Here is a 72,089-nt window from a genome sequence, read left to right as displayed (position 1 = left end):
TTATTTTGTATCATGTTAAAACTTATCATAGTAAACTTTTTTAACTGCCGATCAAGCAGAAGAAAGCTGGAGGAGCATCTACATCAGTAGCATCAGCAACAATCTCTGGCCAGAAAGTCCCTTCAAAGGTACAGACTACTATAAAAGATATGGCTCCACAGTTTTCAAGAATCGACAAGTATTGCATGGACTGTAGTGTTTTATACCAGCTGGTGAGCAGTGTGTTACAGCTATTCACAATTCTGCCAAAGATCATACATGGTATTTTCCCCCTTTTATATTTTTTTCACATTTCAATCAATCAATCAGGAATTTGTGAAGCGCTCTACTCACCCGCGAGGGTCTTATGGCATTGAGGGGGAAACCATGCAGCACCCTCGTCTTACCTAAAGAGACAGGTCTTGAGGCTCTTCCTGAAGGTATGCAGAGTGGGGCAACGTCTGACACTGAGCTGGAGTTCACTCCAGGTTTTTGCCGCGATGTAGGAGTAGGCTCTTCCACCAGCTCTGTCTCCGCAGATGTGAGGGGGTTCAGCAAGGGCGAGGTCGGTGGAGCGGAGGCTTCTCTTGGGTGCGTAGAAGGATACTCTTTCATTGAGGTACTGGGGTCCAGAGTTGTGGAGGGATTTGTAGGCATGAGTGACTAGCTTGAAGGTCACTCTCTTCTCGGCTGGGAGCCAGTGGAGGTCTCGTAGGTGCTGGGTAATGTGGTCTTGTCGTGAGATACAGAGGACAAGTCTGGCACCGGTGTTTTAGATGGTCTGGAGTTTTTGGAGCATTGTTTTATTGATTCCGGCGTAGAGGGCCTTTCCTTAGTCCAGTGTGCTGGTTATGAGTGCGTAGGTGATGGTCTTTTTGGGTTCGGGGGGATCCAGTTGAAGGTCTTGAGGAGGGTGTTGAAGCACGTGGAGGAGACCTGTCGGGTCATGGTGAGGGATGAGTCGAGTATGATGCTGAGTCTGCAGGCGTGGTCGTAGGTGTGGGGGGTTGCCGAGGGCAGTGGGCCACCAGGTGATTTCCCATGTGTGGGGATGGATCAGAGGACGAGGACTTCTGTCTTTTCTGAGTTCAGCTTTAGGCAGCTACTGCTCACCCAGCAAGTGATGTCTTTCATGCCTTCCTGGAAGCTGAGTCTGGTGGTGTCGGGTTCCTCTGTGAGTTAGAGGGTGAGCTGGGTGTCATCAGCATAGGATACTATGCTGAGTTTGTGCTGTTTGACGATGGTGGCAAGGGGGGCCATGTACATGTTGAAGAGTGTGAGGCTGAGTGATGATCCTTGGGGTACTCTGCAGCTGATCTCTGTGGGTTCGGAGAGGCAGGGCGGGAGTCTGATTCTTTGGGTTCGGCTGATGAGGAAAGAACAGATCCAGTCGAGGGCGGAGTCTGGCGGTGAGACTGTGGTAGGAGACCGTGTCGAAGGCTGCAGAGAGGTCTAGTAGGATGAGGGCTGCCATGTGGCCCTGGTCGAGGAGAGTGCAGATAATAATCTGTGGCGGATAGGAATCGGTCTCGGTGCTGTGGTTGCTGCGGAATCCGGATTGAGAGGAGTCGAAAATGGAGTTAGCTTCGATGGAGTGCGTGAGCTAGATGTTTACTATCGCCTCAGTTACTTTAGCTGTGAAGGAGAGGAGAGAGATGGGTCTTTAGTTTTTGAGGTCTGTCGGGTCAGCAGAGGGCTTCTTGAGGAGGGGCTTGACTTCGGCGTGTTTCCGGTCATAAGGGAACATGCTGGTTTCGAAGGTGGAGTTGATGGTGCATAGTAATTCAGGTACTATGGTGGCGGTGGCTCTGTGGAAGATGTGCGGCGGCCAGGGGTCCGTGGGGGCTCCTGAGTGAATGCTCTGCATGGTTGTGGCAGTGTCTTCTGTAGTGATCGGGGTCCAGGTGGAGAGGGTAGGCAGGCTGGTGTGTTGGGGCTAGGTGAGGTTTCGGAGTATGGTATCTGTTCGTTGAAGTTGTCATACAGGGACTTGATCTTGAGACAGAAAGAGGAGCCAAATTTGTTGCAGAGGGCCTGGGATGGGGCTAATACTTTACTGGGGTGTTTGGTTAATTTCTGTATGATGTTGAAGAGCTCCTTCGAGTTGCTGTAGTTTGCGAGGATCATGTCCTGGATGAAGCTCCTATTGGTGGATCTGATGCGCTGGCGGTATTCTGTTATGGTGTTCTTGTAGCTGGTCCGTGCTTCCAGGGTTTTGCTGTTTCTCCAGACTTTCTCAAGACGTCTGTAGGTGCATCTGGATTTTCAGAGGGCGGTGGTGAACCAGGTGGCTTTTGTGGGTCATTGTTTGTCGGAGTTCCGGAGGGGGGCGTGCTTGTCTGAGCAGTTGGTGATCCATCTGTGTAGTTCGTGGACTGCAGAGTTGACGTTGGTTATGGCAGGAGGGTGGAGTTGAGGTGTTCTTCATTGACCTTGCTCCAATTTTTGCACGGGGTGTGGAGTGGTTTTATGTGCGGTGGGTTTAGAGAAGGAGAAGTGTACGCAGTGATGGTCTGTCCCGAAGGGTTGCGTAGTGTGGCTGAAGTAGATGTTGTTTCCTCCTGCGAAGAAGGGGTCAAGAGTGTTTTCTGCCTTGCAGGTGGGGGTGGTGACGAGCTGCTTCAGTCTGATGTTGGCGGGGTTGTCAAGGAGGGCGGTGGAGTTGGGGTCCCTGAGGTTGTTGAGGTAGAAGTTCAGGTCTCTGAGCAGTATGTAGTCCATGGAGGTGATGGTGTGGGGTACGATGAGGTCAGTGATGGTTGTGGCAAACATGGCTTGTGGTCCGGAAGGTCTGTAGGCAAGGGTGCCTTGTAGGGTCATTCTGTGGTTGGTCTGGAAATGGAGATGTTCCGTGGGGGCCAAGGAGTCGTTCATGCTGAATACGGTGAACCGGAGGGAGTTCTTGTGTACGATGGCGAGTCCTCCTCCAGGGTGGTTGAAGCGGTCCTTCCTCTAGATCTTGTATCCGTTTGGGTTGTCGGGCGACAGGGTGTCGAGGAGGTCCCAGATTTCCATTGCGTGTTGGTATTGGGAGCATACGTTGAGGAGGATGCAGCTCATGGGGTTTGGGTGTGCTGGCGTCCGGAGAGTGGGTGGTGGCTGTGGGAGTACAGATGTGGGTGAAGGTGCAGCAGCAGTGTCTGCTGGAGAACTGGCTGTCTGTGGTGTTCGGCATTGACAGCTGGCAGTTGTTGTTTCTTCCAGGGTTCAGTGCTTGGAGGGCAGCTGAGTCAAAGCGGTGGGTGGTTGGAGGACCAGGGTCCCTGGCCGTGGTCGGGTCACGGACAGGCGCAGATGGGCTTGCATTTGGCACACCTTCAGCGCACCAGCGGCGTGGCCGCACAGCACCTGCCATTAAGTAGGGGACAGGGGAGGGAGCACAGCTGGGAGGTGGGAGCTGGAACTGGGAAGGGCCTGCTGAGGCAGCAGCAGCGGGAAAATGGCAAAGAAAGGCACAATATGAGGAAAAAGGACACAATAGGCACAAATAGACAAAGAGTCAAAAACATGAAGAAAATGCAAAAGCACAGAGCACAAAACAGACAAAAAGGCAGAAGAGCACAAATGGGGCAGAAAAGCAGGGAACAGACAGACAAAAGTCAGACAGTCAAGGTTGGCATAGCGGACCAAAAGAAGAGCAAGGATCTCCCACTGGACCACCAGGGATTAGGCGCAGGCAGAAGCTTGGGGTGGAAGAGGGCCTCGAACACCTACCTGTGACCTGAGGGGTGCTTGGGGCAGTGGTGCAATGATGGAGCTGTGTGAGAGGAGAGCAGAGTTCGCTGACAAGTATTTCATAAGAGGAGTTCATGCTGAGCAGCAAGAAGGCAGCGCAAAGCTGACGGACCCTCGACTTCAATAGCGGCACAACAACACCGAAGCAGAGAATCCATTCAAATTTCCAATCTCATCATCAAGATTTATCTCCACAGTTTTCCCTGATGGCATCATACTGCATGGATTGTGGAGTTGTAGGTAGTGCTGGAGAGCAGTCCATAATGGCCCTTTTAAATGTTGGAAAGAATAACAAATGTTGATTTATTATTTTTTTGGGCCCTTAATAGTTTTTCTACACTAGCAGGCATTTTATTATCTTACAAAATGGGTATCTAATATCTATGTGTTGTTCATTTTATTATCTTTCAATTTATTGTAACACTACTTACATATAACTTGATGTACAGACAAGTAAACCATCCCTCTTCAAATGAATTCACAGGTAACTTTGCCAGTTATCATAATTTACTTTTCACTTTTTAAATATAAGTCATCAGTCTGTGTTTAAATCTTCTAGTAAGTGCATCAACAACATATACAAACATACATTTTTTACAGAACACTGTGTAATCTCGTTTTTTAAACTATCAACTGTAATATATTGTTTTGAATTGTAATTGCATTTATATAGCGCTTACTACCCCTGACTGGGCATTGAAGCGCTTTGTTGGCAAGTAGTACGCTTCTCTGGAACCCATAAAGGGTTAGTGGTGAATTAGTATAGTGAAAATATGAAAGTAATTTGAGTGTGGGATATGTTTGTAAATTATTTGGATTGAGAAGGATTGTGGCGGGATAGAGAAGGGATGAAAGGGTTGCATTTCTATAGCTCTTGCTAACTCTGATGGGATGTTGAAGTGCTTTTTCGGCGAGTACCACACTACTCTTGAACCCATACAGTGTTAGTGGTGAATTAGTATAGTAGAATGTGAAAGTAATTTGAGTGGTGAATATGTTATTCAGTTATTTGGATTAAAGGATAGCGAAGGGGTAGAAGAGGTAAAAGGTTTTGCATTTATTTAGCACTTGCAGCCCCTGACGAGGTGTTGAAGTGCTTTTTCGGCGAGTAGCACACTACTCCGGAACCCAAAAAGGATTAGTGGTGAAGCTCTGTATGGTGGCTGGCATTTCTATGTGCAGATGATGCTTACTAAACTGTGTTCCTTTTTTAATGCTCCTCTGCTTTCCCTCTTCATTACAATATTATCCTTCAGTCGTGCGTTCTCTGGTTAGGCTGGTGGTGGATTTGTAGCCTGAAAATCAAGTCCAGGAAGGTTCCATCGGTGTCAGTGATATGAGACTCCTTACTCCCTCAAGCCCATCTTGCAGGAGCCCTAGTTTACAGCAGTCCGCTCCACTCCTGGAGGGGTGGCAATCATTCTTGGCATGGCACAGATATGCTTCAGTTGCCCACCCCATTCATTGTCTTTTTGGGAGTGTTGAGGCGGGTGCAGAGCTTGGGGGCAGCCCAAGTGCCAGATCATCCACTTATTTTGAAGTGATGTGTTGTCCCACTGAAGGGAGTGGCATAAGAATTCACAGAATATACATGTAATAAGCAAAGACATTTGACTGAGGTCAGGGCTGTGGCAGCAGTGTAGTAAGCTCACAAACGCAGGTGGTTGGCTCATCAGGGCCTCCGTAGCACGTGTGTAGCCGCCGCAGGTTGAGACAGGACATGGTTGGACTACAAAAGTTCTCTGTGGTGTGGGTAAGCAGGCGCGGATGGACAGGGAATAGTGTGAAGTCCAGAGTTTGAAAACCCCCAGATGTCTCGGCTCAGGTTTCAGGTAACGTTGTGGCGCAGGGATACATACGTTTTGTATTCCCAACTCGGCGAATTCATCCCTAAAACAACATTCAGCTTGAAGATCAGGTTGAGGTACATTTCTTACCGCCGTTTGTTTGGTCTGGAGTACTGCAGTTTAGGACTGAGGCCTTCACTGTGGGGTCAGGTGCCTGCACCTCACAGCTGAGGTGAGTCAGCATCTGTGTTTAGGCTGCATTGGCATGGGGGTGTTACCTGTTCTTTTGAACAATGAGCTGCGTCATTCATTCCCACACATTCCTGAAGAGGACAGTTTACACCCGTTCAAACAGACAATCATTCTGTGCTCATGACACGGCCTTTCAAAGGAACCTAGGGAGGCGTGCAGATAAAGCAGACAGAGGGCATGGTTTCCTTAAACAAATTCACACATGAGTACAGAATAATGATAAGGTGAAGTAAATACCGATGAAGAGGAAGGAGAATGCGCATTCCAACATGGCCGCGATTACTGAGCAACCACAGCGCCCCTATGTGCGCGCTCACACCTGTGTGAAGTCCGTTCGCTGAAGCATATCGATAGCACTGTGAGACATCGCAGAGATATCTAGAAACGTCTTCCTTTCCAATCATCAGAAGCGAGTGATGAGTGAAAAGCAGATTACCCTACGTGTGTGGAACAGATTCATTTTCGGTGAAAGTCTGATCTGTATCACTCACTTCAGGTCTCCCCTGCTTGTATTGTACTCTGGTTAAACACTCACTTCCAGAAGGTTTTTGTGTCAGGAAGTGCTCCCCAATAGCAATTGGTATTACCCCTTAATACAAATTGCTGTTAAAAACAAAATGGCTGAAAAATTGACGTTTCCACACAATTTGCCAAACATATATCCCTTAAAAAACATGGACTTTATTAGGGGTTCTATGGATAAAATCATGAAATAGCTAAGCACCTTAGGGTGTGGTAGCCTAGCTCTGCCCGTTATTTCTCAGCAGCAGCTAAATCATGTACGACCATAAGCTCAGGTATACTTTGTGTGTAGCGCCCCCCATGGCTTCTGTCAGGCCAGGGCTGCAGTGATAGACGCTGAATGTCGATTGAGGGCAATGTCATTTGGCCCGCAGTGACATCACATGATATTTTCCATTGTGCCCTCCTAAGCGCCCCTAACTTGGGGCTGTGGGGGAACCACAGAGAGTGAATATCGCTGTCTGCGCGCTCATGCTTTCTATTGCGGCTGTTGATCAGGGGGAGCAAGGGCCCTTCATGGGTACTAAAGGGCAGACCAGGGCTAGGAAACACTACCCCTGACTACTTCTAATTGATTTCCATGCTTCTTCTAATTAATGTCCATACTTCTTCTATTTGATTTCCATGCTTCTTCTAATTGATGTCCATGCTTCTTCTAATTGATTTCCATGCTTTGAATCCCTCAGAGCCCTCAACCCCGGCAGCAGCTCAATATATTCTAGTCTGCTGGGGTTTGGACAAGAGTCCCACGTGACTACTCTAGCACACCGAGGACCTATGTTAAATTATGCCCCTTAATGTCTACAATCCAGCTTCCTCTCTTATTACTCGTTGACTTTATGCTTGTCTTTGTCCATCTAGAGAGCTCCATTGCCCCCTGGCAAGGTTTGTGCTATAGAAATATCACATGCATACATACATACCCCAATATATACAGATGCATAAACTCACAAGCACCCGCTCATCGTTAAGAATGCGCTGCATTCCTTGACTTTCCCTCCTTCTACTCTTTTCACTTTCTACAAGTATGACTACTTTTGCTCTGAGAAGAAAAAACAATGTTGAAATAGAGACATTTAGTCCTTACACATTTTCAGGATTTAATCAAGTTTTCTTACTGTGTAGGAATATCAATAATGAGTGATTAAGGCCATTGGTTTCTATAGTGCGCGAACAATAATAGGCATGCTTCAAGATAGTGTTAAGATGTCAAATTATTTATAGGCGTGAGCAACTGAGAGTGTATGCAAATTTAATAATGGCAATACAAGAATAAGTAAATACGCATGTCTTAGTAAAGAGTGCCCAAGAGATGTTTTTTATGTACAATGATTCACAAAGAAATGTAGCAGCAGGTTAAGTAGTGAAATTAAGCAATTCTGATAGAAATGTAGTTTCAACAAAACTATTTGTGCTCGTGATGTGTTGATGTTTCAACCTTTTCTCATTATTTGGGCAGGGTCTTCCCAAGGGCAAGCAAAACCTCAATGAAGTTGGTGTCACCATATAAATCCTAACCTAGGTGTCGATTATGATTGCGGAGAATTCGCATCCTCCGGGCTGGTGGAAGCCACCGCCGGCCCGGAGGATGCGGATTCAACGGCGCGGTCACAGAAAACCCCCACCGTCAGATTATAATGGTGGTGGGAACAGTGGCGGACGGCAGGTCCGTCCGCCGCTGATCCGCGGGGTGTTGAGCGCTATTTGGTGGCGGTGTCTGCAAGACACCGTCAGCCAAATTAGGATGTGTGTTTAAACATGCTTTTCCGCGGCGGCTTTTCCGCCGTGGAAAAGCATGTGGAACTTTGCTTCTGGGGGCCCCTTGCGGGCCCCAGGGTGAAGGGGAGGTGGGGGTGCACATTGGGGGTACCTATGGTACCCCCCTGCATTTACATGCACAAAGCGGCAGGCACCGCGCGGTGCCTGCTGCTTTGTGCATGTAAATGCAAAGCATGCATTTTTAACCTTGCGGCGGGTGCTGCTTCAAGCAGCACCCGCCGCAAGGTTAAAGATACAGGATGTGACCGCCAGGGTGGCGGTCACATCCTAATTGCAACGGAGGGACTGCCGCTGCCCCTGCGGACGGTCCCTCCACCTCGGGGGTGGTGGACGGACGAAGGTCCGTCCGCCATCCTAATAGGCCTCCTAGTTGGCTTCAATGTTTTTATTAGAGATTTAGATCTAACAACAAGATCTACAATAACTTACATTAATTAATGCAAGTTTAAATAGCAAAAACATTCAACATTTTACAACACATTATTTAATTGACTGCATGATTTATCATCTCCATTGCAGATTTAGCTGTTGAAAAAACATATTTTTTAAAAAGTGGTTATAAAAATCTCTGTTGATAAATTATAAAAGCAGGGCAAGCAAATATAGCATATCCAATGGTCTGTACATCATTATAACATAAGATGCATATTCTCTCCTCCCAAACTACATTCTGCCATGCATCTGTCACCTAACCTGGTTACAAAAATGCTGTCATAGGTGATCGAAACTATGAATAAGAAGTACAGTTGTACAGGTGCCTCCTTAGAATATATAACAAAATTAGAAAAATAAATGTACAAGGATGCAGAGATGAACTACTCGCACTTAATATAAAGACGCTTTCCTTTTAGTGACCCTGGCTGTTGCATGCAAATAGAGTGTACTACATCACAGCCATCTACTTACCAAACGTGTAGAGTGATTAGCAGAACAAGTCACCAAGTGACTTCCTGACAGCTCAGGTAGTGCAGCTGGTTGACCTCAAAATTTTGAAAATAGAAATGGGGAATGTGTTGTGAATGACAGACTCCCCTTAACCCATTCACCTCTTAAGTCCCCTCCTCATTCATGCTGACATAGCTTTATTTTTCCTTTGCTTTTTTCTTTTATATTTGTTTAATTTCTCATGGTGTAAATATATCTGCATGTCTTTAAATCTTCACATGTGGGTTATCTCTGCTTGTGCTCTGGGCCTGGCTCAAACTTCATAAATACCCTGCTAAATGAATCCATATAATAAACAAACGGTGGAAGAAGGGTGAAAGGCGATCAGAGAGTTTTGCGGTGGAGAGTACCAAATAGGAAGATGGCGGAAGGGTAAGAGATGAAGAAGTGCTTGAAGGGGAACTGATGAGCCAAGTGGACTGTGAGTGAGAGTGTGGAGTGGTAAGATGGAACGGTAAGGCAAGTAAACAACCTGAGAAATGTAAAAATTGAATATGATATATATAGGTATGTGGTTTTGTTAGTATTGCTCAATTTAAGAGGTGTAGCATGTATTGTGTTTGTAATATTACCTGCCTCGTGGTCGTATGGATGATGTCTTTTTAACGGGGAATTGTGTACACGTCTAGCCAGCACAGTTATGGCTGATCTAGAAGGAGAGATCACTTACCTTGTTTCCACCTGGTGCATTAAAAGACCCAGTTGCATAAGGCAAACATGGAATACTCTCTGGCAGAATGTAGGAAAGGTCCTGCCAATGCACATTGGATACAAAAGGGGATGATGGACGGAGTGTTTGAACAAATCAAACACTCACCCCCAGTCAACTGATCTGGGTTTAATCATCACCATTCTTTAGTTCACTCAGCCACCCCAGTTCAGACATGGCTATATGCAAATCAGTCTGACCCTGTGCCTCCTGGGAACAGTCCATCCCGAACTGCCAAGCCATGTCTTCCCTGGACCGGAAACAAGCATCCTGGGACCGGTTTCGGATTCATAATCCTCATCAGCCAGGCTACCTTGAATCCAGTGGCCAAGTGAACAAGGGACTCACGTCTGAGCATACCCTGCCACACTTAGGGCAAACAAAGCGATACAAAAGGGGGATACAAAAGGGGATGATGGACGGAGTGTTTCAACAAATCAAACACTCACCCCCAGTCAACTGATCTGGGTTTAATCCATCACCATTCTTTAGTTCACTCAGCCACCCCAGTTCAGACATGGCTATATGCAAATCAGTCTGACCCTGTGCCTCCTGGGAACAGTCCAGCCAGAACTGCCAAGCCATGTCTTCCCTGGACCGGAAACAAGCATCCTGGGACCGGTTTCAGGCTACCTTGAATCCAGTGGCCAAGTGAACAAGGGACTCACGTCTGAGCATACCCTGCCACACTTAATGCAACAAAGCGATACAAAAGGGGATGACAAAAGATGAAATGTAAAGCTCAATGGCCAAGGCTGTCACGTGTTGTGGGGAGAGATCAGGCCCCATCAACAGGCAGGTACCCTCATTAACCCAACCCATTTAATGCACTGAACACACCTGAAGGTAATGTCTCAGTACAGGACCTAAGCCGCGCTACAGATCGGTTGTGTCTGATAACGTTAACAGGGGAGATGTGTACTTGAAGATGGAGTGTGAGACATCTACCCAACAATTTAATCTGATGTGGAAGGGTGATGGTGAGGCAATAGTTGTTGTGGTCCCAGGTGTTGATTGAATGCTTTTTTGAAAGTGTGAATACTGGGCCAGGTTAATCAACAGTGGGTAAGAATCTTTGTTGAAAAGAGTGATTTATAAAAGAAAGGTAGAAATTTGAGTACTAAGACTTTTTAAAGCTAAGAAAGGAAGAGGTGTTCACCTTAGTTTGCTGCTTTGTTGGGCGCATGTATGTTGGGGAGTCAGAAGAAAAGAGGCACCTGATGGAGGTGCCAGACTGCAGTTAGGGTCGCTGGAAATATGGGGCTGCATATCCATTCTGCCATAGTCAGGAGGAGCCGACTGTGCTTTGTGTGTATGGAGCTGCCTGTTCCTGTAGACTGGCACTGCCTGCAGTATAGGTGTCTGATGTTCTTTACACTGATGCTGTGTTGAGCACTATGTGTACAGCTTGCTGCTGAAGGTGTGCCAACTTACCTGTGCCAATGGTGTATAGTGCGGCACATGTCGGACTGTGCTAAATGTGCCTTATGCTGCCTGGTTCAGTGGTGTATTGAGTATCAGCATGGAACATCATTAATATAGCTTGCTGTGCTGTAGGCTTGTGGACACACCCATGCTAGTGGTGTACTAAGCGCCATGCTCTACACCAGTGATACTTAAAGTACGACCCGTGGATCGCTTGCGGCCCTTTTGACCTTAACAAGCGCCACCACTGGTGAAGAGCATCATGAGTTTCTGTTTAGTTGCTGAGCACTAATATTCAGAAAAAAATGTTAAATAAATGAGCAAGCATTCATTAAGCTGAAAATAAATGCTTGTCGGTTTATTTAACAATTTTTTAGACATCCTCAAATAATCCATGACCTTCCCAGATCCCCTACTGCCACCCTGCTGGCATCAGTGCGGCCCTCGGTCACACCACAGACCGTACTTTGTGGCCCCTGTGCAAATGTTTGTGAGTAAACATACTCTACACTGTGCTGTAAGTGGCTCACAGTGCTTTGCTACAGGTGGCTGGTTCTGCCCAGGCAAATTGTGTATGTCAGTGTTATGCAACTGGTGTATGTCACACCCTGCACGATAGGCATTTGACGCTGCCTGTGCCTTAGGTGGCTGATGCAGCATGTGCTGTAGCTGCCCCTCTTTGCTTTGGGTGTTTTGTGCTGCCGCTGCTATGGGTAGTCATAGGCCATTGTGCTATATGGACAGAGAGGTGAGTGTGTTATATTTGGACAGATGTGATCCTGCTAAAGGTAGCCAATGGCTTCCTGCAATGTATTGTATTGTATTGTATTGTAATTGCATTTATATAGCGCTTACGACCCCTGACGAGGCATCGAAGCGATTTTGGTGCTGAGTTGCACGCTACTCCGGAACCCAAGAAAGATTAGTGTTGAATTAGTATATTGAAATATGAAAATAATTTGAGTGGTGGATAGGTTAGTCAGTTATATGGATTGAGAAGGATAGCGGAGGGATAGAAGAGAGTAAAAGGGCTACATTTATATAGTGCTTACTACTCCTAATGAGGTGTTGAAGCGCTTTTTTCGGCGAGTAGCACGCTACTCGGAACCCATAAAGGATTAGTGGTGAATAGTATACCAAAATAAGAAATTTGACAATTGGACATGCTAGTCTGTTATTTATTTTAAAGATTAGTGGATGTAGATGGAGCAAGGTTACTGTTCTGTAGGTGACACGCCTTGTGCTATTCATTTATTTACAGTGTGCTGTTTTATATATGCAAAAGTCAAATAAAGAGACTGACTTGTGAGCAGACCTTGTCCGATAGAGCGCTAATAAGGTCTTGGCAGTAAAGTCCCACATCTTTGAATTTAGAGGATTAGACATGATCCAAGACTGTGTAGGTTCACTTCTGTCACTGCAGGTCCCCTGGTGAGTGTTAGCGTGAGGGTGGAAGTTCATCCAGGGTGGAACACTCCATTTAAATACGCTGTTGCAGACCCTGGTTCGTATTAGCGGTGAGTGTCTATGGGAAGCAGATGATGTGCAAATTAGTAGAAGAAATCCACAGGCCCCTAGGCAGTGACAGGCAGTGACAGCTCACACAGAATACTCAGCTGATAACCACAGCAACCTGAGGTGTGAGAGGTATGAATGAATGCACAGAACCAGACGAGGCACCAGGGTCTCGCTTCAGTGGAGCACTCGGACCTCAATCGAAAATCAAGAGCCTCACAGAGGCTCTTTACTACACTCGGAAAAGCAGCATTAGAGCCTTAATGAGAAACAATAGCCTTGGACAGAAAACAAGGACAGCAGCCTTTGCATCATGGCTAAAAGAGGAAGTCAATGTCTAAAGTAGGCCACATGAGCCCCAGGCACTATCAGCATCTCGGGAGGAGACCAAGAACTCCGAAAGAAAGCATCAACCATCGACAGAGTAACTCAAATCAAATCAAATGAGACTTTATTTCGGTTATGTTTCAAACCACAAAAGTGCACATATAAAATACATTGTACATTTCAAATTTAAAAAATCACATTTACGGACAAACATTATATACATATTTCATTAAAGAGTAAGTAGACAAAATCAGCAATAACCTACAGTTAATATCATATTTACAACATGATATAAGTTCTTTCAGTACTTGAGCTCAACATACATCAAAGGTGTAGAATCACTGGTCCAGGCAATTTCTAAATTTAACAGTTAATTTTTAAAATTCAATTACTTGGAGAACACTGTCACTATGCAAAAGCTGTAAATACATAAGTGCTGGTCTTATTTGATTAAAATTTAACTTCTTTAAAAGAGCAACAAGATAACGTCTGCGTGGGTATTCATAAAACCTACATAAAAATATAAAATGAAGCATATCCTGTGGAGACTTCCCGTCGCAGCCACAGGGAGCAACAGTTTTATTAAAAATATCCGACTTAGGTCTAATAAGAAGATGATGAAAAATATTGAACCTAAACCTCGTCAGCAAAAAATTTTCATGAGAAGTGAAGGTACATGTTAGGTATAGTTCCATGGTGTCACAGGTTTTCAACATAACATATTTCCTAACATTAGGTTTCATAAGCTCTTCCCCTTCTCTTTGGGCCTTCCTATCCCTATGAAAAGCCCGCTTAATTGCTGCCACATCTCCCTTTACAATCCCGCATGGATTTTCAAACAGATTCAAACATCCAAGCCTCAGAAAGCAGGATTTCAGATATTTTAGCCAGGGCACACACATAGAGTTATCCTGGGACACAAGGTCTTTCACAATCAAGTGGGTGAGCGGAATATCTTGATTTAACCACAGTTTTACCCAACAAGTCAGTGGTCTTAACACAAATATATCAGATAGGTACTGTGTCCCTAGTTCTTCGTGTACCGCTAGGTTTGATGTGCTGGCTGGGACACACAGGAGGCGTTTTAAAAAGTTATTTTCAGTAACCTGTAACTGATCACCTCTTACGTAGCCCCATAACTCACTGCCATATACCGCGGTTGCTATTGATTTTGCATTATAAAGTTTCATCATTGCAACATTTGGCTTCTTCCCCAGTTTTGCGGCAAAGTTAAAGATAGAGGCATTAACTCTTGTCATTTCCCCTTTCTTTCTTGCCAAATGAGGGCCCCAGCTGAGCTTTGTGTCAAATACGACACCTAAATATAAAAATGTTTGGGTGATGGGGATCATAACATCATCTAATTTAAAAATAAAATTATTTTTCGGTTGTCGGACAACATGCATTATATATGATTTAGAGTTGTTGACCAATAGGTCTCTGTTGATCATAAAAGTATTAAAAGCATTCAATAGTGCCTGGAGACCATTTTCCGTTCTCGAGATTAAAACTGCATCATCTGCGTATAAAAGCACAGGAATACCCCGCCGACCGACTCTAGGGCAGTCTGATTGTACCTCCTGTAGTGCAGCATCTAAATCGTTAATATAAAAATTAAAAAGAAATGGAGCTAGGATGCAACCCTGTCGCACTCCCTTTTTGATGTTAAAGTTACCAGTGGTTTCCCCATTTGTTGTATACCTAACATTTGCACTGGTGTTACTGTGCAAGTCCACCAGAAAATCCACAATCCCTGTGTCCACACCTTTTTCCCGCATGGTCTGCCATAGCCTGCCCCTGTTGACACAGTCGAAGGCTGATGAAAGATCCATGAAGGCGAGGTGAACGGTTCCCTTCTGCACGACAGTATATTTACTCAATATAAGAAAGAGATTGAGGCACTGGGTTATGGTGGAACGGCCACTGCAAAAGCCATATTGGGAGATGGACATAATATTATTGTCAAACATCCAACTTGATATACGCTGCAGTAAGATCCTCCCCATGATCTTAACCATTGAATCTATTAGTGAAATCGGGCGATAACAAAGGGGACTGCCCTTGTCTCCTTTCTTAAACACAGGGACAATTGTTGATAAACCCCAGGACAGAGGACAACCCACTGTAGCAGCTGCATTAAATACAGCTACCAGGATGGGTGCCCAAAAACCAGGATCTGATTTATAAAGATCAGGTGGAATTCCATCAGGCCCAGGGGCCTTCCTAGCTGTAAGTCCTTCTATGGCATCCGTGACCTCACTTTTATCAAATTTAATTATACTTCCCCTAGCATAAGGTAAAACATCAACTATAACAGGGTCCGCTGAATAATACAGTCTTTTAAAATGAGATTCCAACTCCTCCCTTGTTATGCAGCACTCTATTCCGTTACCCGGATCTTCCGCCAAGAACGGTCTTTTAACTAGTGCCCAGAATTTAGTGCTACAATTTAAGGTGGAGGGGTCAAGTATTTCATCCCAAGCCTCTTTTCTTAAAAACTTTTTGCGGGAAGCAATAACAGACTTATATTCTTTCCGACACATTTTTACCCCCTCCTGATTTCTCGGGGTAACTGACAGGGCAGTCCTGAGATTACGTGCAGCTTTAGAGCAATCGTGGTTAAACCACCTGGGACTCCCTTTCACCAGGTTCTTTGCGGGGGCTGTCATCAATTCTGACACCTTCTCCGACAGATTCTGATAAGCAATAAGTACCTGCCTAGGGTCTCCCCCCTCATGTGTACAATTATTAATATCTTCAGTACAATTCTCCACAATGTTTTTGTAAAGAAGATCTGGGGTAACCATTGACCATTTAAGTCGCCGCCTCCCATCTGTTGTACACAACCTACCTGTGCTATAGTTCTGCTTTCCCTTGTTGACCCAGGGTCCCTTCAAGCGAATTATAAGAGGGTTATGGTCACTAAATTCACTTTGCTCAATACTGAACGAATCCAGAAAAGTCTGCATCGTTAATGAGACTAACATATGATCGATGAAAGTGCCCCTGCCGTGCCCTTCGAAAGTAGGAATATCAAAACATTTTGACGGGTCCCTAAGTGTCATAGCCAGTGAGAGGTCAAAGTTATTCATTAGGTCATTACAGAATTCCCCATCCACTGTGTGCTCCATGTGTAAACCTCCCAGGCGTTCACAAAATAAGTCTGATAAACATTTCTTCAAAGGATCACCGCAAGGATGCACATTAAAATCACCCATAATCATAAGATTATAACTAAAATCTTTCATAGAGGTAGTGATAAAAGCATTTAATACAGATATTTGATTAAAACCTGCACTATCATTGGTTGCATTATAAAAGTTCACCAGACCAGCCTGGCAGTTCTCTCCATATAAAACCAAGCCCATCACTCCAGTGTACTGAGACTCAATTCTGCGCATTTTACAAGGGAGTAAGATGGAAACAAAGATCACAAGTCCCCCCTTTGGTCTGCTTCTAGCCGAAGGAGTGGCTGGCACATAAAAAGCCTTGTACCCTTTCAAGAAAGAATCACAGTCCACCAGCCAGGTTTCTTGTAAACAGATGACTTTAAATTGTTTGATGTAGTTAACCCAGTTCTCATCAGCCATTTTGGCAGCCAAACCCGCAATGTTCCATGAAACAACAAAACAACCAGATACCATGTCCGGTAAATTCTCCACGGGTATAGGTTCTCCTGAAGCCACAGTTCCGCAGGTACCTCCCGTCAATCACACATCTCTAGACCTGACAGAGCATCATACCTATTATGTGTGTTGACATTATATCCATGATGGTAGCGTCCCGCACTTGTAGTCAAATTGTGTATTTCATTCATGTTTACAGGCCCACATGGATTAGTGATGTCGTATATAAATTGTGTGTCCCTGGCTGGGGTCTGTGGATCAAATACCCGCCTAGTCATCCTTTGTTGGGGGGTAGGTTTGCACAGATGTGCGTAAAAGTACCCCAATGGGCGCACACGAATACTGTTCTCATTATATACTAGTGAAGATGCTCTTAGGAGGGCAGTTGCCACATGCTGTGGGTGTTTAAAATTTACAACAATTCAGTCCCCAATTTCTAGCTTTTTAGACGGGCCCACCCAGTTCACCCTCCTTACTGCCACTATCTGATCTGAATAGTGAGTAGGAAAGCCACAATTTTTATGAAGCCAAGCTACTGTCTTATTTTTCAATGAGGCGTGGGATTCATCATATGGTGATGCGGGATGTGTGCCACAAGGTGGGACATTGGTCAATACTGCCACAAACGGTGCACAGTCAGGGGGAAGGTTCAAGTATCTGTTATTCCTGGGGGGCCTTGGGACAGGTCCACTTCGAGTGGGTAAGGTGGGTTGTGTCAGCAAGGCAGGTACTGCTGTGACGACGGGTGTACTTAATGCCTCATTCCCAGTCGAGACTACGGTGACAGTACTAGGAGTGTTCAGATGGGCTTAAGTGTTCGCCACTTTCTGCACTCTTCCCCCTGTCTCAGTTCTATCACTGAAGGGTACAGCCAGGTGTGTGGACACAAGGCCACCCAGCCTAGCCACCTCCGTGGTCAATGTCTCTATCTGAATGGTCAGTGGTTTAATAATCTCCTCTAATTTCGATACAAATTTAACCTCTAGATTTTTAATAAGAGAGGCAAACTGTTCGATATTCGAGTTAAGATCACTATCATTATTTCCTGTAAACACAAAGGGGTTTAAGACAGGACTATTACTATTTTTCCCATCAACATCCTTTTTTTTGTGTTATGTTTCCCCCCCCGTTTTTGATATGTTATCCTGCAGTTTCGCATCGGCCTAACTACTGGTGGAACATCGCCTGTTTCCTCACTTGACAGGGCGTGTTGTTCTGGATGTACCTCAGCAGTCACCGTAATGGGTGTCTGCGGATCTGCTAAGACAACTCCACTCATATTTGCCTCAACATCTGAGTTCATCCTTTGTGGTAACGACTCTGGCAATTCCATTATCGAAGTCCCCTTCCCTAGTGAGGCACGTCTAATATTATTAATCTGGTTAACTTTCTTCACCATGAATGGAACCGGGGCCTATTACAGATTTATCATTTTTGGATTTAGACATCTTATATCAGATCGTATCAAAGTCACTACTTGCTACTCACTCTCATGAAATACACCAAGATAAAATATAATAAAGTCTCACTTGGTTAGTACACGAATATGTACCAGTTAAAAAGATGTAAGGTCTCTGGCCCAGCCCAGTCTCCTCAGGCCTCTGAGGGCCACAGAGGGCCCGCCCTTTGCCCGGACTTCTCCAGGGCCGCTCCCGCGCGCGACTCGCGGTTGCGAGAGGCGTTCCGGTCTTTAACGCGCCTCCGGGCGCTCCTGTGGCGTCACTCCCACGCCACAGCCGCCGGGGCAACAGGTAAGCCCCCACGGAGCTCAAGGCGCTCCGGTCTTTAACGCGCCTCCGGGCGCTCCTGTGGCGTCACTCCCGCGCCACAGCCGCCGGGGCACCTGGGATATGGAGTCCCAGCCCACGCAGCGTCCTTGGTGTTGCTGACGCGATGGCTGTTTCCCTCACGGCAGTGCTGCTGGAGCAGGTGCTGGGATCAATGAACGCTGGCCGTTCCCCTCACGGCAACAGGTAAGCCCCCCAGAGTAACTCAAACTCAGAATAAAATCAGGAACGCAGACAGAAACCAAGAGAATCAGAGAGAGTACCACGTCTTCTGACAGAAAACAAACAAAAACAAAAGCATCTGTTGGAAAGCACATGCCTTGACTGGAGATCCGCAGTGCCTAATGAGTCTCGGTGATTCCCGGTGGCCACAACCAGCACTTCATTTCATGGGACCAGAACCCTCTACCTCCTGCCAATCTGTCCTGGTGCTGCTTTCAACTGTCTTTTTTGATAGAGCAGTGGGAGACCGCAGATTCAGCCCTTCTGTTGAACAGAGATTCTTAGAAACAGAAGGACCGCCAAAACCTTGATCTTTCACCATTCCGTGCTTTGTTAGCCCTTCTCCCACTGGCACAAACCACAATGGAAATAAAAGAAGGACTTGATCACCTTCCTGACAGTGTAAATGCTACCTCTCTAAGCTGACAATACATTCAGGGCGTAGAAATCTGTGAGAGGCAGTCCCGGGACTCCGAGCCACTAATGGCAAAGCAGGTGCTGAGGGGACATGACCAGATCAAAAACTGAGGACGATAAGGGATGGCTACCTGGCCCACACCGCTCCTCGCTCATCAGAGGGATGCTCGTCCAAGAGTTTTGCCCCAAGTAGCAACCTTCTGAGAAATATTTTTCATGATTTAGATTGCAAGTAGGATACCGTGAGAAGTTCCCAGTTTTGCGGTAGAGAGCCATTCATTTACATGGAGCGCATATAGAATACCACAGACACATGAAATATGCTCACCTCAAATGTCTGAAAACAGACCCCACAGGACTTGCAATTCGCAAAAAATTGTGAAATCAGCAATTTGGTAAAAATCTAGCAACTTTCACAAAAGTCTCTGCACAATTTGTAATTTTAAAAAATAAACTGGTTCAACCTTCATTGACTCTATGCTGCCACTCGGAAAATAAAAGCAGCGTGAGCAACAGGTCACCGGGCAACATAGGTGCTAGCCTCCCCAGTCGAATGCCTGGTAACACCACTTGCCTTTTTGGCAAACCCTGAACTGAACCCACTGCCAGTAGTCTTATGTTTTCCATGCCTCTAGATCCCTACCACCTGTGTCCTGGGGTCAGACACTTGTTATACTGTCTCCCATTGCCTGTGGAATCGTATTTCTATTGTCTAAAAGTTGTGAATCGTAATCTATACTTCTCAAAATGACTGTCGAATCTGCACCTAAAATGGTGACTTGTAGGACTGATTTTTGATTCTCAAATGAAGCTCTAGTTTCTATGCTTCCAGTGCCTTTTGGTACCCCTAGCAGTTCCCTGCCCCTTTACAGCCCTGAAGGTTGGCCCGCCACCCCTCCGTACCCGTGGTAATTGTTTTTCACAACACAAGCTCTTTTCGACTTGTCCTGATGAGACCCTTTAAATAACTGCAGGGTCGAAACGTCGACAGTGTTGTCCCTTGGTCTGTAGTTTCTAACTTTTTAGAATAAAGGATTGTGAAGAGTGACAAGATCAGACTTGAATTGTAGAAGAGACCAGAGACAACTAACATAATAATAAAGTTGTGCACTCTTTTTCACTGTGTCTTCTGCAGCTGTATCACTATGCAACGAGTTTATGTTCTGTGACTGTTACTGTACCTACAAGAAGATAAGAGGCGTTTATAAAAGAAATTATGTATGTTTAAAAAAAAAAGTTCCCTTACACCTCATTAATTACAACCATTGAGTGGATGGAGTACCCCAAGTTACCATGGGTTATGTTACTACGGTTCCCCTTTCTTGTAAAAGAGTCCCAAGGGATCACTTGTTTGCTATTATTCATATACCCAGGTCCTGCTGGGCAGTTGGGTTGTTTTTTGTTTATTATTCATTATTATTTATTATTTAGCATTGGACTTTATGTTATTTACCTTGTACCTATGTAACTAAGACACTTACCTTGTAAAGCGCTCAGATCCAGGCAAGTGTCTGGTTCGCGCTATATAAAACTTTCAAAATAAAAAAAGACATATATAAAAATGAAAGGGCATATGGTGTCACTTCCACTATGCGGGCATTTTGATTAATCGACGCCCATGGAAGGGGCCGTAAAAAACTATGGCATGGCCAAACCCCTCCTCTGTGCAGTTCGAGACCACTCAAGGAACAAACATTACAGCTGTGAAAAAGTGTGGCTCGACAGTTTGGACCCTTTATTCCACAGTCAGAGCCTGAGCAGTGAGAGATCATATATTTCACAGACCTGGGTAAACATAGCCCTGCACCATGCGCTCCGAAATCACGTGATCCTGATCCCTGGTCCTGCACGGAAACCCTGCCTTTGAAGAATTCCCATAAAGAAAGCAAATAGAAATTTCTAATTTGGTAGTCAACAGCTGTAAGGTCAAGAGCGAGCCTAAAACTGCCCCGGCATCAGCATCTTGGCCGTGGAGAGAGTTACAGCGGAGGGCTGGGGAGGGGATGGTGGGGGTGAAACACAGGGGGCTTTCAGGAGTAAAGAAGAAGGGTAGGCCTGGGCTTGAGGGGCCACGGAAGACTGACGGATCACATTTCCTGCAGCGAGAGGCCCGCTGACATCGGATAATGCATGTTTTAAGAAAAGTTCACAATTTAATGTGTGCAATTATTGATGTCTGGTTTCCGAGGGTCTAATGCCTCGTAATTTGAGGGCCCCGTCCTTTGATTTTGTCAGGCGGGGGTTGGGAGATTCCTGCAGGGTGCTCTGTTTGCTTTAGGGGGACAGCTCAGCTGCGGGCCGCTGTATATTTTTCCAAGTCTTGTTAATAAATGAACTCGAGTCGGCTACAAAGCAGGCCTGGCCTCGCTGGGAGGCGTGTGCGTCCTACAGGAAGCACCTGGCGGGATCCAGCCACGCTCAGGTTGGGCTTCCGACTCTGACACTCCTTGTGACCTGAGGGAGGTCGCTTTGTCTCCCAGGTCCTCCAGTTACATGCGAATAGCGGTTCATTTGTAGTTTATTTGCAAAACAACACGGTGAACAAAGAGGGTTTAAAGTTATTATATGTAACATGAACTGAGAGTGTTCTAACAGCATCCCCAGGCCATACCTCGTGATTGGTACAAGCTCAGCTGTCAGATTCAGCAGGCTGCCTCATCCACAGAGACCCCAAAGTAATCCGATCTCAGCTCTCCATGGCCTGGTACAGGAACGCGGAGCGTTGGGCCTGAAACCACCTGTACCCAAGCTCAAATTTTGTTAGCCATATGGTAACGGTTTGGAGATAACTGGGCTGCACTTTTAAGATTGCATTTCTGCCCAAGCATATTTTCGTGATGACTGCTGCAGTTCCAAGATAGGCCCTTCCTTAACTAGCTGTTGAAGGATGAATAGTGGAGTTTGTTTTCCAGGGACTTTGGTCTGTGCCATAAAGTTTGCCAATGCTTTGACAACTGGTGCTAGGCCATAAGTTAAGCTGCCCAGTGGTTAGGGCCAGATCTAATGAGGCTGTGTACAGGAGAAGGCTGAGAATTACGGGGCATATTATCAAGAACGGCGTTAAAAATCATCGCCGGTTTAGCGGCAGAAAACTGCAGCTAAAGCGGCGATAATGGGCTTGATAATATGCCCTTGAGAATTCCAATAGAAGTCCATTTTCTGGTGTGAACATGGGCTTCTATTGGAATTCTCCCGGGCATATTATCAAGCCCATTATCGCCGCTTTAACAGCAGTTTTCTGCCGCTAAACCGGCTATAATTTTAACTCCGTCCTTGATAATATGCCCCTATATTCGTTAGTTTGTGGAGGCCTCCAATGGGGTGTGCAAGGGGCTTATTTATGAGGCTTTTTATCACTTTTGCGTTGCTGGTGCGTCACTTTTTGTGACGCACCAGCAGGGTAAAAAAATGCGCCATGTTTTGTCATATTTACAGAGTGACGCATCTAGGTATGCGATTATACCTGCGCCAGGTATAATGTATGCAGGGTGGGCGTTCTGACACAAATAAGCCTCATAGAAGTCACTGCGTCACTTCTAGGCTGCAAATGCGTCAATATCTTACACCTGCCTCACAGCAGGCGTAAGACTGACGCAGGTGCATTTGAAATGGGACTTGCCCACATGAAATGACCCATTGATGGAGTTGCGTCACTTTCGTGACACACTCCAGCAATGCATCATTTTTACGCCTACAGATACGTCGGAAATACTGACGTATCTGTAACTCCTTGCAACATCATGCATCATACTGTAAATTTGACACATCCAGCATGTCGCAAGGAGGGCGCAATGAAAAGTGACGCATCAGTGTTTTCACGCAGCGATGTGTAACTTTTCATAAATGAGGCCCACAGTCTTTATTCCGTCAGACTTTACCAGGCAGGTAAGAACCACACAGTTAAACACAACGCACCCTCTTTTTGGTACTTTACACCATAACACTTTACTTCCCATCTAAGTATTTCTTTTTTTACAGTCATAATAATCAAATTTTGAAAAGGGATTTAACGGTTAAGAGAAATATAACAAAACTTTACACCCACAGGTAAATATTAGCATTGTATTCAAATATTTGTTAACCTATGCCTTTATTTAAATAGATTTGGATGAGAAGCTTATTTAGACTTGTCCGAGTTCTGGACTTGACAGAACTTTGTCTTGTTTAAAGTGCTCTCTTTAAATATTTTATTCAAATTTTCACATTTACATTCAACATTATTAACCAATTAAAATAAAAAAGATCAATTCTTCCTTACACATTAGGATGTAGAAAAACAGTTTAAAAAGAAAGTGGTCAATAGGGAAATCCAGTGGCATGGGTTTGGATTCAGGGTGGGCTGGTTAATTTTATGGATACTTCCCACCCCCTGACCATTAGAAGTGGGCGTGACTCACTGAGTTATATAAAAAAAACCTGAGATTCAGTGGAGTTCTGCCAACTGTCAAAAATAGGCGTGTTGCACTGATCGCACTGTGGGCCATATGTATCAACAAACCGTTTTGCGATTCCTAAATAGCGATTTTTAAGGAATCGCTATTGAGGAATCGCAAAATGGTATGTATGAAGAAATTCGCTATTTTTTAGCGATTCCTTAATCTTCCTTATTTGCAAAATCGCATTTTGCGAATTCGCAATTAAGGAATAATTTCCAATGCATTCCTATGGGCCAGGAGGCCCATAGGAATGATAGCGAAATAATTCTCAAATTGCGAATTCGCAATTTGCTAATCGCAATTTGAGAATTATTTCAAGGGTGCAGGGGTGTCTCAAAGACACCCTGCTGCACCCCTGAAATGTACATCTGTGTGCATATGGCGCACATACATGCCCTATGGGCATGTGTGTGCATCACATGCCACCTTAAAAAATGCCAAATTGTGCATTCTTTGAAGAATTCGCAAATTACCATCAACTACAAGTTGGTGGTAATTTGCGAATTCTTAACCAAAATTCGCAAACCAAAAAAGCTACATACATAGCATTTAAGGAATCGCAAAATTGCGATTCCTTAAATGCTATGGCAAAATAAGGAATCGCAAATCTTTGCGATTCCTTATTTTGCGAATATTTGATACATGCCAAAACATGCAAAAAGACCGTTTGCGAATTTCGGCCCTTGCGATTCGCAAACGGCTTGATACATATGGCCCTGTGTGTTTAGTGCCTGGAGTGCATTTCGTGCTAAACAATCAGCGTAACTCCACCACGGTTCATACCAGAGGACACAGCTACTCTAGTGTATTTTGCTGCCACTGGAGTAGATTTTCTACCTCTAGCAGTAGCCTTCTGACGGTGAATAGCTGCAACTGCCTATGTTTAGAATATCTCACCAGATTTTCTCCTAGTGACCGGAAATCACAGTAGAGGATGTCGACTCTCACTCACCAAATTACTGTTCTGGAGTCACATGTGAGAAAAATTCAGCTGAATTTGGTGAAATTTAGCCAAAACAAGAGTAATGCTGTTTCACCAAAATGCTGCCAATTCCGCAGGCAGAACGGAATATTTCGCCACCCCTACTAACCATTACACTGTAAATAGTCTTGGAACAGAAGTCTCTTCATGCCTGTGCAACTCTGGACTTGGCATAACCATGTCTTGTTTTATGTGCTCTGTTTTTTAATTGTTTAGCTTATCAGAATGGTTATCAGTGTTATAAAATCACTCTTCTAGTACAGCAAAGCAGTAAAGAACAGTATTACCCATTCAAAACACAGACAATCAATTCTTCCTTCCATATTGGTTTTATGAGACAGTTTCAAAAAGAAAGTTACACATTTTCCCAGATGTTACATATTGTCCTAAAAGTTTGACTAAGCATAACATTTTATACAAACATTTTATACATTTCACAAATCCCATCAAACAATTATTTACAAATGTTATTCATGTATGCACATTTTCCCGATGTGGGCATTTTGAGAGTACATTAAACCAGCTGTCCTTTTGTCTGTGGGGGTGTGGGAATGCTCCCCAATATAAGAGTGAAAAAGGCCTTTGAGAGGAAGTCAGCAAGGCATCAATCATCCTTAACTTAAAGAGGTAACTCTGCAAAAATAAATCAATTGAACATCATAGCTGATACCCAATGTCATAGGCTTGATGTGGTCACAAATTGATAGGTTTACTAGCTCTGGGCTAGCCTGTGACAATTTAAATTATTAATCTAGGCCTTTTATACCCTTATGTACCTATCATCAGTATTAAATCTCTGCTCCACCATAGTGAAATTGGAGCGAGATTATTCAGTCCTACTAGGATCTGCCTCTCTATGCAAATGGTTTGGAGAACTTGGTGTGTGTGACTGTGGGTACCTGGCTAGGATATAATGATCTCTACATCACAAGACAATGCACATTGGACATGTAGTTGTGTTCTTGAGGCAGTGGAGAACAATGTAGTTGGAGTCTTCATGGATAATGTGCTGGAAAGAAAGTGTTCTGCAAACCATAGATTCCATGGAAAATACACTGAAACAAAGGCAGAAAATGCCAGTCAGTGGGGTCTCATCTGAAAGAAAATTACGCAGTGCGGTGCCGCAAGCCATTCAATTGCGCCATGCTGTGTCATTTTCAAAGCACAGGGATTTGTCGTATTAACAACAACATGATGCATCCTCGTGCTTTCACCTGCATTGACGCACAATTGACTGCATTTTCCTGCACTGGCGCACAATTGGCTGCCATGTGCCAGTGCAGGCCCCCTTTCATCATTTTGCAAGGGTGCCTGCGCTGCGGGGATGATTGTTTTTGTGCCGGAAGGGAAACATTCCTGCACAAAAATAATCATCAATGGCATATTCCATTGCAGCATTTATCATTTTTTTGCATTTTGCAGCACGCAAAGAAAGAGGGGAGGCGTAGGATTCTGATCCATTCGCAGTTTTACAAAAATATGTAATATGCATCAAGTTCTGTGGATGTTGCAAGGAACAACCACCTCAACACCCATGGGACTCCCCTTTCACGCATAGTAATACGTGAAAGCGGCCTATATTTATAAGGCCATGAAAAGTCATACGGGGTACTTTACAAGCCCTAGTAAATATTGGCAAGCCCATTGCGCCGCAGATGCAGCAAAAATTTGCACCGGCAGTGCAATGGGCTTGTAAATAAGCCCAGTAGTTTTTTCAGGGAGTAGAATACAATGCCTTTGGGATTCACAATAGTTAAACGAGAAACTTCTAGGACAAGGGGAACAATGTCATTGAAATCTTCCTAATATTTGAGGATAATGTGCTGAAACAATGAAGGGCATTGCCCTTGGGAATCCATAATCTTTCCTTGGAAGGCCTGGAACCCCCATCTCCATGGACAATGGGTCCAGACAATAGAAGACACTTTTTGACAAGGATGTGCTAATACATAAAGGACTGTAGATAGGCTGGTCAACTGGAATATCCACCGACTTCCCCTACCTGCAGTTTTCTTTAGTGTTTTGCCCTCAATGTTCCCATCTTCGGTATACCTAATGGCCTCTAATCCCCGGCACTACCTAATAAGCAATTCCCGTGCTCCCATAACAGAGCCTTAGTCTGCTTCTGGAATATGGGGCACTTTTAAAGTGTTTCTCCAATTGTTACCCTACCCTTTTTACTCAGAGGCTGCTGGGTGATATCAGTGAACGATAGATTTGGGATACAGGCTGAAGGCATCCCAGTGCGAGGTCTATTGATTGTCGACATTTAAAGAGTCTGATGGCCTCATGTAATCAGGACCTTACTTCCCCTCAATAAAGGTTTATGTTGTCAATATGTGTTTTAAGTTTATGATCTTCTGAACATAGGTATTATCCTGAAAATGGTGGACGCTTGCCTATCAATCACACTATGAGGGCCATCACTTATCCTTCACCCTTCCTATCCTATCAGAGTGTAATTCAAATAATCTCCCACCATGTCAACCCTCTGAATATGTGGAAAAAGAATTCTGTGTAATCTGTCTTTCTTTAGCAGAGTGGAACTTTATGTATCAACCATCTAGTTGGTATTTGGACAAAAGATCAATTTAAATATATCGGGAGACAGAAGTATAGGACATTAAATATAGTGACACACAAATATCGTGATGCACAAACATCGTATTGCTCTGTTTTTCTCATATCTGGTTTGGGTCTAGAATGTAAATCAGATCCAGACCAAGGGATGCTCTGCAACTTCTGAGCAGGTAAAAGTCTCAAAAATATTTTATGAACAGATTGGCTGGCACCCAATACTTTTTCCCAGCCGTCCTATTGACTACTAGTTGCCTCCTTCCAACTGCACCGATATACAAGAAGGAGTCTAAATACAGCAAAACAAGGATTGCTGAAAACTGAAATATAATGCACTTGTAGTGGTTCCTGGATATTGCACTGCATGACTCACTGACGCTGGGGCCAAACCTGGAGTTCTACCGTTAGTCTGATGTTCTGCCTCCCTGCCTGATGGCTGCCTCTAGGGAATCACCACCACTAAAATGATCTCTCGATATTACCACCTAGAGTGTCTCATTCTTCCAGTGAACATTTCTCCAGAGAATAAGAATATTTGCCCAAGATTACCAAGTGCAGGTGAGCTAATTCCAGGATGAGTGAATCAAGCTGGCTTGTCTGCTCCCCTGCATCACCAGAGATGTTTTGATTCAAGTGGATCCCCATTATCATTAACCCAAGCCTCCAAGTGTTCCTCTGATGCAGCATGAGAACATTTCAGTACAGTTCTAGGGTCTTGGTACCAGAAAATTGGCACTTGGAGTTCACCTGCCAGTGTGATTTGTGAAGAGTTGTTCATATATATTGTGTGGAGTTCAATCAACCATCTAGTTGGTATTTGGACAAAATATCGATTTAAATATATAGGGAGACAGAAGTATAGGAAATTAAATATAGTGACACACAAATATCGTAATGCACAAATATCGTTGACAAGAATAGCGTTTTTTTAGAGGTAAGAAATGTTGTTGTCATTAATATTGTTGTTTTTATTATCGTTTTCACTAATATAGTGTGTAAAAATATAGTTTTACAATTATTTTAATGTGCTTTAGTTGATATTTGAATTTTATGCTACTATTGTTTATGTAAAGGTTATTAGTTGTTTTTAAAATATAGCCTGTCATTTATTAAGGGGCTGATTTCGATGCTTCGCCCGACACCTTTGCGGATTGGAACCTCCCGACATAAGTCGGTGATTCCGACTGCACAATTTGGGGAGACGAAAACTTTAAGGAGATTGAAATATGACACCAGCTGGATGCAACTGCTAGGCTGCTCCCTGAACCTTAACTTCAAACTCGGTTGCCTAAAGAAATAACACGTGGAAACTAGTGAGAGAGGGTGATCAGAAATGATGTACCTGCACAAGACTTGCACGCAACTCACCCAAAAAACAAGGTTCAGAAGAGATTTAAACACAAACATAATCAGCATGTTAGGCCTCAGTCAAAACAAAGACAAGAATAGAAGCGGTTGCACTGAACTGTAATGTTCGTTTCTCATGCCTAGTGTCCATGAGGAAGAGGAACAAAAAGTAATGCTTAAATATATGGTTGGTTGATGAACAGTGATAACGTCTAAAATAGTGAAATGTACTCTGTAAGGGAACCCATCTTCACAGTGTTCGCCGATCCAATGTCCTAACACCAATTTTTCAATGGCAGCTTGTGCGGCGAGCATAAAAGGCTCCCAGTACAAGCTGCCATTGACAAATTAATGTTTGTAAACATCCCGCCACCATGTGGCAGGCACCATGCAGGCCCTAGAGTGGAGGCCACGGTGGGACGGGGGCCCTGCTAGGAACCCCCAAAGTCACTTTCCACCACCTTTTCCATGTTGGAAAGGCCGATATGAAAAGGCTGTCGAAAAGTGACATCATAATCTCGATGGCTGAGCTGAGGCTGGCTCTGCTCTCATTATGGGATTGTGATGTTTCCAATGCTCCGATGGGCTCCTTGAGACCGTGCTGCAAAAACACGGGTTAACCCAAGAAGTCACTGGGACCTGGGCGGAATATTGATACAAACAAAGCGGTCCCAGATAGACACACAATTAACTCAACCGTAACAACAATGAGGTACATACAAAGATAATTATAACACCATTGTTTTTAATCACAACGTGTATCGTAAAAGATTCATTCATAAAAATAAATATATAATAAATCACATATATAATGCCCCTAAAGAGTGGAGTAGGGAAGTGTAGTGCTGGGATAGTGAAAGTATAGAAACTAGAGCATGGGTCACTAAGACCTGAATACACCAAAAATAATGATAAGTTAACACAATGGAACAAATAACCCATCAATTAATTTAACAATCATGCCTCAAATAAAATCACAAATGATAAATCAGGGAAGAGGCTGAACACAAGAGGGAGTGTCGACGTTTCGACCCAAGTCGATGCAGGCGTAGTATAAACCTCGCTAGAGGGTCTTCATCAGGACAGGGGTTGCGGGAAGTGGGGCAATGGATCTGTATAGAAAATTAATAAATAGATTTTACCGCGGGTCACATGGGATCACAGAAAGCTCATAAAAATAATAAAAGGCCGAGATGGGGACATAGTCATATATTATGAACATGAGGAATACATCATTAGCAACATGAGAGTAGTTACGGACAAATATCTTATGAGGCAGGCAAATTAGAACGAGCCTCAAAAACACAATGGTTGATTGGTCAATAAAAGTCACCAAAAGACAAACTCGACAGCATCGATTTACACTGCACATGGTATACTTAACCGGGACGTGGGCTCAAGTGTTTCACCCATACGTTGTAAATCAAAGGGAGTCCATAAGTCATACAAGTATAGAGCAAGTCTTCCAGACATGTAAAATGCATACCTTAAGTTGGTACTGTGATGCAGTGATTTGGGTTCAATAGTGGTAGACTCTTGGAGATAAAGAAGTGAGGTTACGTCTAAAAAATCAAGAATATTCATTTAGATAGCGTAAACAAAAGGGTTGTACATCAATGTAAACCAATTAGTGACAGAAATAGGTGTAAACCTCACTGGTAACGTCAGTTTAACGACAGAAATAAGGGCACTCATCTGTTGTCAGATAGAAAGAGCACGTATACCTTATATACAGGTGCCGGTGTGTTAAAGGCAACTAGTCACAGTAATCATGATTATCGCACTAAAACACATTGGCTAAGCGGTTAACGCATGGTGAAATTGCAAACATACCTTACGCCAATGCCGTATTTGGGGATGGAGTGGTGCGAATAGCTCGGAATCTACACAACGAAAGGAAAGAAGAAGGAACACCCAATGTTCACTCGTAGCACCTCGTACGGGTGCCTACAGTATCGGCAGATGACTCAAAGATAACATCACTTGCGTGTTAGTTGGCATACCTGTCAGTAGAAAAAATGCCGTTGACAGCGGGGGTTCACACATAGATGTATAAAGTGGCAAGTACTGATCACTGCCGAACTGTGTATTGAGAAGATCGTGGTTGGACACAGGAAAGCAGGATCTATAGGGTAGCGAGGCAATATATTAGTACCTTCGGTTAAAAACAACAGACCGTACAGGGTGCTTTCAAATTAACATACCTGCCAAGAGCAGAAATCGGGGGTTCAGCTGTGGTTGTTAACAGCGGCGTGCGTTAGTCACCGTTGAATTATGTGTTGTGGTGGTCGTGGTCAGCTCAACAAAACAGAGTCTATGAAGTAGTGGGACAGTATATTAGTATTTTAGTCCCCACGTTAGTAAAAAATCACGCACAATGCGTACAGGGTGACATACCTGTCGAAAGCAGAAATACCACGGAACGTAGAAGCTCGATTGTAATTGTGGTATGCACCGAAGACCGCTGGATTATTTTGCGGCTCGTAATTAGTTCAGGTCAAAGAACGGGATCTGCAAAATAGCAGGGCAATATATTAGTACCGTCGCCAAATACACTAATGAAGCGCTAGAGTCCTAAAGTAGGTTAGGATGAACAAAACGTACCGTGTAGCAGGAACAATCGTAGACTAATCGTAGGATCCTAAATGGCACTGCTACTCGCTGGGCTCAGACGGTAGTAACCGCTTAAACTACTACCTATAGAGTTCCGATCACGTGACCCATAATAGTCATGGTCACAGAAAGGGGACTGGTGGAAAGGGGTACGATACAGTCTATGCCAGATACCGTGAGCTGACAGAGTCCGATCTATAGTATAGCGGTAACGAGAAAACCCTCATGGGAGTGGTGTATCTCAAGATGGATAATAACATTAACGCTTCCTAATGCGCAGTATCTTAAAGCAGAGGGGTTGCAAAAAGTCAGGGGGTGTAGTAGAGACTGATCATGTAACAGAGTGGATTTTATATACAGAAAAGTATTGCTGGGTAACCAAAATTGCAGTTGCATAAAAGATTTTTACCAGCATAAGCCGTAATAGTGATGGATATTTACCTTATGGGTTACATATTGAACACATCATTGATATACATTTCTATTAACCTTACGGCGTACCTATCGGACACGATGGTAAAGGCCGTCTGAACAGAAAGATTCGCATTATTAGTGTGCATTAACGGCGTACCTATCGGACACGATGGTAAAGGCCGTCTGAACAGAAAGATTCACATTATTAGTGTGCATTTAAGAAGTTGGTATGGGTGACACAACAATGTACTGACCAGCATTTCTATTTACAGATTGGCCATTTGGGCAAAAGTACTCTCAGTTTCATTAAGACCCGTTTTTACTGAGTCAAACAGGAACATCCATTTGGCTTCACGGGTGTTGAGAACATTTGAAATACTGCCTCCCCTAGGACTCCCTTTGATTTACAACGTATGGGTGCAACACTTGAGCCCACGTCCCGGTTAAGTATACCATGTGCAGTGTAAATCAATGCCGTCGAGTTTGTCTTTTGGTGACTTTTATTGACCAATCAACCATTGTGTTTTTGAGGCTCGTTCTAATTTGCCTGCCTCATAAGATATTTGTCCGTAACTACTCTCATGTTGCTAATGATGTAGTCCTCATGTTCATAATATATGACTATGTCCCCATCTCGGCCTTTTATTATTTTTATGAGCTTTCTGTGATCCCATGTGACCCGCGGTAACATCTATTTATTAATTTTCTATACAGATCCATTGCCCCACTTCCCGCAACCCCTGTCCTGATGAAGACCCTCTAGCAAAGTTTATACTACGCCTGCATCGACTTGGGTCGAAACGTCGACACTCCCTCTTGTGTTCAGCCTCCTCCCTGATTTATCATTTGTGATTTTATTTGAGGCATGATTGTTAAATTAATTGATGAGTTATTTGTTCCATTGTGTTAACTTATCATTATTTTTGGTGTATTCAGGTCTTAGTGACCCATGCTCTAGTTTCTATACTTTCACTATCCCAGCACTACCCTTCCCTACTCCACTCTTTAGGGGCATTATATATGTGATTTATTATATATTTATTTTTATGAATGAATCTTTTACGATACACGTTGTGATTAAAAACAATGGTGTTATAATTATCTTTGTATGTACCTCATTGTTGTTACGGTTGAGTTAATTGTGTGTCTATCTGGGACCGCCTTGTTTGTATCAGGGCTCCTTGAGACCGTCAGAACAGCAGCGGACAGTCCCTCCACCAGATGCCTCCGCCCACCGCATCGTAATGCAGCGGGTAGCCGCAGGGGGAGATGTTGGGCGGACCGCAATCGACGGTTGGTCATTGCGGTCTGCCTGACATCGTAATCAGCCCAAAGAGTCCTTATTAATTTTCTAATGTAATTTATAGTGTTGTAGCAGGTTGATGGGTTTGTAGGGGGATAGGGTGGGAAGGTAATTAAGTAATAATGTATGTATTACATTTTATTTGTGATTGATAGTTATTATGTAATTTATGTAATCCTGATTTATTTTTGTTATATGTTATTTGTGAGTTGGTTTGTAGGCGTATAGGATCGGAAGTTAATTAGGTCATAATTAATTAACTAAGACTTATTAAATAATAATTTAATTTATTTTTAATTATGTAATTTATGGAATACTTATTAATTTTACTTATATTTTAGTTGCAGAGTGCTCAATTTATAGGGGTGTAGGGTGGGAAGTTAATTAAGTAATTATTAATTGACAATTTTTATTAATTGAAAATTATGTAATTGAGTTTTAATAATGTAAACTATAGAATACTGATTTATTTTACTTGTACTGTAGTTGCCGGATGCTAGAGTTGTAGGGGTGTAGGAGGGGAAGTTAATTAATTAATTATTAATTATTATTTGTAAATTAATTATTCAATTGAATTTTTAATATATACATTGTGGAATACAATTTTTTTTGTTTTATTTTAGTTACAGGATGTTAGGTTAATAGGGGTCTAGGGTGGGAATTTAAATATAATTAATTAACAATCGATTATTATTTTTTATTTAATAATTTAATTCATTTTAAATATGTAAGTTATGGAATATCTATGTCTTTAGTTATATTTTAGGTGCAGGCTGCGAGGTTTGTAGGGATACATAGTATGAAGTTAATTAATAAGTAATTGAAAAACAATTATTAACTAATAATTACATTTTATATTGAGTTGTAATAATGGAAATTGATTTAATGTTTTTAGATGTTTCATACATATTTATATATTCTTATGTTAAATAATATTTTCTTTATTGAGAGTTTTATATTGTTTCTACGTTCATGAGGTTGGTCATACAGGTAATGTGTTTGGGGAGAAGTATTTTCCCCACTCTTGCTTAGAATGCAGTAGGAATATTAAAATTATCCTCTTTGGAGGAGCCAAGTTGGCGACCGAGATGGCCGCTTAGGCTCCCGGCTCCGTAAACCTCCTAATCCTGCTGCAAAATCCTGCTAATCATCCTGTGCCGATGCAACGCCCCCGTGTAGATGACTTGAAATGATGCCGTATCGTGTAACCCCGAAGGTTCTAGGATTTTTGAGTGCGCAGAAACGTCGTCCCGAAGATTGCAACCTGCATCGGCGGGGCCGCAAGTGAGAGTGCAGCCGGCCATCAGTTGAATAACATCGGCCATAAAACTCGGGAGGAGTCGGCCCGTCGGAGCGGAGGGGATGATTGGTCCGATCTCGCAGTTAACAATTCGTATTGTTGGCACCGGAGTGGAGTGTCTTAATTCTACTGTGGATGCAAGTGGAGTGTTATTTTGACGGAGCTCGGAAAGCGACGATTTGATAGTCGCGGGTATATCCTGACCACAGCTCCGACCTATCCTTGCACGCAGGCAGATTGAATCGCGGGCTCTGCTCTTAACCTCTGGGGGTCTGTCTCTAAGGGCCCGGGGAACAGACCGTGGGCGGAGAGCGAGATATGGCGCTTAACATAGACCCCTCTGTGATTCGGACCCGCTCCTCCGAGGCGCCCGGTCACAGTCATGCTGATAATCTGGGTGGACATGTCCTTTGTGCGGGGTCTCCAAAACCGGACCGGGAATCCGCTTGCGTGGTGAAACGTAAGGAGCCGTTCCGAGTTGAGCTTACGCTTGGAGTGTTAATTGCGGCACTCTGTGATCTCCGCCTTTCCTTGGCCCGGAGAGCTTACATCCTGGAGAGAAAATTGGATGCCGCTGCTTTCTGAAGGGGGCATTTAAAAACGGCTGTTACTGAAACTAGTGGTATTGACAGAGTAGCGGTGTCCATTGAGCCCGGTCTTATTGAGGTCGTCCCTGTGCAACGAGGGATATACAATCCTCTGGAAGGTGTCTCTGTTGCTGTCCCGGCTGTGTCAGTGTGTGGGACACTGCTACTGATGGGAGGAAAATCGAGCCACGTATTGAGGCTGACGACTTCTGTGAAGACGCCGGGAGGGCTCAACCGGGTGGTATACTCGCCCTCTTCGGAGTTGGTGCAACAGGACTTGAAGCGCCATCGAGAGTTCTTGTCGGCATGGCTGGGATCTGGAGACATTGAGTTCGAATGTGTCAATTTGTTTTTGGTTCGCTTATGTGTGCATTTAAACATATATCTCCGGTTTATTGACTCTTTTAAGATGGCGGCTGTTCGAATGAAGTACAACTGTGTGCCTGATCGTGCGGGTCAAGGCTGAGGACGATTTATTGTTTCGGGACATTGATTTGAGCGGTAAATGTGTGGGTTCCACCTTGAATGTTACTACCGGGAGGCACTGTAGGCGTGTACTGAATCCCCCGATCTTAGCCCATTAGTGTAAACAATGTTATATTTGGATTTAGGGGAGGCCAAGAGATAGCGGGAGGGAGAGCCCGGGAGCCTGTAAGAAGGTCCTCCTCCATATACTATTTCTAGTTTTGTAGATTAGATACTGGACGGGGTCATCGTTATGGATCGTGAGGGTTTGGGCTGAACTTGATTGGACTTTGATGCACTGTTTCTTTTGTTTTTGCTGGGTGGTATCTGTGGGAGCGAGGGCCAGATGTGAAGCTGATTGTTTGATTGTTGTTAGTCTGATGTCCTCTGGATGGGATTTGCTGCCTCTTTGGTGCCGGGGGTTGGGCGGGATGGTCCTTTTTCTGTTTGCGGCTCCCCTACGGACTGTCTCTTGATTTGCTAAAACTTGCTTAATACTACGGTAGGGGGTGTTTGCTTTTGGCGGGGGGATGGGAGTCCGGGAGCTCGTATTGTTTTGCAACATTCTCCTCCTCCAACTTTTTCCCTTCCTTGGGGCGTAGTTTAGGGGACGACAGGCACGCTGCTAATGGGGTTAGGTCGTAGCCATCTGCAGGGGTGTAGGGTGGGGGGTTGTGGTTTTTTAAAAAATGTTCCTTTGTTATTTTCTATGACCATTCTATCTCCCTTTTCCCTTCTTCACAAGAGATGTGGCGTATTCTCCTGATTTCTGCCTAAACGTATCTGGGTGTCATATGTCTGCCTCGTATATCCTGTACTCCTGGTGGGCAGGTGCTGTGGGGGGTACCTTTGGTCATTGCTATCTAATTGTTTTGCCTCTGCTATACGCTGGTATTGATTTCTCTGCTGATTCTGACTGTACAGTGCTTCTTCACTTCATTTGCCCGTCCACAGCTGTGTTGTATTTCGTTTAATGACACCCGATATGTATATTTCTCCTCTTGTGTTATAATAATAAAAAATATTTAAAAAAAAAAAAACAATTATCCTCTTTGCCATTCAACACCCTCCCTATTGTTGTGCTGTTCAGAGCGGAATAGTAAATCTCACCCCTCCAAGATCCAGCACTTTTCCTACTGTTGCACAGACTGGAGTGGGAATAGTAAATTTTACCCCTCCAAACTCAAACACTTTTCCTACTGTTGCATTGACTAGAGTGGGAATGGTAAACGTTACCACTCCGAAATCTAATGCTGTCCCTACTGTTACCTTGTTTGGAGAGAGAATAGTAAAGGAATCCCCTCCTAGTGTTGTGTTGTTTGGAGTAGGAATATTTTGGAGTAGGAATATTAAATTTCACCTCTCCAAAGTCCAACGCTTTACCTTCTAATGCAGAGATTGGAGTCGGATTAGTAAATTTTACCCCTCTGAAGTCCAATGCTTTCCCTACTGTTGGGTTGTTTAGATTGGGAATAGTAATTTTCACCCCACTTAAGTCCAATGCTTTCCCTACTGTTGCACTGACTGAAGTGGGAATAGTAAATCTAACTCTCTGAAGTCCAATACTATCCCTATTATTGAAGTGACTGGAGTAGGAATAGTAAACCCAACTCTTCAGAAGTTCAAAACTTTCCTTACTGTTGCATAAACTAAAGTGGGAATACTATATTTAATAATATTAAACTCTAGGGGCCCAATTACGACTTTTGGTGGCCCAGTGACCTGCCGGCCGCATGCCAGATTATGACTTTTCAGTAGTCTAGCAGGCGGGTGGTGTGGTGGTCCCATGGCAGTGCCTCTTTTAATGGCGGAGGTGCCTTTGAAGAAGGCACCACAATGGGTCCACACTACAAGGTTCCTGCATGGCATGGACTCGAAAGTCCATGCCGTACAGGTACCTATGTGTATGCACACAGGGGGGCACATGTTAAGCCCCCCTGTGTGTGTTAGAAAAGTATCCGGTTATCTGGCTAATCATGAAGCAGAGAAAAGGAAATACTTCAATGAGGTTTATTCAAAGGCAAATCCGTGAAGTGGGGAATTCTCCTATGGGTAATTCCACACTTCTCAAAAAAACATTCCATTTCCTTACTAACAAATTGGGGTCCGTTGTCTGTGAAAATTTCTTGGGGAATGCCTTCTCTGCAAAAAATATCATGAAGCAATTCTATGACACTGTGAAGTAACCTCCTTAACCATCTTGACTTCTGGCCATTTCGAATAGTAGTCAATAAGAACAATACCAAAACTTTCATGTTTGGGTAAAACATGAAATGGAACAATAATGTCCAAACCCAGTTTTCGCCACGGACCAGGAGGAAAATCCACAGGATGAGGCTCAGGACGTAAAACAACAGCTGACTTGTCACAGTCCGAGCGTGTGGCACACGTGCGCACGAAATGCTCAACACATACATCAATACCAGCCCACCAAAACATCTCTGTAATGCATCTCCTTGTAAAAGAAATGCCTAAATGTCATTCATGGGCAATTTGCACAATAGTATTTCTCCGAGAAAAAGGAGGAATAATTTTGTCACCTCTCATAACTAAACTGTTCTCAATTGCCAATTCATCATGAACTTTGAAATAGCTCATCATATCTCCTGATAGTTTTCTTTGTTCAGGCCATCCTTGTACTATGTGCTTTTTGACCTTATTTAATTCAACATCTTTTTCCATTTCTAGAAGCCAAACATCTTCACGAGAATTAGTTTGTTCATCATTCAATAAATTAACATCATGCGTGGTGAATGCTATTTCACAGTCATCCTCATGATTCTTCCTCACTTGCTGCAGGTAATCTGGACATGCAATCTGGATGTATATTAGCCTTCCCCTGCACATATTCTATCTGGTACTAGAAAGATTGCACCTGGAAGCTAACCTAGCAAGGCGTGCAGACAGTGAATGTCCTCCACATGGAGACATCCGGAAAACATGAGGTTTATGGTCAGTTTTAATAGTGAATTTGGTTCCCCACAAAAAAGCCCTGAAATGTTCGGCACCCGAAACACAAGCAAGTAGTTCTCTTTCTATAACAGAATAGTCTTTCTCCGCGTCCCTTAATGCTCTGGAGGCATATGCTACTATCCACTCTTTTCCAGGGGTGTAACACATTTTGTAACAAATTAAGAAATATGCACTTGCCACCCACGACTTTATTTTAAAAAAAAGTGTTGTTCTGAATAACAAAATCCTCGCATGGGCCTGTTGGTTCGTCTACCAGGCATTTCACGACGTCAAGGGAGTAGAGTGCACGGGTTGCTCATTCTGCGATAAACCCACTATGCCAATGTTTTCAAATATCCATAGTGCCTTATCCGAGCCGTCAGCACCCACATAATGGTGCTTCAGTATGCACTGAGAGCCTGCTGTCTCATGTCCAAATAGAGATGCTAGGCTAACATCATGGATGTGGGCATGAAGGCGACCTAGCATGTTCATGTGGACCTAAACATCAGGTCCTGAGTGAGTACTTTCACCAGAACCCCAATTTATATGCACGTGAAAAATGAACAGTAGTATGAAATTGAACCTATGTTTTTCTGGCTTCACATGATGTGGTCATACTGCACACATACGCTGGAGTTGCTCTACTTTTAACACTTATTTCATGTATCCTTTTGCTGCTCATCACAAGTATGATACTTTTTTACTTTGTTTACTTTGTTTGCACACCGCTGCAGTCAGTGAGGGCACATAGACATTGGTGTAGCACACCGCTGCAGTCACTGAGGGCGCATAGGACATTGGGGTAGCACACCGCGGCAGAGACTGAGGGCGCATAGGACATTGGGGTAACACACCGCTGCAGTCAGTGAGGGCACATAGGACATTGGGGTAGCACACCGCTGCAGTCAGTGAGGGCACATAGGACATTGGTGTAGCACACCGCTGCAGTCACTGACGGCGCATAGGACATTGGGGTAGCACACCGCTGCAGAGACTGAGGGCGTGTAGGACATTGGGGTAACACACTGCTGCAGTCAGTGAGGGCACATAGGACATTGGGGTAGCACACAGCTGCAGTCACTGAGGGCGCATAGGACATTGGTGTAGCACACCGCTGCAGTCACTTACGGCGCATAGGATATTGGGGTAGCACATTGCTGCAGAGACGGAGGGCGCATAGGACATTGGGGTAGCACACCGCTTCAGTCAGTGAGGGCACATAGGACATTGGTGAAGCACACCGCTGCAGTCACTGAGGGCGCATAGGACATTGGGGTAGCACACCGGTAGCACACCGCTGCAGTCACTGAGGGCGCATAGGACATTGGGGTAGCAGCTACAGCGGACTGGCTTCGGGCCAATTCCTTGCAATTTAACAGCACAAAGACCGAGGTGCTCCATGGCTCCATGGACCGGATTCCGCGGGTACTTCCGGAGAACTTCTGGCCTTCTACTTTCCCCGAGACAGTGTCGGCTGCGGAGTCAGCTCGTAACTTGGGGGTGATTTTCGGCCCAAATTTACAGCTGGACATGCATGTTAATAAGACCATCTCCTCGTGCATGATGTTGTTACGCATGCTGCGTAAAGTCTTGCCCCTTCTCCCTGTACAGGCCAGGCCGGAAGTAGTGCGCGGGACCATACTGAGTCGTTTAGACTACTGCAACGCGCTGCTTCTGGAGGCCCCAAAAAACCTGCTGGGGAAGTTACAACGGGTGCAGAACATGGCCGCTAAACTGGCTCTCTCTCGCCCTAACCTTAGCTCCTCCACCTTAGCCTTAAGGGACCTACACTGGCTGCCGGTGCACTTGCGTGTATTGTATAAAGCGGCGTGCCTAGTGTTTAAGGCGGTACATCGACAGGGCCCAGTGCCACTGCAGAATATGTTCGCTTGGTACTCTGCCTCGCGGCCCCTTCGCTCTTCTTCGGCACAATTGCTTGTGGTTCCGAGGTTCCAGAGAGTAAGGATGGGTGGCCGCTCGTTTAGTGTTGCAGCGGCCAAACTCTGGAACTCCCTGCCACTCCCTTTGAGAAGTCAAAGGGACTACTTCCCGTTTAGGAAAGCCCTAAAAACGCATCTTTTCCCTAGGAATGTTTGAGCAGTGGAAGTGTTGTTGATCGGATCTCAAGCGCCAGGATGCCCTTCGGGCGACAGGACCGCGCTATACAAGTATACCTACAATACAATACAATACAATACACCGTTGCAGTCACTGAGGGCGCATAGGACATTGGGGTAGCACACCGGTAGCACACCGCTGCAGTCACTGAGGGCGCATAGGACATTAGGGTAGCACACCGGTAGCACACCGCTGCAGTCAGTGAGGGCACATAGGTGAGGGTACAGAGGGAAGATGTGCTCCCTTCCTCACTAAGGACTGACTAGCGGAATAAGGGAGTCACAGAGTGAAGGGAGCTTTATCACCAACGCGTCTCAAAGGAAGCTCAAACGAACAGCAACATTCTGACATTAAGGCAATGTGTTATTCTTCCTTTTTTTCAGGATGATCATCAAACCAGGCAGGCATCCTCCTGCCTTTGAAAATGAGCCTGTTATAAGTCAAAGATCAGTGAACTTGTAACCGTGTTGTTCATACTGAAACCGGGTGGAATCCAGCAATTTTTTGTTTTCAGATGAAAACTAGTAATCTAAGACGTTTTCACATACATACTTTTGTCCACTTATTGGAGCATCTTGGTACTTCTGTTCCCATGGTGTAGCTTTAGATTCGTTAGCACCAAAACTCCATCCGATCAATGCTTAATTTGTGCCGGTGCTAGAGCTGTCTGTCTATTTGTAAGCATCAGCATGCGATGTGAACATTGTAAAACACACACAAATAATAATGTCAGCACCTCCAGGCCATTCTTACAGCTGTAGATGGCCAGGTATAGTCGCCAGTGTCACATTAGCAGGAGTCTGATTGTAAGTCGGTAGCATTGGTACTGGCATCTGGCAGTACTGGCAAGAACTGTGGTTGGTGAAAGCTGCAGTGGCCTCTTGAGAAAATATATGTAGCCTGGAACTTACTTTTCCACAAATCAGGCACTGGGTCATGTAAACCTTCTTGTTCTGCATTCAATCTCCGCTCATTAGCGATGTGGTAAAGGATTTCAAGTCAGGTTGGTGTAAGCATTTGTGTTGCTTTTGGCAAGTAATATTTTACCCCTCCCTCCCGTAGCAATGCGGGCTTTTGTTAATGCTTCTAGGAGGATTTTGATGTACCCTTTTGGTTGCGCGGTAGATGGCGCCAGTGTTGCCACCTAGCAGCCCTGGCCCCAATTTTAAGACTTGCTTAAATCCGCGCAGACACTACATAACTTGTATTACTCACTCGATCCATGTACAGTCTCATGTCATATTATCCCCAATAATTGTGTTTTATTTTTCTTGACTTTTTTTCTTAATTTTTATTGAAACATTTTACTTTCACTGCAAAATAAACGAGTTGGCCATCGGCGCACATTCCCAGAGCATGTGTATCAGTTTTGTATTTTTAAATCTGACACACGGGTTTTATATTTAGGCTAAAATAAGTTGTTACCATGCCAACATTGATGGTGATCATGTTGCAAGAGAAAACACAATACAGCAGGATAAAAGAATAGAGGTACTTGAATACGAAACAGAGGAGTAAGCATGCATGGGCTAAGGGCGGATATTTGGTTGGACAGTGATGGGCGAGCTGACACGATGTCGGGCACAGTAATGTCTCTCAGATTAGTTTCTGCCTCATGCTGCCAGCCGCTGTCAGGGCCAATTATGTGATTCAGGAAGTGTACGGCTGGAGCCGGGCCCAAGGCTCGAGGAATGCTCCCAGGGTCGGCTGATGGTGGGTTGTATTAATGGCGCTTCCTGCTATTGTTTTCTCTCATTCTCCGTGCAGCGTGGTCCAGCGTTCATGGTCCCCAAGCCAGAATCTGCTCAGTCCTTGCTGCGGCGTAACCATTGTTGCTATATTTGGTCCATAACAAAGCCAAACACATCATTCGATCCTATTAACCTATTAGGCGCCAGCAGCGGTGGGCCCTGGAACCAATCAATGTTTCTCATGGCTGGAGATCAGCCAATCACCACTCCAAGGCCACATATTCTGCCAGATTGGCACACCTGCATGTGTATAAGGCAGTTAGTTAATTAGGGCCTTGCAGGTCTGCTTTAAAATTTGAGAAAGTGTCACCAGGAAGATGACCACTGCTTTGTAAGTAATCATGGGCAGAGTTGGCGTAGTGCCACTCTGCGTAGTCCCACGCAGTTATGAAAAAATCCTTGGAACAGGAGCCCACATCCTGCGGCCAGCCGAGGGTCCGTGTGCCTGGGAGGAGGGTCCCTCGTGCCCAGGCAGGCTCCCAGATACCCCCAGCCTGGCAGGGTTGAGAAGAAGGGAGCGGACCCGGGGCCTGGGATTCAGCGGGCCCTGGGGTGTGGGAGCCCATGTCCTGTGGCCAGCCGAGGGTCTGGGGTCCATTGGGCCAGGGCAGGCCTCCCCCTCTTCCTCTGCGTGTCAAGGTGCCTGCGGGCCCGGGTCAGAGTCCGTTGGGGGGCCCCCCTTGCAGCCCCATGCCTGAGATCCAGCTAAGGGCTCTGATGAGCCCCCAGGAACCAGAGCCCTCGAGCCCGGCATGGGCAGGAGGGAGCCCTCCGGTGAAGGCTCAGGGTGGGCAGATTGGCTTCCTTCAGGCCCGGCCATCTGGTCGTGCCTTTGCCCTCAGCCATCTGGTCACGTGCAATGCATTCCAATGGGGCGACCAGATGGCCGCGCCAGCCTGGAATTCCCGATGAGGGCTCGCCCACCTCCCCAATCCCAGCCTGGGCTCCAGGAGGTCGGGCGCCTGTGCCCTGGGTCCCCCTACGGCACTCGATGCACAGGGGTTACCAGAAAGAAGGGTAGCTTTACTCTGGATTACTAGGGACAGGATATGCCGGAACTGCTCCTGGGCTGGCGGTTCTCACCCGGGGACCAGATGGGCTGGGACCGGGCACCAACTTCCCCCCCTGTCCGGGACTCCGCCACACGGCAGAGTGCCCGGGACGGGTTTGATTGGTCCTGGGCAGTCCTCCCCTGGGTGTCCAGGCCTGAGAGCTCTGGCCAGGTGCTCCGAGCCCGGGCTCCATCCCACGCCCCGGGCCCGAGCGTGCCTGCCCAAGCTTGGCTGGGTTCGGGAGCATAGGCCGGGGCCCTTGGTGAACCCGACGCAGGCCCATGGAGGCCTCCACCGCGCGGCCACAGGGATGGGTTAAGCTCCGCCATGGGCCTGGGTCGGAGGTCTGCTTGGGACCCCCATTCTCAGGCCCAGCTGGAGTCTCCAAGCCCCCCCGGGAAGCAGAGCCCCCGAGCCATGCATGGGCATGTGGGAGTCCTCCTGGGAAGGCTTGGGTCAAGCAGATTGGCGTCCTTCAGGCCCGGCCATCTGATCGCACCTTTCCCCTCGGCCTTCTGGTCGTGTGCAATGCTTTCCAATGGGGGGACCAGATGGTCAGGCCGGCCTGGAAGGCAGATAAGGGCTCACCCATCCCTGATCCCAGCCAGGGCTCCAGGAGGTTGGGCACCCCCGTGCCCTGGGTCCCATCTTTCACTTGGTGCGCATGGGTTACCAGAAAGAAGGGTAGCTTTCCTCCGGATGACTAGGGACAGGGTATGCCGGAACTGCTCCTGGGCTGGCGGTTCTCACCCGGGGACCATGTGGGCTAAGACCGGGCACCACCTTCCCCCCCTGTCCGTGGCTCCGTCCTCTGGCCTGCCATGCAGCAAAGTGCCTGGGACGGGCTCCATCGTTCCTGGGCAGTACGCCCATGGGCGTCCGGGCCCGAGAGCTAAGGGCTCCGTCCCACGCCCCGGCCAGGCCTTCCCCAGCTTGGCTGGGTTCAGGAGCATAGGTCGGGGCCCTTGGTGGCCATACGCAGGCCCGTGGAGGCCTTCCCCACAGGCGCGGCCTGACCCGGGACCGCCGGGCAGGCCCATGGATGGGTTAAGCTCCTCCATGGGCCCGGGTTGAAGGTCTGCCGGGAACCCCCATTCTCAGCCCCGGGCCTGGGGCCCAGCTGGGGTCTCCGAGCACCATTGGACACAGAGCCCCCGAGCCCTACATGGGCAGGCGGGAACCTTCCGGAGAAGGCTCAGCAGGCAGATTGGCATCCTTCGGGCTGCGTGCCCGGCCATCTGGTTGCGCTTTTCCCCTTGGCCATCTGGTTATGCGCAATGCTTTCAAATGGGGTGACCAGATGGGCGGCCCGGCCTGGAAGTCCAGATGAGAGTTCGCCCACCTCCCCGATCCCAACCAGGGCTCCAGGAGGTCGGGCGCCCCCGTGCCCTGGGTCCACTCCATCACTCGGTGCGCACGGGTTACCAGAAAGAAGGGTAGCGTTCCTCTGGATTACTAGGGACAGGGTATGCCGGAACCGCTCCCGGGATGGCATTTCTCAGCCGGGGAACAGATGGGCAAGACCCGGACAACACCTCCCCACTGCCCGGGGCTCCATCCTCCAGACTGGCGCGCGGCAAAGTGGCAGTCCTCCCCTGGGAGTCCAGGCCCGAGAGCTCTGGCCCGGTGCTCCCACCCCAGGTACCGTCCAATGGCCTGGGCCTGGGCAGACCTTCCCCAGCTTGGCTGGGTTCCGGAGCATTGGCGGGGGCCTTTTGTGGCCCGATGCAGGCCCGTGGAGGCCTCCCTGCATAGCCTGGCCCGAGGGTGGGCCCAGGGATGGGTAAAGCTCCGCCATGGGCCTTGGTTGGAGGTCCGACGGGGACCCCCATTCTCAGCCCCGGGCCTGAGGCCAAGCTGGGGTCTCTGAGCCCCCAGGACGCAGAGCTCTGGAGCCCTGCATGAGCAGGAGGGAGCCCTCTGTTGAAGGCTCAGGGTGGGCAGATTGCCGTCCTTCTGGCCTGGCCATCGGGTCGCACCTTTCCCCTCGAACATCTGGTCGCGCGCAATGCTTTCCAATGGAGCGAGCAGATGGCCGGGCCGGCCTGGAAGTCCGGATGAGGGCTCGCCCACCTCCCTGAGCCGAGCCAGGGCTCCAGGAGGTTGGGCACTCCTGTGCCCTGTGTCTCCTCCATCACTCAGTTAGCACGGGTTACCAAAAAGAATGGTAGCTTTCCTTTTACTAGGGACCGGGTATGCCGGAACTGCTCCCGGGCTGGCGGTTCTCAGGCGGGGACCAGATGAGCTGGGACCGGGCACCACCTTCCCCCCTGTCTCGGGCTCTGTCATGTGGCTAAGTGCCTGGGACAGGCTCCATCGGTCCCATGCGGTACGCTCTTGGGCATCCGGGCTATGTCCACCACTCCGCCATGGGCCCGGGGCCCGTTGGGAGTTCCCCAGCTCGGTTTGCGTTCAGGAGCTCTGGCAGGAGCCCTTGATGGCCCTGGGGTGGAGGGTGCCCTCTCCACCCCGGGCTCCATCCTCGGGTCTACCGCGTGGAAGGGCGACCGGGACGCAGGCCTTAAGGAGGCCTTCTATATGCATGCCAGCCCAAGACCTCCGGCCGGGCATAGGGGACTGGTCTCCATCCCCCTGCTCCACTTTGGTCCCAGGACGGGGGTCCATGGGGCCCAGGAAGTCCTCCCTCTTCCTTTGCCTGCCTGTCAAGGTGCCTGGGGGACCCCTGGCTGGATGTCCGTTGGGACCTCTAATCTGTAGCCCAGGGCCCGAGGCCCAGGTCGGGGTCTTCGAGCCCCTGGGACACAGATCCCCGAGCCCTTAGAAGGGCAGGCGGGAGCCCTCCCACGAAGGCTCGGACGGGGGGAATGGCGTCCTTGGGGCAAGCCCATCTGGTCGCGCCTTCCCCCTCCGCCATCTGGTCACGCGCAATGCTTTCCAATAGGGTGACCAGATGGCCGGGCTGCCCTGAAAAGTCCCGACAAGGGCTCGTTTGCCTCCCCGATCCCAGCCAGGGCTCCAGGAGGTCGGGCGTGTCCGCGCCTTGGGTCCCCTCAGTCTCGCAGTGTGCACAGGTTACTAGGACTCTTTGGAGGCCCTGTAATTGGAATGAGTACACTTTAAAGCCTTTAACGAGCATCCATTGGCGGGCAAGTCTGGTGCCAGCAGTCGCGGAAATTCCAGCTCCAATAGCATATATTAAAGTTGCTGCAGTTAAAAATCTCGTAGTTGGATCTAGGGATCGAGCTGGCGGTCTGACGCGAGACGAGCTACCACCTGTTCCAGCCCCTGCCTCTCGGCGTCCCCTTGATGCTCTTGACTGAGTGTCCTGGGGGTCAGACGCGTTTATTTTGAAAAAATTAGAATGTTCAAAGCAGGCCGGTTGTCTGAATACTTCAGCTAGAAATAATGGAATAGGATTTCGGTTATATTTTGTTGGTTTTCGGAACTCAGGCCATGATTAAGAGGGACACTGGGGGCATTCATATTGTGCTGCTAGAGGTGAAATTCTTGGACCCGCGCAAGACGAACCAAAGTGAAAGCATTTGACAAGAATGTTATCATTAATCAAGAATGAAAGTCAGAGGTTTGAAGACGATCAGATACGGTCGTAATTACGACCACAAACGATGCCAGCTAGCGATCCGGCGGCGTTATTCCCATGACCCGCCAAGCAACTTCTGAGAAACCAAAGTCTTTGGATTCAGGGGGAGTATGGTTGCAAACCTAAAACTTAAAGGAAGTTCGAAGACGATCAGATACCGTTGTTGTTCCGACCATAAACGATGCCGACTAGCGATCCAGCGGCGTTATACCCATGACCCACCAAGCAGCTCCTGGGAAACCAAAGTCTTTGTGTTCCGGGGGGAGTATGGTTACAAAGCTGAAACTTAAAGGAATTGATGGAAGGGCACCACCATGGGCGGAGCCTGCGGCTGCATTTGACTCAACATGGGAAACCTCACCCAGCCCGGACACGGAAAGGATTGACAGATGGATAGCTCTTTCTCGATTCTGTGGGTGGTGGTGCATGGCTGTTCTTAGTTGGTGGAGCGATTTGTCTGGTTAATTCTGATAACGAACAAGAGTCCTCCATGCTAGCTAGTTACGCGACTCCCAGTGGTCGGCTTCCAACTGAGGAACAAGTGGCGTTCAGCTATACGAGATCGAACAATTACAGGTCTGTGATGCCCTTAGATGTTCGGGTCTGCACATGCGCTACACTGAATGGATCAGCGGTTCTCTACCCTTCGCCGACAGGTGCGGGTAACCCACTGAACCCCGTTCATGATAGGGATTGGGGATTGCAATTATTTCCCATGAACGAGGAATTCCCAGTAAGTGCGGGTCATAAGCTTGGGTTGATTAAGTCCCTGCCCTTTGTACACACCTCCCGTCGCTACTACCGATTGGATGGTTTAGTGAGGTCATCGGATTGGCCCCGCCGGGGTCAGCAACAGTCCTGGTGGAGCGCCGAGAAGGCAATAAAACTTGACTATCTAGAGGAAGTAAAAGTCATAACAAGGTTTCCGTAGGTGAACCTGCGGAAGGATCATTAACGGCGGAGCAGCCAGAACAACTGATGGCGCCAGCCCGAAGCCCTCGGCTGCCTCCTGCAAGCACACCAGAGGCACCGGGCCTGACCCTGCCCTGGTGCGCCCCGGCAGGTGGAGTGGTCCTTGGCCCCATGTGGCCCTTGGGTGAGGACCAGGCCTTTGGCGGGCCTCTTCCACCGGGGAGGACCCAACCGACATGTGAGGGACCGTGGATGGGGATGGGGCGGCCCCCATCCCTTGTCCCTCTCCGAGAGGGGCTCAGTGATAGGCCCTCCTAAGAGGGAACCCACGCTCACCCGGCATGACCCCCGCTGTGTGGGGAAACCAAAAGGCAGTGTCTCCCCGGGCTGTTACCACCCATCCTGGAAATGCCCTACCGCCACCTGGGCCCTCCCAAGCCCGAGTCCCAGCCCGACAGGTCTTCGGGCAACCGAGGAGCGCCCTTCTCGTGTGGCAGGGTGGCCTGGAAGAAAAGGAGTCGAGGGTCTGCGAGGAGACCCCGGCTCCTCTCAGTGGGAGGCGTAAGGGATTGGGAGCCACCTGGCTCTTCCCTTTCGGCACCTCCGACCTGAGCAAAGGTGGGGTGAGCTACTCACCAGCCCGCCGGCATGGCTCAGGGCCACCAGGTGACAGATGACTGGCGTGCATGCGGGACGACCCTCCCCCGTTGCCAGGTACCCAGTTCGACCTGGTCACGTGCGGCCGGGCCGAGGGGTTTGAAGACTTGTGTGTTCCCTCCTGGTCACTCCGGGAGAGACCGGCGGCGGTGGGGCTGCCTGCTCCCGTTGCTCCGGGAGCCCCCTTCTCGCCCACAGGTGGTTGGGGGTGACTCCCGGGCCGAGAGCCTGGTAACGCTTTTTTTCTCCTGACGGTGCATTCTGACTCCCAGAGGGAATCCTTGAACGGGGCGCCCAGGCCATCTCTCCACACGGGCAGTAGACGGACAGGTGTAGCCTTCCTCTCGCCTCTTCTGCGCCTGCAAGTGGGTGAACATTTCCGAAAAGTTGCCTGTGACTCTTGGCAGTGGATCACTTGGCCCGCGCATCGATAAAGAACACAGCGAGAATTAGCGTGAATTGCAGGACACATTGATCATCGACACTTCGAATGCACCTTGCAGCCCACGGTTCCTCCCAGGGCTACGCCTGAGGGTCGCTCGATCGTCAATCACCCGGGGCTTCCCCGGGACACATTTGGGGCTCTCGCAGGGTTAGCTCCGCTTCCCTTTACCCCCCCCCCCCAGGTCAGACCCCCGATTGACGGTGGCAGGGTCCCTCACCGGTTCCTGTCACGGAGGTATGCCGCCGGCACATGTAGCCTTGCCTCCCCGCCTCTGGTGGGGAGGGGGGCAGCGACCAGTCCACCCCAGGCCTGTCCTGGGGCACCCGGCTACGTGCCGCACGTGGCTGTCTGTGGTGTCCCTCCGGCTGTTCGCACGCACGAACCTCGGGTGCCCACCTCTGTGGCTGGCTTACCGTGAGGGCGAACCCCCTCCAGATCCGATCCGGGGAAAAAGGCCGCGCACTGCCGGGATGCCAGTCCCCTCCTCCGGCAAGGGCCTGGCCCTTCCCGGCAGCTCCCCCGATGCTTTGGCATTTTTTCCGACTATGACCTCAAATCAGAAGTGACGACCCGCTGAATTTAAGCATATTACTAAGCGGAGGAAAAGAAACTAACCAGAATTCTCCCAGTAATGGCAAGTGAAGAGGGAAGAGCCCAGCGCCGAATACCAGCCCGGCGTTGGGCGCAGGAAATGTGGCATACAGAAGACCGAGTCCCCTGAGTCACTCAGGGGGCCAAGTCCTTCTGATCGAGGCTCACCCCGCGGTGTTAGGCCGGTAGTGGCCCCCTGCGTGCCGGGATTGGGTCTTCTCGGAGTCGGGTTGCTTGGGAATGTAGCCCAAAGCGGGTGGTACACTCCATCTAAGGCTAAATACGGGTGCGAGACCAATAGCCAAAAAGTACCATAAGGGAAAGTTGAAAAGAACTTTGAAGAGAGAGTTCAAGAGGGCGTGAAACTGTTGAGATGTAAAAGGGTGGGGTCCATGCAGTCCGACCGGAGGATTCAACATGGCTGGAAGGTCGCTGGCCCGGGAGTTCTGGATCCCCTCCGTGGGACTGGCGCCCAGGCCCTAACCGGCCCCTGCAGGGCACATTTCCTGCATGGCGGTGCACCACGACTGGCTCTGGGTCAGCTGGAAGGCTTCGGGTGGCTAGTGACCCTCTGCTCCGGCGGAGGGTGTTACAGCCCCCCTGGCAGCAGCTTCGCTGAGTCCGCGGGGTCAGGGGATATTCGGCCGCCCCCTCCCCCTCCTCCGGGCCCGCTCTCTCAGCCGCCCTTCGAACCCGGAGTGGCGGCGATGAAAGCCCCCGCGGCGTCCAGTGCTGTAACTCAAATGATCACGGAGAAGCCTGCGGGAGCTCCGGGGAAAGTTCTCTTTTCTTTGTAAAGGGCAGGGCACCCTGGAATGGGTTCGCCCCGAGAGAGGGGCCCGAGCCTTGGAAAGCATTGCAGTTCTGGTGGCATTCGGTGAGCTCACGCTGGTCCTTGAAAATCCAGGGGAGATGCTGTAAATCTCATGCCAGGCCGTACCCATTTCAACAGCAGATCTCCAAGGTGAACAGCCTCTGGCATGTTGGAACAATGTAGGTAAGGGAAGTCGGCAAGTCAGATCCGTAACTTTGGAACTTTGGGATAAGGATTGGCTCTAAGGGGTGGGTCGGTCAGGCTGGGGCATGTGCCGCGGCTGGACGAGGTGCCGAGGTGCCCCCTCTGGGGCGGTGGTGACTCTGGACGAGAGCCGGGCCCTTCCTGTGGATCACCCCAGCTGCAGTGGTTGTCTCTCCCTGCGCCCCCTCTCTGGGGGCGTGGGGCCGGCATTCTGCCTCGGCCGGTACCTAGCAGCTGACTTAGAACTGGTGCAGACCAGGGGAATCCGACTGTTTAAGTAAAACAAAGCATAGCGAAGGCCCGAGGCGGAAGTTGACGCAATGTGATTTCTGCCCAGTGCTCTGAATGTCAAAGAGAAGAAATTCAATGAATCACAGGTAAACAGCGGGAGTGACTATGACTCTCTAGACTTCTCAGTCATAGTGGCCTTTACCTCCAAGTGGTCCCGCTGGAAACTGCTCCATAGGACTAGACCCTGCGAAGGGAAGTCTATGGAGTCAGGCTAAACAAGGTACTATCATGGCCGGGAGCGTGATAGAGAGAAGTAGTGCGGGGATAACTGTAACTCTCTTAACCTATTCTCAGTTGCAGTGGCCTTTACCCATGTGGTCCCGCTAGTCATAGGCTCTTTAGTACTGACTCGGCGGAGGAAGTCTATAGAGTAGGCAAACAAGGTTTTAGAGAAGTGGCGAATCGAACGAACCCAATACCAGATGGGGTAGTTCCTGGTGAAACAAAACCCCGTTAAGATGGCGAAAGGGGGTGCTGTCTTTTCAAAAAACCTCCTCCTTACTGACTTACCGGACTTGACAAACTGGCTACGCTCTCCAACTCCCAGTTCCGTGAGGACATCTTGCAATTTAGTGGCTGTACTCCGGGGCCAGTGTTGATTTTGGAAGCGAAATACGCTGATGGGCAGCATAATCAATAACCCAGAATGGGCCACCGTAAGGTGGTACAAAATAGCCAAATGCCTTGTCATCTAATTAGTGACACGCATGAATGGATGAACGAGATTCCCACTGTCCTTACCTACTATCTAGTGGAACCACAGCCAAGGGAACGGGCTTGGCAGAATCTGCGGGGAAAGATGGCCCAGTTTAGCTTGACTCTCGTCTGGCACTGTGAAGAGACATGAGAGGTGTAGGATAAGTGGGAGACCCTCGGGCCACTGGTGAAATACCACTGCTCTTATATTTTTTTCACTTACCCAATGAGGCGGGGGCGAGCTCAGGGAGGACAGAAACCTTCCGCAGAGCAGAAGGGCAAAAGCTCACTTGATCTCGATTTTCAATGTGAATACAGACTGTGAGAGCGAGGCCTCATGATCATTCTGACTTTTTGGGTTTCAAACAGGAGGTGTCATAAAAGTTGGCCTGGGATAGCCAGCCTCTCTCGGAGCGCTGGTGTGTAGAGCTGCTCACTTAGGGACCGGAGCACAGATGGAAGGGGGCCTCCTCCATCACCCTTAGTGCACCGTATGTTCGTGGGGCACTTGGTGCTAACTCATTCATAGACGACCAGATACTGGGTCTCATCTATTGAAAATCATCTTCTGAACCAAGCTTTTGTCTTTCCGTGCATGAGCGCACGTGGACGCACTCCTCCCCACACCCAGGGGTTGGTCCCTCTGCCGCTCGGCTGATGGGAGGGACACGGAGGAGGTGACGCGGGCCTGCGGTAGACCACCTCCACCACGTGCCCTCTGGCATGGGGGCCTCCCCCCATTCCTGCCCCACCGGGGTGCATGGATGGGGCCCACCATCCCTTGCTAGTAAGCTGGGTGACCAAATGGCCTGGACCGGCTGGGCCCCTCCCCCTTTCCACTGCTCCCATGCAAGTCGAGCAGGGAGGCGAGCAGCCCCAGAGAAGGAGCCTCCCGAACAGCAGCCTCAAAGCGCCTGGCCACCCTTGTCATTGTCGGACTGCAGGGGGGACTAAGTCCGGCAGTCTCAGGCCATGTGGGCGCTGGGTCGTTCCGGGCCGTCTGGTCACCTAGCTGCGCGACCAGATGGCCCTGCAGGCTGGGCGACCAGATGGCCCTGCGAGCCGGGCGACCAGATGGCCCTGCGGGCTGGGTGACCAGATGGCCGGCCTGCTGGCCGGCCAGACTTAATCTCACTTTTGTCCTTCCCCAGGGTTCTTTAAGCCCCTACTATGTGGGGGATTAATAGTCAAGAAAAATGGTCAGCCCCGGGCAGGCCAGCGGGGAGAGGACAGAGCCTGGGCTTAACCCTCCTTGGTTCCAGCCAAGGGTCAGGGCGCTAGGGACAGGGGGTACAGTGGGGCCCGGGGAGGTTCTCCCTGTCCTGGCTAGGGTTCGGAAGCTGGGACTGAGCCTGGGGTGCCAGGGCCCCCATCCTGCAAGGCAGCCAAGGGTCTGGGCGCTGGGGACGGGGGTCCACCGGGGCCTTGGAAGGCTCTCCCAGCCTGGCAAGGGTTCGGAAGCTGGGACCAGGCCTGGTGCTTGAGCTCCGTCTGGCGGGCCCTGGGGTGTGGGAGCCCCCCGTCCTGCAAGCCAGCCGAGGGTCTGGGTGCTGGGGACGGGGGTACATCAGGCCAGGGAGGCTCTCCCCGGCCTGGCTAGGGTTCAGAAGCTGGGACGGGCCCAGGGCTTGAGCTCTGTCTGTTGGGCTCCGGGGTGCGGAGCCCTGCATCCTGCAAGGCAGCTGAGGGGCAGGGAGCTGGGGACGGGTGTCCACCAGGGCTCAGGGAGGCTCTCCCAACCTGGCAAGGGTTCGGAAGCTGGGACCAGGCCTAGTGCTTGAGCTCCGTCCGGCGGGCCCCTGGGTGTGGGAGACCCCGTCCTGCAAGTCAATCAAGGGTCCAGGCACTGGGGACGGGGGTACATCGAGGCCCAGGGAGGCTCTACCCGGCCTGGCTAGGGTTCAGAAGCTGGGACGGGCCCGGGCTTGAGCTTTGTCTGGGGTGTGGGAGCTCCCATCCTGCAAGGCACCCGAGGGTCCGGGCACTGGGGACAGAGATCCATGGGGCCCAGGGGGGCTCTACCAAGCCTGGTTAGGGTTTGGAAGATGGGACCAGTCCTGGGGCTTGAGCTCCATCCGGTGGGCCCCAGGGTGTGGGAGCCACCATCCTACAAGCCAGCTGAGGGTCCGGACACTGGGGATGGGGTTCATTGGGCACAGGGAGGCTCTCCCCAGCCTGGCTAGCATTTGGAAGCTGGGACAGGCCCCAGGCATGAGCTCTGTACAGCGGGCATGCGGGTGCTGGAGCCCCCATCCTACAAGCCAGATGAGGGTCCAGCTGCTGGGGACAGGGGTCCACTGGGGCCTAGGGGGGCTCTCCCCAGCCTGGCTATGGTTCAGAAGCTGGCACCAGGTCCGGGGATTAAGCACCGTCTGGCGGGACCCGGGGTGCGGTAGCCTCCTGTCCTGAAAGCCAGCCGAAGGTCCGGGCGCTGGGGATGGTGGTCCACTGGGGCCAGGGACTTGAGCTCTGTCTGGCGGGCCCCAGGGTGCGGAAGCCCCCCATCCTGCATGACAGCTGAAGGTCCGGGCGCTGGGGACAGGGTCCACCAGGGCCCGGGGAGGCTCTCCCCAGCCTGGCTACGGTTTGGAAGCTGGGACCGGGCCCGGGGATTAAGCACCGTCTGACGGTCCCCGGGGTGCGGGAGCCTCCCGTCCTGCAAGCCAGCCGAAGGTCCGGGCGCTGGGGATGGTGGTCCACCGGGGCCCGGGAGGCTCTCCACGGCCTGGCTAGGGTTCGGAAGCTGGAACGGGCCCGGGGCTTGAGCTCTGTCTGGTGGGCCCTGGGGAACAGGAGGCCTGCGTCCTGCAAGGCAGCCAAGGGTCCGGACGCTGGGGACGGGGGTCCACCGGGGCCTGGGGAAGCTATCCCAGCATGGCAAGGGTATAGAAGCTGGGACTGGGCCTGGTGCTTGAGCTCCATCCGGTGGGCCTCGGGGTGTGGGACCCCCCGTCCTGCAAGCCAGTCGAGGGTCCGGGCGCTTGGGACTGGGTTACATCGGGGCCCAGGGAGGCTCTCCCCAGCCTGGCTAGGGTTTAGAAGCTGGGACGGGCCCTGGCTTGATCTTTGTCAGGCGGGCCCCGGGGTGCGAGAGCCCCCATCCTGCAAGGCACCCGAGGGTCCGGGCTCTGGGGACGGGTGTCCACCGGGGCTTGGGAGGCTCTCCCTGGCCTTGCTAGGGCTCGGAAGCTGGGACCGAGCCTGAGGCTTGTGCTCCGTCAAGCGGGCCGTGGGGTGTGGGAGCCCCCCTTTCCTGCAAGCCAACCAAGGGTCAAGGGTCTGGGTATAGAGGTCCATGGGGCCCGGGGAGGCTCTACCCAGCGTGGGTAGGGTTTGGAAGCTGGGACCAGTCCTGGGGCTTGAGCTCTGTATGGCGGGCACCGGGGTGCGGAAGGCCCCGTCCTACAAGCCAGGCGAAGGTCCAGGTGCTGGGGACAGGGGTCCACTAGGGCCTGGGGAGGCTCTCCCCAGCCTGGATAGGGTTCGGAAGCTGGGATCGGGCCAGGGGCTTGAGCTCCGTCAGACGGGCCCGGGTGCGGAAGCCCCCCATCCTGCAAGGCAGCCTAGGGTCCGGGCGCTGGTGACGGGTGTCCACCGGGGTCCTGGGGGCTCTACCCACCCTGGCTACGGCTCGAAAGCTGGGACCCGGCCCAAGGATGAGCACTGTCTGATGGGCCCTGGGGTGCGGGAGCCACCCGTCCTACAAGCCAGACGAGCGTCCGGATGCTGGGGACAGGGGTCTACTGGGTTCTGGGGAGGCTCTCCCCAGCCTGGCTAGGGTTCGGAAGCTGGGACCAGGCCCAGGGCTTGAGCTCCATCTGGCAGGCCCCGGGGTGCAGGAGCCCCCATACTGTAAGCCAGCCGAGGGTCTGTGCGCGGGGGACGAGCGACGAGGGTCCACAGGGCCACGGGAGGCTCACCCCAGCCTGGCTAGTATTCAGAAGCTGGGACCGGGCCCAGGGCTTAAGCACTGTCTGGTGGGCCCCGGGGTGCGGGAGCCCCCTGTCCTGCATGGCAGCCAAGGGTCCGGGTGCCGGGGCGGGGGTCCACCAGGGCCTGGGGAGGCTCTCCCTGGCCTGGCTAGGGTTTAAAAGCTGAGACCGGGCTTGGGGCTTGAGCTCCGTCTGGCGAGCCCTGGAATGACGGAGCACCCCGTCCTGCAAGGCAGCCGAGGGTCCGGGCATTGGGAACTGGGCAACACTGGGGCCCGGGGAGGCTATCTCCGGCCTGGCTAGGGTTTGGAAGCTGGGACCAGGGCTTGAGCTCTGTCGGCGGGCCCCGGAGTGCAGGAGCCCCCTGTCCTGCAAGCTGGCCGAGGGTCCGGGCGCTGGGGATGGGGGTCCACCGGGGCCCACGGAGGCTCTCCCCTGCCTGGCTAGGGTTCAGAATCTGGGACCGGACCCAGGACTTGAGCTCCGTCCGGCGGGCCTAGGGGTGTGGGAGCCCCCCGGTCCTGCAAGCCAGCCAAGGGTCTGGGCGCTGGGGACTGGGGTCCACCGGGACTCAGGGAGGCTCTCCCTAGCCTGACTATGGTTCGGAAGCTGGGACCGGGCCCGGGGCTTGAGTACCATCCGGCGGGCCCTGGGGTGCGGGAACCCCCATCCTGCAAGCCAACCAAGGCACGGGGAACAGGGATCCACCAGGGTCCGGGGAGGCTCTTCCCGAACTGGCTAGGGTGCGGAAGCTGCGACCGGGCCCGGGGCTTGAGCCCCGTCCGGCGGGCCCTGGAGTGCAGGAGCCCCCCGGTCCTGCAAGCCATCCGAGGGTCCGGGCGCTGGGGACGGGGGTCCATCGGGCTAGGGCAGGCTCACCCGACCTGCTGGGTTCAGAAGAAGGGACCGGGCTAGGGGGCAGGTGTGGCTGGCTTATTCTGCTCCGCTGGCGGAGCGGACTTCTCTGCCCACCCCTATTTGTAAGTCCTTTTGAATTTTATTGTAGTATTTATACATAGCACTTCATAACATTTTGTGAGGGGCTGAAGCGCATTTTGAACGTCTATCACGTTATGCATTTGAAGATTGCATATGGTCGGCAGAGTATTGTATGTGTTGCAATCTTATGCTTGAAACATTTTGGTGTCATGTATGAGTGACGAGAGAGGTGCTCTTAACTAGTCTTGAGGTGCAGCACACCTACCAGTGTGAGAGAGGGGAAGAGGAGAAGGTGTGAGAGATAGGGCACACAACACGCCTTAACAGTATAGTTGGGACTAAAACATATAGGCAGCTAATCTGTTCTATAGAGTCTTCAGGCCACAGGTCTAATGTGCCTGGGGCGAAGACTGTCAGTCTATTCAGCCTTAACGTCCGATCTCTGGTCAAACATCAGGCGGAGATACTTGATATTGTGACTACTGACTCCCCAGATGTGTTTTTTATCACCGAGACCTGGCTTCAGGACGTGGATACTGCCATCTTAAACCTTGCTTTCCCGCCTGACTATACCGTGTTTACTCTCAACCGCGGTTCGAGGGGGGGTGGCATTGCGATGGCAGTAAAACGTCGTTTTACCTGTGAATGGAAGGAACTAAAAATTCCGGACTGCGAGTGTGCCCGTTTTAGAATAACCTTTTCTCACTGTTTTAGCCTTTCAGGTCTCCTCATATATCGGCCTCCGGGCTGCGATGCCGCCTTTAGGGCCGCTCTCCCGGATGCCATAAGCATAGAAGCCATGGGCTGTGCGAATTTTAATGTGATAGTCGATCTCAATTTACATTTTGATCGCATATCCCTGCCTGCCATTAAGAGCTGCCTTGCTGACCTGGAAGCTTTGCAGCTCTCACAAAGAGTAACGTCCCCCACTCATTCAGGCGGGCACACATTGGATCCGTTCTTTACCACCTTGGAGGACATAACTATATGCCCACCGGCACCGCTGTTATGGACGGACCACATGTTGGTGAAAGCATCGATTGTGGTGACAGACCCTATTTTTGTGGCACAGAACAAATCCTCTACCTCCCGCCAGTGGAATAAATTGAAACTGGAGGACTTTTACTCCCTATTAGAAAAAACACCCTTACCTACCTCTTTGGATGTCGACTGTGGGTATAACTCATTTTGTGATTGGATCAGAATGGCCTTGGATGTTTTCATACCCCTGGTTCGCTCCAAGGGTCGTACCAAGACCCATAGTCCTTGGTATGATGAGACCTTGGTGTCTCTTAAAAGAGAGTGTAGGCAAGCAGAAAGGCAATGGAGGAAAGCCTATGATCCTGCACGGAAAACTCACTACCACACCCTATCTAAGGCCTATCATAGAGCGGTCTGTCGGACGCGTGCCGCGTATTATGCGCAGGAGTTTCAGAATAGTTCTAATCCCTCTAAATTAATCTTTAAGGTCCTAAAAGACCTGACGACTAAGAGGGCTCCTGCTGCAGAAATTTGCACGGACCAGCATTGTGAGAGCCTGGCTTCCTTTTTTGTTCACAAGGTCCAAGCAATTTATCGTACCTTCCCTACCACCACGCACCACTTGGACTCTGATGGTTCACCAAGGGGAACTGATACGACCCTGGATAATCTGGGCTCCCTTTCTGAGGAGGACTTTGATCTTTTGAGTCAAAAAATTAAATCAGGGTCCCCTGCAGACCCTCTGTTGCCGACTCAGTTTAAAAATATGCAGGCCATCTGTCGTACATCTTTGTTGGCCCTGATAAACAAGTCGTTGACCTCTGGAATGGTGCCCACTAAGTGGAAGCAAGCGGTTGTTACACCAATCCTAAAAAAGCCTACCCTAGACCCTAAGAAACCCGAAAATTACCGCCCCATCTCACTGCTGCCGTGGCCTGCTAAAGTTACCGAAGCCCACGTGAATAGGATCCTGGCCGACCATCTTGCCAAAGCGAACATCTTGGATCCCACGCAAAACGGATTTCGCTCAGGCCACAGTACAGAGACCGCCTTGCTTTATATGGTAGAACATCTGCGCTCTGTACTGGACACCGGACGAACAGCGGCACTCTTGTTGCTCGATCTGAGTGCCGCCTTCGATACGGTGTCCCATGAGATCTTGTTGCGGCGGTTAGAGGATGCTGGGATCGGGGGTATGGCTTTAGGGTGGTTCCGCTCCTTCCTTTCCAACAGATCTTTCCAGGTCACGATACCACCTGGTAAGTCCACCTCGCACCCGCTCACTACGGGTGTTCCACAGGGATCTTCACTGAGCCCCACTCTTTTTAATTTATATGTGAGTCCGCTGGCTGCGGTAGTCGAACGCTGGGGCCTGTCAATGGTGTCCTATGCGGACGACACGCAGCTGGCGGTCACACTAAGTGAGGACTCAGCTGTGGACGCCTTGAATTTCCGAGAGGGGTTGCGCGCGGTGTCCAATTGGATGAACCAAAATTGCCTCCAATTGAATACAAAGAAAACCGAGGTGATGGTGGTTGGGAAGCAACCTGGACGGTGGAGTGATAACTGGTGGCCCCCCGAACTAGGAATGATTCCGGCTCCTGTTATGGAGATAAAAAATCTCGGGGTATGGCTGGATACCACACTGAGTTTTACTTGCCAAACTAAGAGGGTAGCTGCCTCTTGTTTTGGTATACTCAGGGGCATCAGGCCAGTGCTTAAGTTTTTCGATGCCCCTACTAGACAGCTCGTGGTTCAGGCCTCTGTGCTGTCTAGGATAGATTATGCCAGCGCCCTCTTGGCAGGTACGAACAAGGCAGAACTCACACGGCTTCAGCGAGTGCAGAACTCCGCCGCAAGAGCGGTATTAGGACTGCCTAAACGCTGTTCAGCATCCAGAGCATTGCAATCACTCCATTGGTTGCCTGTGGCTCGCCGGATCGAGTTCAAGGTGCTCTGCCTAGCTTTTAAAATTTTGAAAGGTACGGCACCACCTATCTTGATGAACTTACTGACCCCTTATGTGCCCTCTCGTTCCTTGAGGTCGATGGGGCAGAATTTGTCTGTTGTTCCTCGCTTTCTGCTAAGCAGGATGGGCGGCCGCTCATTCCGAGTAGTGGCAGCGAAACTGTGGAACTCACTTCCCAGTGAAATTCGAGCTATGGAGGACTTACTCCTTTTTAGACGTGCTATTAAAACTGTCCTTTTTAACTAACTCCTCTGGATTCAGGTGCGCTCAGTGATGTTGTGTTGACCTTTCCTTGGCGCCAGGACGCCCCTTTGCTGGGGTAGCTGTGCGCGGTACAAAAACCTATAACATAACATAACATAACATAACATAACATAACATAGCACGACCTAGCCAGAGGCCCTGCACTGTGGTGTGTTGGTCATGTCCCAAAAAGGAGGGTAATCAGAGAAGATCCAGTAATCCATATGCAACATGCTTAAGTGGAGATGCTGTCAAATTAATAATATGATGCTAAAAGGAAGCTGGTGACATGAGCCATAGCCATGCACCTAGCTAAATCAGAAATACAGTGTAATGCAGGACAAATAATCCTCATGAATGAGGAAAGAAATGGTAGAGCAATCAAGGCTAGCAACATCAGCAGGAATAACACAACATTTAAAAGGGCCAAACCCTACCTACGCCTGCTAGGGAAAAAAAGCCAAATTGTTGAGCAGAGTACATTCCCAAGCCCTTCTCTGGCTTCCGGAAACTCCCAAAGGGGACAAACATCAGTGGGCCGAACCCTATCCAGGTAGTGGCTTAGACCGTAACCAATTGGCATGCAAGGATAAGAGACAAAGAACTTTGTAGGTTGCTGCCCGACAGTTGAAAAGCTACCTAGTTAGTGCCTGCACTGGGTACAGGTGATGCAGTGGTACGTGTATAAGTTAGGCTCTCCGGACGCTCAGGTAGACAGACCTCACTTCTGATATGTGGAGCCGACGAACATCGAGGCAGGAATTTAAAATGTGAAGAGTCTCTCGTAATGGACTTTCCGTGATGTTGGGTGGTCACCATATGTCCTTTGCTCATCACGACCCTCCGCGGGTCAGCATCAAACAGAGTGTCAGACTTGCATTTCCGTTTTTGCTTCACCAAGACCCTGCGTTCCTCCTTGAAAACTGCGTCCCATGTACCTCAGCATAGATTTCCATCTTGGACTTGTTCTGTTTCACGGACCCCATCAGCATGGTTCAACCTAGTTTGGGTCCATTGTGGCAGTTTCGTTTCCATGGCTCTCCATCAAATCAAGGTGGCAGGGCTTTCACATGTTGTGGAGTGGACCTGAAAGCACAAAGGACCGAACACAAAGCAGATCAGAGGTCACTTCCTTCTAGTGCCGCATGCTGAACCACTCTCTTTAGGGTGCCCATGAATGGTTCAACAACTCAGTTCGCCTGAGTCCAGAGTGGTGTGCTTTTCTGATGCTTGATATTTATGCTTTTGAGAAACTCTTTAAATTCTGAACTGTTGAAAGATGTGTCATTGTCAGACTTAAGAATGGATGAAAGATCCCATGTTGCAAAAACATCATTCAATATCCCAATGACGTTCTCATGTGTAGTTGACAACCTGTTTTCCATGAGGGGAAACCTTAAGCATTTATCAGTTATTACCAAGAGATGAATGAATGAGGGAATTTGTAAAGCGCAACAGATACAATGAGAGTGTCCTGGTGTCAAGGCAAATGGCCAGAGAGGAGGGTTCTCAAGCCTACAGATTAAACAGCTGTGTTTTCAAGAGCTTACGGAAGGCATTTTTCTCCAAGATGCATCCTAGAGAAAGAGGGGGTTTATTCCAGTATTTGGCCTTAAGAACCAACCAGGCTCAACAACCCTACTTCTTCCATTTAATATGTGGGATTGTTACAGCCTTGCTGACTGGGACTACAAGGTTCATTGAGGCTAATATTGCACCTTCCTATTAGACAAATATTTAGGTCCAATCTTATAATAGGTACCATGACCCACCGTCAGTACTTTAAACTTAATCCTCTTTTTAACTGTAAACCGGTGTAGCTGGTACCGGTAATGGGAAATTAAGGTGTGCTTGGGAAGCTTGAATAGATGGCAAATTGCCATATCCTGTAGCACTTGTATTAGATGAATTATATAATCTGGGCTCTAGGTACAGAATATTTGTGTAATCAAGTCTAGAAAGAATTAAAGCTTGGACTCCTACTGTTTTCTGGGCATCCAAAGGAAGGAGGTTCAAACATTCCCGGCATCCTCAGAATCCAGCAGGTGGTCTTAACCACAGCTGTAAACTGGCTTTATAGGAAAGGTGCCTATCAATGAGCACCCCCATATTCTTAGTAACATCCATGGGAGGGGGTGGAGAGGTGCAGCTTGTTTGCCAAACCACTAACCAGCCCGGTAGGGGATTTGCACCAAATGGTAAAATCACTGTTTTTGCTGGATTGCATTGGAGTAAGTTGGTCTTAAGCCACCCCATTACTGCCACTATGCAAGCAGTACATTTTTACTTGGATTCTGAATTAATATTGTCATAGGTCAGCAGGAGCTGAGTGTCATCTGCAATAACGCAACTTGGATAACAAAGGATTCAATAAGGTACGCCAATGGCTTCATATAGATATTAAAAAGCACGGGGCTCAGGGCAGAGCCATGAAGTGCTTCACAATGGATAGTTTTAGCCTCAGAATAGAGCAGTTTTAGACACACTGCATGTACTCTATGCTCAAGATAAGAACTCAACAAAGCTAGTACATGCCCCTCCAGTCCAATGGAGGTCAGGCGTGTAGCGGGATCTCCTGAGAGACCATGTTGAATGCTACAGAGAGATCGAGTAAGATTAGGGTAGGGTTCTGACCAGCGTCAAGGGCAAATTTGATAGAATCTGTTATTTCCATAATCGCTGTCTCCATGCTGCAGAGAGCCCTGAAGCAAGACTGTGATGGATGGAGAAGATTAAAGATGTTCAAATAGGTCGACAGCTGTTAATTAACAATCTTCTCAATGGTCATTGAGCCCTTGGTAGCAGAGATATCAGTCGTAGTGGTGGGCAGTGAGCTCTGCTCTCTGCTAGCGGAGGTCAATGAGTTTTGCCACTTCATGCTCCACTTGGAGTGCGGAGTTCAGCAAAAACTCCTCCTCCGCCATGTGTCGGAGTTTACCTGCACCAATCAGACACCTGTTGCAATGAACTCAACGCATTTACAGCAAAAAAAACTTCAGCTCCTCCATCCCTGCTCCCTAAATGGACAACAAGCCTCAGAACGATGTAGTTAAAGATTTGCAAAGTATGCTTTGCGGAAAGAGCTACAGTACAGTTGAAGCGAACAAAGGACTGTGCGTGCACGCTTCAATCAGGGCAAAGGTACTGGCGGCGGACAGTGTGGGTCAGGCAGTTACCGCTTAACTTTCTAACTGCTTCTTGGACTAAAGACTGAGCCCACCAACAGCAAGGACCAATTAGGAGTGAGAAAAACAAGTACTAGGGCTCGAGCACAAGTAACATTTCTGAGTAGCTTGTCAGTCCCAGCAGCTAATTTCCGCAAAACAAAACAAGAGCTGGAAAAACCAGGAACCTGGGATGCAGAGTTAATGTTAATGTTAGGTCCTTTTGTAGAGTGCCTATCACCGGAAGGTCTCTAAGCGCTAGAGTAAAAGAATAATTATAATGAGTGCAGTTTCTACACGCCATCGTCTTTAAATAATCTTCCCTTTTTTGTTAGCACCAATCACTATGACTCAGAAAGTGTTCCAGGGGAAGAACATATGAAAACAGCAGGCTGCAAGGTCAGGGCCACTTTAAGGATTTTTGGGGTCATTGGCACATTAGTTAGGAAATATACAAAGGTGAAGCACATCTTGCATTGTTTGTTAGCTGGGGATAATAATATACACACAAATATCAAGCCCAGCGCTCCAGCTATTGTCAGTCTGCTGGGAAAGATAGAGACATGAATGTGACCTACTCTTCACTGGAAAAGCAAACAGCAGCCCAGCAGGTACGGAATGTATTCGGAACAGCATTCATGTGTATGAATATACCTGGAACAGTAACTGGCCATGCCAAGGAAGTACCACAGCATGCTCACATCCTGTGGAGGCCAGGTGGAAGATAAAGCTGGTACTTCAGCTGGGTCTGGTATCATTCCCTCTTGAGAGAAAACATGGCTGAAGAAATTAAGCTTTGCTTTGTGAAACGCACACTTTTCTGCATTCAATGTTGGATATCTGCCTCAGCAATTAAACAGCAGACTTGTGTCAGGGTTTTGCATGTAATTTTAAGTAGCTCTAAACACCAGTATATAATCGTTGTAAATAAAGGCATATATGACAGTCTGTATTGTGCGGTGAATTGCATCCTGTAAGAGTTCGTCAGTTTACAATACCCTAAAGCTTAGCCTTTCATATCTGAACAAACCAATATGAATCGAAAAGGTTGTTTTTGGAAATGGCCCTTTTTGCAGGGTTATCCTCAAAACTTTTTGCTTCTTCCTCCTATTTTTTCCTGACCTGTCCTTATTTATTTTAGAATTCCGGGCACTTTACAACTGCTATTCAGAACTAAAGTGCATATGCAATCTGTGTAAATTGTATTATGGATTGGTGGTTCCATGATTGCCATATATGATTTACTGGTAAGTGCCTAGTAAAGTGCACTGAGAGTGTCAGGGTCTGTAAATCAATGCTACTAGTGGGCCTGCAGCACTGATTGTGACACCCACAGAAGTAGCCCTGTAAGGATAACTCAGACCTGTCACTGCAGAGTCTGCACACAGTTTGTAACTGCCATGTCGACCTGGCAAGTGCACACATTTGCCAGGCCCTAACCTTCCCTCTTCTTGCATGTTAGTCACCCCTAAAGTAGGCCCAAGGTACCCCTGTGGGCAGGGTGCAGTGGATGTGAAAGGTAGGACACGCCCTGGTATGTGTGGCATATCCTGACAGCGAAATACTGCCAATTTCGGTTTTCAATATTGCAAGTCTACCTGTTCCTTTAGGATAGAATGGGGAGTTTGCTTATAACTTCTTATAAGCATAACTTCCCATGGGATCAAGGTAGAAAAATAAAGGTTTGTATGCCTGAACTCAGAATGTTAAAATGCATTTTTAGTGAGGGTGATTTTTACATTCTGTTTATGAAAATACCACTTTTAGAAAGTAGCTATTTTCTTGCTCAGCCATCCCATGTGCCTCTCCTAGGATGTGTAAAATGTAGGATGTCCAAAGACAGACAGTCTTCTGGATTTGGAGTGACAGGGGCTGGGGATGTGCAGTGCCTTCAGACAGTCTGGATGAGTCAGGGCTAGGCTGTATAGACCTGGGCTGCATTTAGAGTAGGGGGAGTAGATTTCCTTTCACCTGAATGAGTCTGGTCTTCCTCCCACAATGCTGTCTCCACCTCCTGCCAGGAAGCTGGGCCAGAGAGGACACAACTCATTTTGAATAAGCACAGACATTCTCTGCCTGCCTGAAAGAGCAAAGGGATGCTGAGTATAAATATTGGGGCCCAGACCCAGTATTCTTAAAACTCGCTGGAATCAAGGAACCTGCCAAGAAGAAGAGCTGCCAGGAGGAGTACTGCCCCTTTGCTGTGTTGTTGCTTTGTTGGATTGGCCTGCAGTTGCTGCTTCTGCCTTGGGAGGTGAAAGGACTGGACTGAACTTTCTTTTACTTGTGCTGAATATCTCCAAGGGCTTGACGTATAGATTGCCTCCTGTTCTGAAGTCTCAGGGACTGCAAAGATTTCACCAACCTCTGGGTACCACCTCTGGAACTGCTGTTTCCGTTGCCACAGAGAAGGGAAACGCAACCGACTCCGTCACCCACTCTATCACTGGTTTGTGTTCTGACGGGCCCGCAGAAGGCACGTCCACATCTCGCACTGCAACCCTGGTCTCACCAAGGATGACAATCGCTACCGCAACCACTGAGCCGCTGCTTGCACTGTGACTTGTGAGCACCGCACTCCGCACCTCCTCGCTTCACTACGCCATCCTGGTCTCACCGACACTGCTGTTGACTTCGAAACCTGTGACCACACCGTGGCTGGGGGCACCACTCGGAAGTTTCACAATGCACCGCCTCATCCCACACGGCAGTCTGGGCCGACCGATGCCAGCCCCTGCTAACCGGCTATGTCACTTGCACCGTGACCTGGCAGCATCGCCTCACCCAGTACCATAAGCCTTGGTCTCACTGACACCATCTGGATGATTGTCACCGAGCTGCTGCCTGCACCGCTTCAAGAGGGCACCACACCCTGCACCACTTCCATTTTTCAATGCATCCACGACGGTTGCAATGACTGGCTTGCACCAACATGACAGCCACAACAAGAAAGGTACTGTTACCACGTCTGTCCATGCTTCCGCTGGGCAGTACCGAAGCGGTCGGCTAGAACTGTTAGACTCTGTTGTTTTCAGCATCGAGGTAGCCCCGGATGGAGATACCGACTTCTACAAACTGTGTTATTGAGGTATTTCTGCAATTTTAAGGGTATCTTGCAAAGTATATATTTTAAAAGTACTGTAGGTTGGATTTTTATCATTTTGGTCTTGTTTTGGATGTATAAAAATATTGGATATATTTCTCTAAACTGGTGTGGTATACATTTGTAGTGTTGTTGTCACTGTATTACTGTTAGTTATGTGCAAATACTTTACACATGGCTTCTGAGATAAGCCTGACTACTCATGCCAAACTACCAAGGGAGTGAGCAGGAGTTATTTTAGGAGTGTAACTCCCTTACCCTGATACGGAAGAAGGCTCCCTACTTGGACAACGGTGCAAACCCTTGCCATCTAGAGACCCCCATTTCTAACATTGGTTGTCAGCAGTGAGGATAGGTGTTGTGTTTGCACTTAATTTACAGTGATTGGTGTGCACTACTACCATATCACAGTCCATTACGTACCAAATACTGGTTCTTTTTCTTCCTGGTCTGTTTTTGTGATCCCATTATTTTTTAACTTGAACTTGCTATTGCATCATGCTTGAATCAAGAACATCATCTGTTGCATCCTTGGAAGTGGCCTTTGAGGAGTAGAGGTTAGAAAACTGCAACATGAAGGAGTTGAAGGCTATTTGCAGAACCTCAAAGTCCAAATCAGGGGCCTCACAGGAAAAGAGGAGCTACAAAAGGCTCTCAGGGCCTGAATAGCAGCTAAACATGACAGTGGGCAGTCTGGAGATATCAGTGTGGAGGAGGAGACTATTCCTAGGATAGATGAGCTTTTGGGAGGGGGGAACCCTCCAGGCCATGCAGCAGTCTCTTGTCCCCAGAGGAGATGGCAGACAGGAGGCAGGCAATGAAGTTTGACTTGAAAAACTCAGGCTGGAGAATAAGAGGGAAGGCAGAAGAATAGCCATGGAGGAAAGGAACATGATCTTGGATCATGAGCTTAAAGTGAGATAGCTGGATCTGGACTGGGAATCCAGGAGGGCTAGGTTCAGCGCAGATGGCGGCAGCAAAAGTGTTAGGTCCAGTACTGAGGATGAGGTACAGACACACAGACTTGGTGCCCTGCTTCAAGGAGGGGGTTGACATTGAAGAAATGAAAATCTTCATTCTCAGGGAGTACTTACTAATATAACAAAGAACTTGGCACAGAAGCTGAAATATGAAAAGACATCTTTATTAAACTTAATTAAGTGAGGCCACGTCACACAGAAGCCGTAGCAACTGAATGAGGTAGTCTCTAGAGTACAGAAAGCAGAGGCCTTTTATATGTTTAGGGTTACAAACTTCAGCATACAAGTAAGGGGCAGTCCTAGCTTTTGCAAGCATGCAAAAATGCCTATCATTCCTTCTTACACAAGCCGGCCAAACCCATAATAAAAAACCACAACCCATATCGTAAACAGGTCATAAAAGAAGGAACAGAAACAGATGAGAAGTAGGATAAGGGGTGTGTATGTGCATACCAAACTTTACATTCTCCTGTGCTCTGATCCTTAATCTTGATCAGCTACTGGGCAAGGAACTGGCCTAACAAGGTCAGCTTCAGGCAACAGGGTCAGTTCACTCAGGTCATCTAAAAGTCAGCTAAAGTCATCTGCCTATGTGAGGGCAACCACAAAATGGCTGCCATGCACAAAATGGAACCCAAGGGTTCAGAACGAAATCTTCAAATACACAGTGAATCCATCGGTGTAACATGACGAAAACACTCATACTTGCTGAGCTCACTGTTTACGGTTCGCTGTTATCAAAATCGTACCAGAACCACGACCTTTATGGCCCAGGTTCAGAATTCACGGAACCTCAGACCCTCCTTTTGCCCTTACATAGGCAATAACCTAAACTCACGTCAATCTGAATCCAGGTCTATATTCATCAGATCATCAAGATGTTGCTGGAGCATAATCCTATTACTTAGCAACTCTCTCGGGACAGGTCTCCTTACACACGTAGTAGCACAACGGCTGCATATGGCAGGACAAAATAGGGAATACCTCTATCTGTAGTATGTGGCATAAGACCACACACCCAACAATTAGTGATGTTCACTACTAACTGGTGTTGATGCAAAAGCTGTACAAAGGAATTATTAATAAACTCTGACCTCCTAACCAGTTCATGTTCAGGTAAAGTATGGAAAGAATGCAAAGAAGTAGTAGTAGGAAGAGACATAGGTTTGGGAGGTGGGTACAGATGTGAATTGGGTAGCAAAAAAAAAAGTCCCACCCATAAAAGACAATGTCATGTTTAAAACACTAAAAAAAACACGATGTTAAGAACATATAGACAACAGGAGAAAGTAATGACCACTATTACAAACGAAATTATAATTTTTCACAACCCTAAGCAAAAAAGCAAATCCTAAAATTATCTAGTAACATTTTTAGGGCTTCCTATGCATTTCAGTAATTTATTGTATGTTCAAGTGAAACAGTGGTGACCCTCATTAATGCTCTGAGGTGAAAAGGGGATACTCTTCCACAGAAAATGGACTTTATTCTGCTTTTACTAAACAGAATACTACTTTAAAATAATGCCAGCAGAACAATAAGAATCAGTCTCCTAACACTTAGTCTATACAATCAAACGGAAACCTCTTGTGAAACCAACTATGCCCAGATTCCGTTCAAAAAGCCTCTCTGGCAGGCTTCTATTGTCCATCAAGTCTGCTCCGGTTGTTGCATGGGCCTTTGGATTCAGGCCTCCCATGAAAAAATGCTTCTCAGTATCTGTTGGAGCGCCCTCCTGGCAAACACTCATAGCTCATTCAAAAAGTCTCAATGTCTCAAGGCAGTGCACCAGTATCTCTCCTCTGCGGCAGACACTACAGATATTGTGCTCTTCATTGGTCATGGGCACAGATCACCTCGTGCAGACCCGGGACCATTCTCAGGCTCCAACACTCATCATTCAGTGTCAGAGGACGCTCAGGCTGCTCTTTTATGGGCACCAGAATGTAGTGCCTTTTGCCAATCTTGGATCCTCCGGTGCACTGCACTTCCGTTGGAACAAAGGAAAAAGGGGGGTGCGTGGCCAAAACTCAGACCAAGGGGCTCAAGGGACTGCACACTGTCAGAGGTTACCAGTACATGACAGGCGCTCTTTTGCACTGAAATTCTGGTTCTGTGGTAAAACCAGCTACTCCTTTTTTTTTTGATGTTGAACGCCTTCTGATGAAGCAAGTGCGATGCTTTAAACAATTCATTGTATAACAAGGGGACTGCAAACAGGTGGCCTGCGATCTTCAAAGGAGTGGCCACACGCCATGGGACAATTTTGGTCTAGAATGCACTGTCATTTTCAAAAAGCAATACAAATATAAAGGCAGTAGGCAAAACAGTGCCTCTAGGCTTTTCAATTGGGTTTCCGTGTGAGAGCATATCCTCCATCATCTAAGGGTAGATAGCGACATGAGAATTCTATCTAAATGGATGTCTTCACACATAGTGGCATCGTCTAATGGGGTAAACACATTTTTTCTCAATGATTACATATAGGTGTTCCTAAATTCCTTATCTAGAACACCTCAAAAGAGAGATCACATAATACATATTATCAAGGACATGTAGATACCTCCCTTTAATAATTGTGCATCAGGTGGACTATGCAATACAAAAGCTAATGATCAAGATGTGGAAACAAAAAGACAAGAACTAGAGAGTCCTGATATTTCCATTATTTAAAATACATCTGGTCCATCAAAAATTAAAGCAGCAGAAAAAAGGAACTAAAAACCAAATTAGAATAGGCATTGGATTTGTCATATTCAAAAAAACGTAAGGTGTCTCCTATTGAGGTGGAAAACGTATCTTACTATAGTATTGAGTCAGTTAATCAGTCCATCACTACCCTAACAGTCAGACTGGAAAACATCAGAGTAGGCCTAAAGAAATTTTTTGAAAAGCAGTCTGGTCATACAAAAGGGAATTATACATAATATGGGGTCTCTGGTACATTACTGCAGTCTGGAACTGTGAACCTAATACAATAATAACAAAAAGAAGGCTAACTGGTGAAAGGAATATGGAAAAGGGAAAATGGGACTAGGACACAGCTAACATCCCCAATTACTAGGAACGATGCAACATCAATCAGGGGAAAAATTAAGCCTTGTTTCCTTTATGGTACAAAGCCATACACTATTCAGGAAGCAGAACAAAACTGACCAATGTAATATAAAAATTAGGTCACCATGCACAAAAGTCACAGATCTATAATGTATCCTTACGTCCAATTCAGGATACATAATTTTAGGGCTGCCTGTTCCTTACAGGAAAGGGGGCAGTAATGAGACTGTAGGTGAAACCTTGTTTCCTGTATATCTTTTTTATTTTCCTTCAAATACCATTAAAGCCAAATTTGGCATAGACTGATGAAGTGTTGTCTGTCTTTCTCTGAAATTTAGTGTCAAAGCAATTCTACCCAACTGTTTGCAGGATACACATTGTCATGTATATCCCTTCACAACACAGGTAAACTTGTAATAGTATCATAAGCAGCAACATAAAACATAAAACATGCAAAAAAATGCACAAAACGGACATGTCAAGCCATCAGATATACTCGCTGTATATCAAGCACAAAAAAAGCATAGACAAAACAATAGCATATATAAATGAGCGGTGATGCATAATACCGTGTCAGGTTTAAAACCCTTACCCTCCTTTTTGACACTAGATCACCAATTAGTGGATATCTGCTGTCAAATACAACTTTCAGACACACAGAACCAGCAAGAACAATTCCTGATAGAACCAAATACACAAACATGAAAAAAACGCATGGACATTTCTTTCTCACGTGTCTTGTGAGCCTTAAAATCACCCAGAACAATCCATGAATGATCTGCGGGCAGAAGCAGGAAAAAAAACCACAACACACAAAAGAGAGACATTTTTCATAGCAAAGAAATATCAATTATAACTTTTAATCAGAAGACAAAACATAATACACATTAACAGACACAAAAATAAATTTCCATTACTTAACTGTTACCATCTAGTCAGTCACCTTGCAGCATGAAGCCCTTTTAACTTTCCAAAAGTACAATTCTTTCACTGACACTCAATGTTAGCCTTGCCCCACAATTCGTTCTCACTGGGGCATGTAGCCTTCAACATTTGAATAAAGAGCTTCCTCTTATTTTCTGTTAAATAAAAGCAACTAGCGGATATCATTTTTTAGAGCAGAAATACAAATGTATCATTTCTGCAGAGCATTTAGCATGTGTTGGGAATTTCAAAGAAACCTTTTTCATATTTTTCCCTTTGGAATTAAGTTCTTTAATTTTGTGGAGAAACCAGAAACCCTTCCTTTTAGAGGCCTGTTTAGCAAGGTCATTCTGCATTTCACAGAGACAAGTCCTAATTTAAAAGGTCACAAATGTTAACATGACAGCCTCCTTCCATTGTTTACAGGAAAACTAAAGATAGCATCTTAGCGCAACTTGAGCAGCCTGTTCCGGATTCCTCCTAACCTGCAATAATTCACTCTATTTAAAACACATGTTATATATATTACTCCTGTTAGGAGCTATAAGTTATTTCTATACTTATATTATTAAGACATTTGATGTGAATAATTCGCAGAACATAAACACACATACCAGTTTTTAGAACAAATGCTTGTTTGCAATGGTACTCATTTCATTAACCTTAAATAGATGAAGGTCTCAGTTAGGTCCAGCCAAAGTTGAAAACCTTCAACCCTGATATTAAACTCAAACCTCTGCACCAGGCACATTGGCTCACTGAGCCATTAAACGCAACCCCAAATGGGAACAACCTGCAAATTTGTGTTTTATACCTAAATGTATGCATATACTGAAGCCTAAAGCACTTTAAAGCTATTTTAAATGGCAAAAATACCCAAATTCGACTTTGATGTTTGGGGCACTTAAAAATAAATATCCTATACTTGTGATACATATTAATCATCCTCAGAATGTTCTTTAGAAATTACAGAGATCTTTAATCAGACATATCCCATGTAAATCTTTAAAAAAATTAGTTTTTACGCCTGCGCTAAGTGAAATTTTATATGCTAATGTTCTCATCATGCGGTATAGCACAACTTAAATTAAATTTTAATGCTAGGATGTCATAGTATGAGCATTAAGCTTCATGAATAGTAAAAAACAAATTTTGTAGCACTTATTTTTAATAATTATTTTTATAATTATTAATTTTTTTTAATAAACCCAATTATTTTTGATAATTCCACATATAAGAGCAAGCTGCATCCCTTGCCTATCATTTTTAGACGCATTCATTTATAAGCCCAAGCACAGACGCCTAACTTGAAACATGACAAATTGTTTGCGCCATTTTTTTCTTTCTAAAAAGGACAATTTTATTTAGCAACAGACCCAAGAATATGCTTACAAAATGTTGCTTAATAGACTGAAAACATCAAGAAAAACCACGAACAGACATTGAGCTCAATTCAGACATAAATAGAAAGAAGTGAAACACTCAGGACACACAATACGGTGCGCTTTTAGCCATGCATTTCATGAATAGCGCCAACGCTATTCACTTACAGAAATTGCACTAATGGGAAACCCACATAAACACACATTTACCCCACAAACCAATACTCAGAACAAAAATAAAGGACAGCCCACAGACTGTACTTAAACCAAACCATTTGTAAATATTAGTTGTAAGTCATATTTATAAGAAACACTT

General features: G+C 47.7%; 3 pseudogenes; all 3 read left to right on the top strand.

Moving 5' to 3' along the window:
• The first annotated feature begins 45,933 nt into the window (after positions 1-45,933).
• LOC144757150 (18S ribosomal RNA) lies at positions 45,934-47,443 on the top strand (annotated as a pseudogene).
• A 1,010-nt stretch (positions 47,444-48,453) lies between these two features.
• LOC144756873 (5.8S ribosomal RNA) lies at positions 48,454-48,596 on the top strand (annotated as a pseudogene).
• Positions 48,597-49,049: 453 nt separating this feature from the next.
• On the top strand, positions 49,050-51,520 carry LOC144756736 (28S ribosomal RNA; annotated as a pseudogene).
• The last annotated feature ends 20,569 nt before the right edge of the window (positions 51,521-72,089 follow it).

The sequence above is a fragment of the Lissotriton helveticus genome, chromosome 5_1 (assembly GCF_964261635.1).
Source record: "Lissotriton helveticus chromosome 5_1, aLisHel1.1, whole genome shotgun sequence".
NCBI classification, from domain to species: Eukaryota; Metazoa; Chordata; class Amphibia; order Caudata; family Salamandridae; genus Lissotriton; species Lissotriton helveticus.
Note: the sequence above shows the minus strand (reverse complement) of the source record. Positions and strands in the feature narration are given on the sequence as shown.